General features: G+C 37.5%; 5 protein-coding genes across 7 annotated transcripts in view; 3 read left to right on the top strand and 2 right to left on the bottom strand.

The window, feature by feature from the left end:
- LOC125226705 overlaps positions 1–1,056 on the top strand; it is a 4,961-nt gene extending 3,905 nt beyond the window's left edge. For both annotated transcript variants that reach the window (XM_048130783.1, XM_048130782.1), the window contains exon 2: positions 795–1,056. In XM_048130783.1, the coding sequence (XP_047986740.1) occupies positions 795–802 (8 nt within the window). In that variant the 3' untranslated portion in view covers positions 803–1,056. The remainder of the gene's footprint in view (positions 1–794) is intronic.
- Positions 1,057–13,909: 12,853 nt separating this feature from the next.
- On the top strand, positions 13,910–43,484 carry LOC125226408 (blood vessel epicardial substance-like). Its single transcript, XM_048130388.1, has 8 exons — positions 13,910–14,178; positions 16,115–16,317; positions 17,768–17,962; positions 23,006–23,114; positions 26,715–26,826; positions 41,219–41,392; positions 41,897–42,117; positions 43,212–43,484. The coding sequence occupies exons 1-7, from the start codon at positions 13,978–13,980 to the stop codon at positions 42,094–42,096; spliced, it is 1,194 nt and encodes a 397-aa protein (XP_047986345.1). The 5' UTR covers positions 13,910–13,977; the 3' UTR covers positions 42,097–42,117; positions 43,212–43,484.
- LOC125226407 lies at positions 38,427–40,839 on the bottom strand. Of its 2 annotated transcripts, XM_048130386.1 has the most exons (4): positions 39,639–40,839; positions 39,157–39,335; positions 38,807–38,978; positions 38,427–38,567 (listed from the first exon to the last, which is right to left on the bottom strand). In XM_048130386.1, the coding sequence occupies exons 1-3, from the start codon at positions 40,660–40,662 to the stop codon at positions 38,847–38,849; spliced, it is 1,335 nt and encodes a 444-aa protein (XP_047986343.1). In that variant the 5' UTR covers positions 40,663–40,839; the 3' UTR covers positions 38,427–38,567; positions 38,807–38,846. The 2 variants fall into 2 exon arrangements, with proteins under 2 accessions (XP_047986343.1, XP_047986344.1); XM_048130387.1 differs by lacking the exons at positions 38,427–38,567; positions 38,807–38,978 and having other exon boundaries at positions 39,207–39,335; positions 40,448–40,839.
- Positions 43,485–54,848: 11,364 nt separating the features above from the next.
- LOC125226246 (lipoamide acyltransferase component of branched-chain alpha-keto acid dehydrogenase complex, mitochondrial) lies at positions 54,849–63,849 on the top strand. Its single transcript, XM_048130165.1, has 9 exons — positions 54,849–54,983; positions 57,158–57,309; positions 57,590–57,777; positions 58,146–58,267; positions 58,775–59,008; positions 59,602–59,868; positions 60,374–60,502; positions 60,923–60,994; positions 63,622–63,849. The coding sequence occupies exons 1-9, from the start codon at positions 54,906–54,908 to the stop codon at positions 63,784–63,786; spliced, it is 1,407 nt and encodes a 468-aa protein (XP_047986122.1). The 5' UTR covers positions 54,849–54,905; the 3' UTR covers positions 63,787–63,849.
- A 627-nt stretch (positions 63,850–64,476) lies between these two features.
- On the bottom strand, positions 64,477–70,669 carry LOC125226274. The gene is made up of 4 exons (XM_048130201.1): positions 70,519–70,669; positions 69,645–70,091; positions 69,061–69,259; positions 64,477–65,471 (listed from the first exon to the last, which is right to left on the bottom strand). The coding sequence occupies exons 2-4, from the start codon at positions 70,089–70,091 to the stop codon at positions 65,284–65,286; spliced, it is 834 nt and encodes a 277-aa protein (XP_047986158.1). The 5' UTR covers positions 70,519–70,669; the 3' UTR covers positions 64,477–65,283.
- Positions 70,670–72,089: the final 1,420 nt, after the last annotated feature.

Genomic DNA, 72,089 nt, shown 5'->3' with positions numbered 1-72,089 from the left:
GTAGTTCATTAGAGCTCTCAAAAATATCCGTAAATTCCAATACTGAAAGACTTGACCTTGAGGTAGCGAGATCTAATGCGTCTAATAACATTCAAAAACAGTCTCAGTCTGATGCCGTTCGTTTTAATAGGGGTAAAGCGCGAGTTCAGCCATTTTCAGTAGGAGATTTTGTTTTTGTGAAGAGTGAAGAACGGCACCAAACTAAGCTGGACCGAAAATATAAAGGACCGTTTAAAATAATCGCTATTTTGGACAACGATAGGTACGAATTGACACATATTAATGGAACAAATAGAGTCTTTAAATATTCCCATGAAAAACTCCGCGAGGTACCTCACGGATTGTCTGGTTTGATAGAGGTTTCAGAAAACCTTAGTCAGGATGAAGTGACGGCGATGGATAGTGATACTATACAGGATAGTTCAATTCTTGACGATGAATTAGTGACCACGTTACCGACTCACGTTATTACAGATGCTATGATACATAGGGAGCAGTAAACAAGAGATAGACAAAAGAGGTAAAAAAAAAAATTAAAAAAAAAAAGTTACAAAAAAATGTAAGAAAAAAAAAATATGAGAAACTGCTACAGGGACGTAGTCCGGCCTAGCTATATCCGGACCAGTTTTGTAACTGAAGGGGTGTCAAAAGACCTGTAGAGTCGATGGACTGGACCAGGCATGCATGACATGAAGGGCCGCGTGTGGCCGGTCCAGTTTCGCGTATTTTTAATACTTAGTTCTAGAATTGGTTTATCAGGATGAACGAGCATTAATTTCTTGTGTTGTCCCCAGATCAATGAAGGTGCGCGTACGAGGACTTACGCACGTCAGCATGGCCGTGACGGCGCAAAGTCATCGTACCACTTTGTAAACACGTGCACCAGGCCGAGCATCACGCGATCATCACACCATCCCCACCACCCCACTACCTGACTTGTTTACGCTAGGTTATAAAACCAGGTGCACGGGAAAGAGAGGGGCTTTTTACGCTCTGTCTGTTGCTTCGGCCTGACGCTCGTATACGTACCTTTTGTAAATTAAAATAAATTGTAAAGCAAAAAATAAATAAAGTAAATTATATCACGATCTTTTGTGGTTTACTTTACTATGTCGGACTCAGACGACGCTACATATATAATATATTATTGTCCATATTGATTCAGTAGTCAGCTACCGCTCTGTTAGTGGGCTGGAGAAACATTTAATTCAGTCGTTGCCTCCTGTTTCATTCTTGGTCAGATGTAAGTTGAGAAGCTATCATGCTCAAAAAAGCGCCAACCGGCGGTATCGCGGTGGACCTGAAATATAATCTAAGTAGGCGACATCAAAATCCAAGCATCTAATCTAATCATCAAATCTAAGAGATCCCTTATAAGTTCGCCTGTGTACCTTTGTTCCTGTAAACTGTATATAAATCTGTTGTACACAATAAAGTGATGACTACTACTACTACTAAGTACTACAAAATCGTGTAGCTTTGTAGAATTCAATTCCAAGAAGGAAAATCTATGTAAGTATATTACCGATTCGAACTATTTGCTCTCGAAAATTCAGTGAAATACGCAGTAATGGCCTCGCACTCACGGCCTGTCGCGTTCAAATAATGACTCACTATTGTAGTCTCGTGTATCTGTTTGATGTAAGACGATACTAGCCCTTGAAAACCCCGCCAAACGGTCGCCTCCCAACTCGTGCCAAGGGGCCTTGATCTGTTTGTCTCCAAGTTATACAAATCTTATTTGAATTTAGAATATCAGTGCATCGAATTTGGTTTCAATTTTAGTCTACGCGTCTCGGATGTTCCACTGTCTTCTTTACTCCAATGTACTCGGAAATATTTGCCGTACCTATATCATTTATTTTCTATCGGAATTAAATAGAAAAAGTTTGACAGACTATCACTGAGTAGACTATATCAGAATACATATACCGTATTTTAGCAAAAATAGAACGGGAAGATAATTATTTCATGGCATAAATATACGAATACCTATTCTTTCTGCAAAACAATGAAATGTCCACAAACGGTGGGGCTATAAAAATCTTTGCAGGCTTATCGTGGCCGGACTCAATCAAAATTTCCCTTTCGAAATTACCCGAGCATTTCTGTGATTTGATTACCCCACTGCACCTTAATAAATAAATTCAAGCTTGAAACGTAAAAACAAATCTTCAACAATAAGAAACAAATTGAATTATGTTTAGCATTTTTGTTGTGATAATTCGACACTACATAAGTGTACATGAGCTTCTAGAAAAAAAAACTCGTTTCCCGGCTTCTGCAATAATATAACTAAATTGACCTTTCAATGCCGGTTGAAAGGGATTAAGGCATATTTTCTTCCCTTTCGGAATGTGAGTTGGCTTTGATCTATTCTTGGTTGAGAATACCTTACGTGTTAGAACGTGACGTCTGTTACAGCCTACAGGGGATTCCTTTGTAGGTACTACTTTATAGGGATTGGAAAATTGGAAATAATACATGTTTTGCTTTCTACCCAATATTTTGAGAGATATTATGTTTCTGTTTTATTTTTCTTTCCCGGTAAGGAGAAAAATGCGCTTGATCAATTATAAATTAGTTTGACTGTACGATTGAAATGCATCGACATAATAGGTATTTAATTGTATTAATTATGAAGTGGAAATGTTGATGATGAACAGAACGGCGCAAAATGACGAAGTATCGTCAATTTTGACTTCAGTCACATATCGTATCCAAAAATAAATCCAAATCCAATTCATATATTACCATTACATTCAGAACATGCCTTCTTAGTACGCTGTGTCGCGTCGTGAATAAACGGGCCTAAACTACGAAATGTATTCACTGCCCTGGACTGCAGCGGCAATTTAGATTCAATATGAACACATTTGGATCCCGTTGCTATTTGATCGTTATTTAAGGACTATAAAACTTGAATATGGCGCTATATTTTAATACTTCTTCAATAAATATATGCAGTATATATTTTTCGGGAGGTTAAACGTTTTGAACGACTTTAATAAATTTGAAAAATAACTAACCAAAAACTTCTTGTCTGGAAGGGATCGCTCTTAAGACCGCCTGTTGTTACCTCTGTTTAATTTGTTTTTGTTTCTTGTGCATTACTTTTACAACTATGTGAGGTGTGCGCAATAAAGAGTATTGTATTGTAACCATGCATTTATTAAACTTTTATTCTAGTTCATGAGTTCTCGCAAAATTGTACTTTGGAAACTGAATGTTCTTATTGATATCTTTTTTAATTTAGGTTATTAAAACCTGTAAAGTTATAAAACGTAAATAGCTTTTGTTGGCAAGTTAAATTAAACGATGTTACCGGAAATGTTCCCACCGAAACTTTTCGACTGCCGACGAACATTTTGGTTGAGTTTATCGCTCCTACTTGAGGACACTTACTTAATTAGACAAGGGGTCTTTAATGAAAGTAGTCATCGACGGGCCTTTTTGCGTCAATCAAGTGACATAGCAAACATTATTATTGATTAGGGTCGTTTTTCACAACCTTGCTTCGATATTAAATATGTAGTTGACGTGTATTATAACATCTCAAAAAAAAACTATGAACGCATCGATAATGTCTGACCTGACTCTCAAAACTTGTTATTTTATGAGTATTAGTTAATTATGCTAGCTGTTCAGTTTTAACTTTTAAAATAAATACAACCTTATTTGTTACTTTAATATTTTTTAATTCGTAGGCTATCCTACGAATTAAAAAATATAATAACTTAACTCTTTAACTTTCATAATAATAATTATGCGTAAATGTAGTACTTAAAGACTTGCAAAATCGGGATCCTACGGATATAGGAGCGTAGATTTTGCCACGAGAAAACTCGCAACATTTCTGGTGATATGTAAATGTTCGACTAATATTACACAACCCCGAATAAGAAATGTCAAGTGTTAACGACCCAGCCAGAGTTCAAGGTTACGCATTCTACTGACTTCAATAGAAAATTGAATCATTATTTCATCATGATGTTGCTAAAACTCTTGCTCTTAGGGTAAAAGTACCAGTGTTTTGACACGCTAATGTCCAATAGATGACACCTGTCTATCACATATTGACGTATACTGGTAGACAGTGTACCACTACCTTACCTTATTTTTATCCCAGTTTAACTTAGAGATTTAGGAAGTTCACTTTCCTTTCGTTGCCAAATCGAGGGGCTAGGCGTGCCAGGTATAAAAGTCCCGACTTTTACACAATAACAAGAAAATCAAGGCACTATTTCTGGAATTTAATTTTATTTTCAAGAATTTACACACTTCGTGTCAACAAAAGGTATATGAGTAATAAGTATAACACTTACCTAGAGCACTGTAGAAGACACCTATTTTGACGCCCGTATTCGAACAAAAAAAAGTCCAAAAAATAAGTGTTCCTTGAAAAAAAAAACAATACTTTTGAAACAGTCATACTCGTATAATTATGTATATCTCTATGCCCAAAACAGCTCATTTCAAGCCTATAGGTACTACATTTTGACTGTGCCTTACGTTTCTGGTTAGCCTGGGCACCAAATAATATCGTCACTACTTTGAACAACACTAATCTTCGTCAAGCAATACACCTGCGGCAACACTCAAACGTGCCTTTGTTGTGAGTGACGTAGTATCAGCCGTTGCCATCAGCGCGGAAACGTGTTTTGTCCCTAATAAAAATTTTACGTGTTTCTGATAGTGGTGCCGCAAATTTAAAAAGTTTAATGGATGAGTTCAAAAGCAGTAGTCATATCTATTCAGTTATCAACTTGGCTTATTATTTCGAACTAAAACTTCATAGTATATTTTTAATAAATATTTTATTTTAATTTGTCGAATGTCTTTGGTTGGGGCCGTTTGTCCGTCAAAGTGCCGCGGATAATCTCTAATAACCTTACTGGTAAGCACTAGATAAGATGAAATTTGGTACCATTAATAAACTTTGTATATCAATCACGCCAACAAAGTGCTGAAAAATAAAAAATGTATCAAAAAATGTTTTATTAGGTCCCCCTACATGTAAAGTGCCCTGGAGCTGATATTTTTTTTTGTTCCAAATCAACGTGTGATATATTGTTGGATAGGTATTTAAAAATGAATAAGGGTTTACTAAGATCGTTTTTTGATAATATTAATATTTTGAAATAATTCCTAAAGGGGCTCTAACTATTGAACCATATTTAAAAAATATGAAAAAAATCAAAAAGTAGAACTTTATAAAGACTTTCTAGGAAAATTGTTTAACACTTTCGCTACCAAGAACCCGACTGTCGGGCACACCCTCTAGATAGCGTAGCCGAAATGGGTTTGAACGAAAATGTAGCGCCGCGTAGAGCCCGTTTCGAAAGTGTTAAAACTTGATAGGTTCAGTAGTTTTTGAGAAAAATGAAAAACTACGGAACCTACAAGCGTGGCCCGACACGCTCTTGGCCGGTTTTTACTTTAAGAAGCATATGCGATGTACATTGCATTGCACTTATTGATGTCAAACAGAAATAAATGATTGGCCATCGACACGCAAAAAATATCGCTATCTCAGAGAGAAAACGACCCTCATCAATGAGGATAAAAACAAGAGGCAAGAAGAGGGTATGTCTACGGCATAATAATATTAATAATGGACATTTTCCAATTTGTGAGAATTTCGTTTTCAAGCCAGAAACATGATTGGGTTCTAAATTTAGGCGATAAACGGCATAAGTGAAGAACCAATCAGAAAAGCTGTTAATAGAATAGACGCCAACCCTAGAAGCAATCGAATTCTAAGACGGTCACGTCACTTGGCACGAATATCGCAGAATCGGGTTGTCATAAAGTCGCAGCGGAAAACTTTACGGCGCCGACACAGCTCAGCGGAACAGTAGAATGGGCTTATAATTTAAATGAGGGACAATAAATAGCGTGTATGCATATGGGGCTTTCTTGAGACCAAAAGGCATAAGTGGATAGTGGAGAGAATGTGGCTGAGGCGTTTTTGAGGTAGGGTGTTGTGGTGGTACGGAGTCGGGTAATCCTCGCCGCTTCCGCCAGCGTTAAGTCATTGTGGCGCCAGCGGAGAGTGCTGTGTAATGTGGAACCGGGTGGGGTCACAGTGCAATAAGTGCATGTTGATGTTATCTTATACCTTTAAATGAGCAATTCTTGTATATTTATTTATTTATATATATATACCGACGATCTCGGAAACCGCCCTAACGATTTCGCTGATATTTTTAATGTGGGGGCTTTCGGGGGTGAAAATCGATCTAGCGTACCCTTAGATCCCAGAAAACGCGAATTTTTGAGTTTCCATGCGTTTCTCTTTCGCGTTAGTAAGTTGTTAATTTCGCCGACGGCTCCGCGTAGCTCAGTCGTAAAAGGTCGGTCTAATGTTCGCAGACAGATCGCAGGTGTCAGGGTTTCGAATCCCGGCCAGAAAATAAGTTTTTGTTTTTTTTTCTTTTTTTGTATTTATAAGAGTTTTTTTTTTAATCTAAAGATGTGATATAATAATAGAACCGAGCCAAGCTCGGTTGCCCGGAAATTATCTTTATAATCTAGGCTTCAAATGCTATAGCCTACGTCAACGAAGTTCACTCTTAGTGCAACTATCGTGTATATATGTGAGTAATGATGATGATGGCTTCGCAAATAATACTCAAAAAATGAAGAGGAAAAGCCCTCTCAGACATACTAGTACCTATATTCTGTTATAATATGTATTATTGACCTCTTTATATTCTGATTAATTCTGATTTTATTTTGTTCTTCATTTCATTGGTTTAACTATAAATATGAGTACAAAATATTCTTTATTTTTCGATTATGAGGAAACAAAAGAATATCGAAGGCTAATAAAGGACATAATAATGTGTCAAATTCCTACCATTGTTTCACCTAACAAATATTAAAATCAAATGCATCGTGGGGACTACTCTTCTTATGGTTAGATTTGTTATCTACTTCATTGATAACAGCTTCCAAACCATACCTAAACAATCGGCAACATTATAGGCTACTTGACCCTTTTTCAAAGTATGTCTTATATTAATTAATTACTGTCTAATTAAACGAAAAAAATAGTACCATATTTTATTACGACTTAAAAACCCGCAAAAAATAATTTAAAGTTTACCTTTACGTGATCAGGCAAAAATTACATCAGCCATATTAATCTATAGAATATCTATGACATGACGTCAGTCGATTTAGAAAAAATATTTGACATTGTCACAGCCGAGCAACGACTATGAATTTTAATACAATAGAGGTTGCTTCTATGGAGATTAGATTAGTACCTCTAATTTCCATAGTTGATTTGAATTATGTGACGTCACTCCATTGGCCAACACCGTTTTCAGAGTCCATAATTTAAAAAAAAACATACACACACCTTTAGTTAAAAATACGCAGTCATAACGCACTTTTAATCCCCGCAAGCTATACATATTGATTTCTTATGTCAAATACTACAGAAAACAATAACTTGATGTGCTAAATTCGATACGAGTCTAGTAGCCTATTGCTGGCGTCCTTACCATGTAACCGTGCATCGTGCACCGTGTCCAACACTTCCTTGCCCACGTGGCGTGGCGTTTTATCGCCAAATCGCATTTGCATCAAATTGCATTACTTCCAGCCGCCACAGCTCATTATGCGCGTTTTCCCCACCACCTAACTCCCAAACAACTTATAAACCTTTACAAAAGCAGGCACTTACGCCCTTTTGTTTATATGTAACACACCGTATGGGTGTTTCAAAGGTTTATTTATACAACCCTTTAACGAGGAGCTGTTTTTATTACAAGCTTCGTTACTCGGTGTACGTCAATTTTATTGAAATTGACTGGTTTTGGGGTTAAAATTAACATGTTTTTATTGGTTGGTTGCTTCTGCGGTATATTTTTAGACACGAAATACAAAAGCTACAAGTAATTAATAATGCTTACATATCTTTCGAGATGTCCATTGCACTGAAACTAATACAATATGATAAGCGCTTGAGAGTAATGTCGTATGTATAATAGGTTAAACAAAGACAAACGCAGTTTTACAGCCATTTCCTAAATCAGGAAATTGCTATTAAAATGTGTTACTGATGCTCTTGGCAATGAGCCCAATACTGATTTATGATGGTTTTAATTTGTGCGATTTGATGTTAAAGTTGTGCATGAAATGAAAAATCACCAGGACAATTGCCAAGGTCGTTTAACATACATACACAAACTCAAGCCTGTATTCCCGAGAGTAGACAGAGTACAGTCATCATCATCAACTTGCTCAAGCTTCAGTTTCATTCTTAGCAGTTGAGGGGTTGAATTGAAAGAAAGAGAACAAAATTGTGATAGTTCGTTTCACAAATCCACGCTCATTAAAATATGAAATCCGAATATTTAGAACTCAGTATCACAAAGAAAAACAAATGCGTTTTTCCCGCTTTCAAATAAAACAAAGAAATGAATCCAATATAATCTTGAGCTTCACTACTTTTATAGCGCAGGTTTACGAAACGGCTGTGAGGTACGGCGTAGCAGGTGAACGTAGATAACATCTACGAACGTAGCCTAATGCATTCTCATTGCGTTGGCGCAAAGCCAGTATAACATGACCTGTATATTACTTACAACTATCCGTCACAGGAGCTCGCTCTTACACTGGTTTTTCAAAATATTAATCTGGCAAAGTATAAGCGATGGGAATGGCCTGCTGGCGTAGCCGAATGGCAATCGTCGACGCCAGACGCCGACAGAAATGCAGTCAGGCTCTGTCGCACCAAACGCAAGAGCGATAGAGATAGATAGCTACGAAACAGATATTATCGTGTGTGCCTTTGGCTACGTACCCTGACCGACTTTCGAAGGATTGCTTTGGTCTCCAATAGTCGATAAACATACTTTATTTTATGACCACTGTAACTTTTAAACGGTCCTCGTGGTCAAGTTAAGTAATTACCTAACAGTAATGGATTGCCGCATCGATATGTTTTATCGGTATTGGGTCGATCTCAAATTATGGCTGCGTGCACAACTCCGTCAAACTTTTCAGTGAGTTCTCACACAGTCATGGTCCGATTCAAATTAAATGATAAGTCAAAAATTATATAAGTAGATATGTTAGAAATGGCTAAGTTGGGTTTTGTTTGAAGAAATGTCATTTCAGCACATCCGACCCATATTTACCTAGAGCAAACATAATTTTTCAAATCGAATCATTAACTCAATACTTAGTTACGCGGATTCAAATCTTGAGAACGACCGCGATATTTTTTGTCTTACATTAAAATATGCAAAACTGTATTATCTTGTTCGAATGATCTATTTTGGGCGGTGTTCTGAGTATCATCATCAGTTTAAGTGTGAGGTCTAAAATTGTCTCTTACTGTGCCATCGTTTCGGTATCAATAATATATTTTTAACAATTCTAAAAGACATACGATAGCCGCAAAGTAACAACAACCCTATCAGTTATTTGTAATTGGCGGTGCTACTCGCCGTGTTGGTTTTAGACTCGTTATTGAATCAATTAAGGGACGAGTTTGTTTATGGACGCCACCTGCTCTTCTCTACAGTGAGTTGGTATTTTATAGCACAAATCAAACGTCTACATATCGTAAACGGTCTAGAATCTTTCTTCAATTTTATCTTAACTTTAAAGCGATAGGTATCGACAGAGCTCCGCTCCCGCGGGGCTCCTATTCTGTGCAAATTGACTTCGGCCATTTTTTTTTTTATACTACGTCGGTGGCAAACAAGTATACGGCCCGCCTGATGTAAAGCGGTCACCGTAACCTATGGACGCCTGCAACTCGAACAGTGTCACATGCGCGTTGCCACCCCATTAGAAACTTGTACATTCCCTTTTGCTGTGTTAAGTACACAGCAAAAAGGAGTGTACAAGTTCCAAGGAGTGTTCGGGTTGCCGACGACTCAAAGAACAATAAACGGAACAAGTTAGTTCCGTAAGTCCTCCCGTCATCAGCACACCGCACCCTCGTTGAGCTCTGGCAGCCTTACTCACCGACAGGAACACAACACTATGAGTAGGGTCTAGTGCTATTTGGCTGCGGTCTTCTGTAAGGCGGAGGTACTACCCCAGTTGGGCTCTGCTCTAGATTCGAGCGAGACGATATCCGCTGTGCTGTGCCCTACCACACAAAGCGGAATGTCATTCGCTATGCCCTACCTCCTACTAAAGCCATTTGAAGATACCTAACGAACTAGTTTGCATTCTACACCGTTTGCGATGTGTGACCGATGTTGGGTTGCTAACGTGGCTACTGGGTACGTAGCCGAATGGCACAAACGCTCACGAAACGCTCACGAAACGAAACGCTCGTAGATATCTATCTCTATCGCTCTTGCGTATTGGCACGACAGAGCCAGACTAACCTATCGCGGCGTTTCGTTTTCGTTTCGCGTCGCAGAAATGCCATTCGGCTACGGCACCTGGGCTCAAATCACCAATAGTATGCAGACGTACATACGTGAACATACCTCCAAAAATATAGCGTAACTTCGTTTTGGATCGTACCCATCAGCATGAGTCTTCAAGGTCTTATATAAATACAATCTTAACAGAAGCAAGTCCGTAAAACCGAACCAGCCTCCAGAATAGACCTCTATTTGCTTAGTCAACGCACGCCTCCGACGATATTACTTTTCTCCGGAACTTCGGGGCCTCAATAAAGTCCTCATGCATGCACGTATATGAAACATGAGGAAGTTTATTAATTTATTATGTATTCTTAGTTTCGAACCACGAAGAGTTCAAAACATGTTCAAAATGAAGAAAGTTTTGTACATACCTATTAAAATATTTACCGCCAGGGTTAGATATATACATAGGTGCTGTCGCCATCAAATGTATTGGAACTGCTAAAGCTTCCATAAATTATATTGACTTGATAACAGACATGTTTGATATTTGGAAGAGCTTTGGCAGCTCAAATAGATTTGAAGCCGACTGTATAGTCGACTACAACGAGATGTATACACTTTTTCACCTTAGTGCATTGTAATAAGGTGAAAAAATGGATACATTGTAATTAAGTATCTGTAGATCCTATTCTGTAAAATTAAATAATGAAGATTGTCAAATTGTCTTGTTCAACTATTTTTAAAGACCATTACAATAAAAATTTGTAAACTCAGGCAACCTCATATTTCCCAATATGATTTTATTTCTATTTTATAGTATACTAGTTTTTGCCCGCGGCTTCGATCGCGTTAGAAAGAGACAAAATGTAGTCTATGTTACTCTCCATCCCTTCAACTATCTCCACTTAAAAAATCACGTCAATTCGTCGCTCCGTTTAGCCGTGAAAGACGGACAAACAAACAGACACACACACTTTTCCATTTATAATATTAGTATGGATTACATACAGATTACTAAAAAAAATATCTGCCTCATAATTAGCAAAGGATAAAAAAAATATATCTGATCATTCACTGCTGCTTTTTTACTGGACCACTCTTTACATATATCACAGAATTCGGTCAAAGAGCCAATCTGTTGGAAGCAAAGCATTTGCGGAAACGCGGGCTCATAATCCTTTAAGACGACTACAGGCCACGCAATCCACAACACTTCAACGAGAGATAGAAGAGCTTTTATGTCTTTAGGTATACAGGGTGAACTAGGATAATGTGATAAGAATTTAAGATATTATTTTTCTGTTCGCAAAATGGATCGTATTTCTTTAATTTAATAAAGGATGTTTTGGACTCAGTAAATATTTTATAATAATATAAATATTTTATAGATGAATAATAATATTATAGACATAACTATTAGATATTATAGGTTATTTGAGTGTAAATAAGTGCATTTGCTTTGAGTCCGTATATTTATATCTTAGGTGCCGAATCAAATGTTCTTTAGTATTCTGATAAAATAGTCCTTTGGTAACAATCGTAAGATTTGCCCACTTTAATCACCGATATTCATGTTGTTGTATTTATTGTACACATTGATATACTTATTATATTCGAATTTAAATTCAATTATCACCATGTATTTCAGTCGTCCTTTCTTAATTATCTTCGTATAAAAAATGACTAATGGGGAGCAAAATACGTATTTACTTTCTCTTTCTGATCTATTATTATATTAAAGAAGTAAATTTTAGTCACGTTCTCTGTATCAATCATCACACAGTTTGTCGTCTCATTTATCCCCTTGCGTTCGAGCCACTCTGTATACATACAAAGAGACATTTTGTAATATAAGCAAAGAAAACTTCACATGCAATTAACAGATCGGGCACAAGATTACCAAGTATTAAGACATTAGCTGTCTCACCCTATACACGCGTGTAATCTGATGTGTTAGAGGGAGATAGAGTGTGGTGTTAGACGAGATTGCTAGATTAACTGCGTTGAGGCGTTATAGACAATGCTAATTATTCCTCACACGGAATAAAGGATGATTTGGTAGAGAGCGAGCACGGCACTCACTGTAGATAATCTTACTAAGCGCTAAATTCACAATCTAACAAAACAATTCACAGTCTAGCAATGAACTATCGCGTGCGATATTTCCGGACCGGTACGGCCTTCAAATTTTCAAGAAAAGAGCGTACACCTTACAGGCGTACACACATCTTAAATGCCGATAACGCACTTCCAACACTTCGGGTGTCCATGGGCGGCAGTGATCGCTTACCGGCGATCTGTCTACTCGTTTGCCTCCTATCGCATAAAAAAAATATTTGACAGCGATTCGATTAAGTTGCGTGCTGCGTTTTCGGTTTAAAACCAAACTGATGAGCGGAATAAATCATCTCATTCACATTTCATGGTCCTAGAAAGAAGGAAATGCGGCAGTAGGTATTAAGGATATTATTTATGACAGTGGTCGTTACTGTCGTCAGTTCGGTTCGCGGCTAGTATAGTGACTGCTCCAAGCAGTGAATTAACAGTGAAGCAATCTATAAATACAGCAGCGATGAAGTCGAATGTCGATGTAGTACAACGTGTCATCATGATGACAATTTAAAATAACAATCATGTGGTTAAAAAAATAAAATAACTACATCATTTTTAGGATTTAACTTGACATGCCCTACTTATAGTACTTATAAACTAGGTAGTGTTAGGAAATTTCCATACAATTGTTAATCAAAATGTTGGAAACGTATTTTTCATCTTGTCTTTTTAGAGGATCTTTATCTGGCACCAGAAATAAAACTTTCAAATCGTTAACAGTTTTCTTTCCCTATTGCGGTTTCACGCCCAGGAACAGTGCCAAGTCTCCATAATAATATGGGAAAATCCTGATATAATCTACTTCATGGATTTAATTCACTTCAAGATTTTGCGATTAAAGCAATGGTATTAGCAGAATTTAACGATGGAATAAAACATTATGGTTCATTAAAACATTATGCTGAGTAAAATAGTTTTTTCTCGGCAATTTGGATGAGAATTTTAGGGAGTTTGTTTCTAATTAAAAAGTACCATACGTTATTATATTATGTTACTAAGAATACCGTTAGGTAGTACTTTAGCACTAGCATAATATTTAGGGGAGTCGACCGAGACACTACCAATATAATATAAAATATCGAGAGCTGATTTTTCATATCATGCCACGTGCAAAACAGAAATATAGTGCTAATTTCATGTATATGATCACTATCCGTACGTATGCCGAAAGTTTAAAGGACCAAGCTACTGTAAAACGTTGTTCGACACACGTGAGAATAGTAAACTCCGCATTTGTATCGCAAAAAACTATTAACTGTGCAGTATCTAAACGTGGCAAGCACGTGTAGTCATGTATCGTAAATAGCTATTGATTGCATAGTAAACCTGGTCGAGACTGACAGTTTTTTCTTTGTTACAGACACGGGGAGCTCTCAGCTAGACGAAGTGTGTTACCGGTGTGGTGATGGAGTTGGTAATACTGAAGGCTCGAGCCCAACTGAATCGTCTCGTGTCGGAGAAGCGGAGGCGAGGCGGGGGCGGGGGCGAGGGCGCGCGGCGGCGCCGGCGTAGCATGGCGCTCGCGCCTCGCACGCCCGCGCCCGTAGACACGTCGGGCTACAACGCCTCGGTTTACAACACGTCGCTCTACAACGCCTCGCGCTTCAATCTCACCTACGACGCTGACTACGACCAGCTGAGCGGGAACGCCACGGACGACGACAACCACTGGTTCTGCGCGAAGTGGACCAACGCACAGCAGGACTTGTTCCAGGTCCGTATTACAACTTAGGATTTTGTGCTCCGAATTTTGAATATGACGCTGAAGCCACTGGTAGTGTGTATTTTTATTGCTATGTAACCGGGGGCCTTACAAGGGAACGAAATTTGATTATTTTTGCGCTGCGACGCACGGTTTAGGAAATACAGCCATTCAAAGTTTTTATTTTCAGTAGACTACTTATTGTTTATTTCATACCATCTTTGAAAAAAGCCTTAAACCTTTTATCTTCGGCCGGTAACCCCTTTCGACCCGGCCTCTGTATGTACTTAATTACGTTTACCTGCCAAACGTACCAACAGTAGAACGGTACAGACCGTTCTCCATTTATTAAAACAGACATTTTTAAGCACGCTCAACGTAGTCTATTATCACTTTTTCCGGACGCTTAACTGCGTCGATAACACCATTTCAAAAAGTGCTTTAATCGATGACTTTTTGTACCAGAAAATTAATTCCAACTCATCTAACGGGAACTAATTTGTTAGATCGAAGTTGGTAGATTAGATGCCAAAACGCTCGTAGCTCGGCTGTCTATTGTTCCGGACGATTTATGCATGCTGCCGTAGCTGAACAAATACCTGCCCGTACTATCCAGATGGGCTCTTATTGTTGCGGAACAACGGTTTTTTCTCTTATTTAATGTCTGCTTAGAAACCATAGACGTTTGTATGTGTTTTACGGGAAAAGTAAAACAAAAGGAAAGTGAAACAGGAAGGAAATGCATGCTCTCAGCAACATACCAATACAATGCGAGATGAATTTTATTATTCACGAAATGAAACTATGGAAACGGATTAAATCGCGTATAATGAATTTACTATTCATCCCGCCGTTTTGAATACTTAACAGCATTCGTGGTCAACGTGTGACTGAGGAAAAATTACAATGTGCAAAAGATACCCACATAAAACCATACCAACCGTTTCCATAGTTTTATTTTATGAGTAACTATCGCGGTAACCGAAGACAATAATTTTATTATTTTTCATGCTCAATGTCTGTAAAAGCTCTGTTACCAGATACTAGTAAGTTGTTACCAGTACCAAAGTATTTTCCAAATAGAAATATCCGTCAATTTTGAACAATTTTGGACGTTTCCTCCACTACCGACCGTCCTTTAATATAAAAACTTAAAAATATCCGGGTTGAATTTCGTTAAGTCAACGTGAATTTTAAGGAGCCCACTGATTCTCAGCAGGCCCCCAACGATATCGGTGTGTCAGCGTAACTTGGCTTGACACCGGGAGAAGCGAGAAGCGTAAAGTGACATTTATTGTAAAAGGTAACAGTGCCGAATAACTTAACATACCCGATATCGTGCCCTCTTAGGCCCACTTGCACCAACAACTTAACTAAGGGTTAGTGGGCTGTCAACTGTCAAATTTCATATAAAACGGTGGGTTAACCCTCGGGTTAACCCTTCATTTTCGTTGGTGCAAGTTGCCCTTAGTGACGTAACTGAATCACTCGTTACTTAGGCCGATATTACACTATCATAGAAATATGATCATAAACAACATGCCGTCCTTTTTCTTCAGGTGAAGAAAAAGGGAGGCATACATACCTATGATCATATTTTCGCCATCAGCACAGTATAATAAAGAGTACTATCGTACAGTATGGCCACTCCCGCTCCCCGCTGAAAGTGCCGCCCACCCCCTCTCGGTTACCTCACAGTTACCGCCTGTCAAAAACACGAACAGTCGACCTGTCATATTGCACTCATACAAGCATAGTACGCGTTCACCTACACGAGCTAAGACTGTGTGCTAGGAATGCGCCTCTTTCAATATATTTGATCGCCAGTGTCCGAGGTGTGCCATCAGTGAAACAGTGACATTTTATTTTATTTAAACAGACATATATTTCATGTTTATTGAAACAGGCAGACTAAGATAAACAACTAATCATGTAATATTTTTCACAGGCAGCCAACCTCTGTTTCGCGATCGCCTTCCTCGCGCCAAAGAGCTTCAAGCAGAGCATACTCGTGCTGCGCGCGCTCGCCTGCGCCGGCGCAGTGCTCATGGCCATGTGGGCCGGCGCTGAGGTGTGCGCGCCCGATGTGCTCGCTTGGAGTCTCGCGTTGGTGTTCGTCAATTCTGTACACACTATCTTCTTGATCATAAGGTACGGGAAATTGCCTTTCTCCATGTCTTCTGTGTGAATTATCTAAAGGGGGATGTGACTGAATGAGCTTCAAGCAGAACGCTCGCCTGCGCGAGCGCAGTGCTCATGGCCATGTGGGCCGGCGCTGAGGTGTGCGCGCCCGATATGCTTGCTTAGATTCTGGCGTTGGTGTTCGTCAATTCTGTACACACTATCTTCTTGATCATGAGGTACGTCAATTTACCTTTATCTATGCTTTCCTTAAGAATTAACTAAGGTACGTTTTACCCCTATACATGTCCAAAGAACGACTGAAGGGGGACTGACACAGCTTCTACTAGACCATAGTCGTCCAAGACAGTCAGCTATTAGTGTCTTGGTTATTTCACGCTCAAAAAATGTTCTTTGTACATTTTTAGGGTTCCATACCTCAAAAAGGAAAAAAAAACGGAACCCTTGTAGGATCACTCGTGCGTACATCTGTCACAACCAATTTTCTCTACTACTGAACCGATTAACTTGAAATTAGGCACACATATGTTAACCTGTTAACCTGTGACCCAAAGAGACATGTAATTTAAATTTAGAAAATTTAATTGCAGGGGCCACTTTTGGGGGGTTCAAGTGAAAATTAAAAATTAAAGTTTTTTGAACTATACATATTGAGGTACATATCAAATGAAAGAGCTTTTTATAAAACTTTCAAAAATATTTTTTTCCGGTCAGAACACGATACCTTTATTGCTATTGTAAGCAGCAAATAATGAATAAATGCAGGTATCCCAGCTCTGGGACCATTTTTTAACTCTAGTTAAATTTTTATAGGTAGACTTTGCACTGAGTGCCAAGTTCAGAATCCGTAACTTACATAGCTTTTTAGGGTTCCGTAGTCAACTAGGAACCCTTATAGTTTCGCCATGTCTGTCTGTCCGTCCGTCCGTCCGTCCGTCCGTCCGCGGATAATCTCAGCAACCGTTAGCACTAGAAAGCTGAAATTTGGTACGAATATGTATATCAATCACGCAAACAAAGTGCTAAAATAAAAAATGAGAAAAAATGTTTTATTAGGGTACCCCCCCTACATGTAAAGTGGGGGCTGATATTTTTTTTTATTCCAACCCTAACGTGTGATATATTGTTGGATAGGTATTTAAAAATGAATAAGGGTTTACTAAGATCGTTTTTTGATAATATTAACAGTTTCGGAAATAATCGCTCCTAAAGGAAAAAAAGTGCGTCCCCCCCCCCTCTAACTTTTGAACCATATGTTTAAAAAATATAAAAAAAATCACAAAAGTAGAACTTTATAAAGACTTTCTAGGAAAATTGTTTTGAACTTTTTGTTGTTCTTGATAGGTTTAATAGTTTTTGAGAAAAATATGGAAAACTACGGAACCCTACACTGAGCGTGGCCCGACACGCTCTTGGCCGGTTTTAAGTTATAGTATCTCCGTAATCTTTTGACCCACAGGTTTCTTCCCCCAGCGCTCTCGCTGGAACTGACCGAGCTGTACCTCAAGCTCTTCAAGCCACTGAAAGTGAACAAGAAGCACTTCCAAGAGCTGACGCGTGAAGCGAGGGTGCTGCGACTGGAACCGGGCGAAGCGTATGCGGTGGAGGACGTCACGCCTGCGGATGAGAGGCTCTCTATACTGCTGAAGGGGAAGTGAGTTTTCATTCGTTCCATTCATTCACTGCTTTAACCATTGGATGCCTAGGATGAGCTTGACCCTAGTTGTTCACAGCTCAAGAGAAATGTAAGTGTAAGTGAAAGAGTGCCCTGAGAAAAGAAAGAATACCCCGACTTTTTAATTCGTTACTAGCGTATCATTTCTATGTAGACTTATCTCTTTCTTTTAAATAAAAGTTGCAATAACTACAAAGTGTGGCATGGGGTTCAAATTCATGTATATTTAAGTTTGGTTCGATAAGTGAAGTAGCCTAGGACGTTTATGATGATGATCTATCAGGTTCAATTATGTTCGTACGCGAAAAAGACATTCTTCTAATATCTACTTTCGCAATTTCACAGATATTTTCATTTGTTATTAATTTTACATTCATGATTTATTAAAGCAATGAGCTATCCATACCCAAATCCAATTGATGGTGATGTCCAAGATGAATTTCCTAATCAGAAGCACGTCCAAAAAATTATGAGAGGCTACGCAGTACGCATCTCGGAGTGATTTTTTTATATATGGAAAGGACTTTGCAAAACTTACTGGAGCTAAAATTAGGTCACAAGTTACGAGTATAAAGGCGGTCTCTATTTTCCAACTTATCATACTTTTCATACCTTTCACGTTGGCAACATAAGCCGTCGGCAAAACTCGCTTTTACCGACTCCGCTGCAGTCATATTTCCCGAAAGGTACGCATCTCGGAGTGAATTTTTTTATATATAGAAAGGACTTTGCAAAACTTACTGGAGCTAAAATTAGGTCACAAGTTACGAGTATAAAGGCGGTCTCTATTTTCCAACTTATCATACTTTTCATACCTTTCACGTTGGCAACATAAGCCGTCGGCAAAACTTGCTCGCTTTTACCGACTCCGCTGCAGTCATATTTCCCGAAAGGTGTTAGTTACAGCCTGCCTTGGGGCACTCAGGTGCTTAAAACGTAAAAATAGCACTCCCATTAGTGAACGGCACGTTGGGGGCTGATTCTGTCACAATAATTTGATAGGGTTATGATCTTAATTTATATCAACCTTAAGGGGCTGACAACACCCAATTGCGCAAAATTGATGTTACTTGCGCAGTTTTTTAAAGCCAAACTATTCGTTTTAGTAAGGCAAGTAAATTATATGTTATTATTCATTATATTTCAACGAACATAGCTGTATCGATACACGATTTAATGAAATCGGCTCGATAGAAAAAAATTGCAAAGATTGGTCTCGCGTTCGTCATTAAACGGTTCTATGTCGTTCAATTATATTCACTTAGTTGTATTTAATTAAAATTACAATAACACAAATATACACATCTAAAACACTAACTAAACATATTGCACAAATAATGCATCTTTCTATTTTATTTTAATATTTTTCCGTACTTTTCGTACCTAGCCGCCCTCTTTAGTGGCATCGCGCTCTCACATACTCCCATACGAATAGACAGTGTACGCTAGCGTCAAGGCCATTGGGTGTTGTCAGCGTCGGAAGCTAGGAACATACTACGCGGACGTCCGTCGTAAATCGACCGCGACCGCGACCGATCAGTGTGCACGGAACAAAACATCCAGCGAGCCAGATTTCGATCGGACGTCCATCAAGGCCACGTCCACGTCCGTCGACCGATAGTTTGCACGGTTATGTGTAATTTCATTGTCCAGATTCCCGTCCGCGGTCGATTTACGACGGACGTCCGCTATGTTCCTAGCTTTAAGATGTACCACAATGCACCAAATCACGCTTGTCAGCATCGATCGATGCGCGACGACACGCCACGTATAGGTTTTTACAAAAACTTGTTTCATTTACTTGAAAATATTGGAGGTTTAGCAGATATCACTTCAAATATGTAATCATCAATGCGATGAAATAAGTTCTCAGGAATTTTATCTTCTCGTGCTCCTTCGTCCGATTGAAACCTCGATATTTCCGCATTTTCGTCAATCCGTTTCGATTTGTACACAGGAGCACACTTAAGGAAACAAATAAAATGATTTTGGAACATAACTAGGATTGGCTTCCACGTCGGCTTTTCTAACTCCAATAAAATTTGCACTATAAATTGAATTCAATACTTGTATCAAAAGATTACGCAATTTTAAGTAAAACTTCAGAGGTTGGACGACACTTTTCTTCTTACGGCAACTATTCACTTAAACGGTGGTTTCCTTTCCACCACGGTCTTGGAAATAGCTAAAATTTAGTCGATATTTTTCTTGAAGTTATTATAATTCACCATAACAAATTTTACTAGGCCCATATTAAATTTATCTCAAAAACGATATGATACTATAAGAAAACGGTAGTTATTCTGATCAATGATTCGTGATTCCACGCTTAGCCATCTTAGCCTCGTTTCAAATTAAGGTGAAAACCAAATCAAAGTGATAAACGACAATCTGCCTCAGTCTAAATATGCATCCTAGCCAACAAAATTAATTTATTCAAAGTCGCAAAGAGGATTTAATCGCGTATATATAATGTTTTTAACACTAACCTTCCGACGTTTATTTATCCGACAATAATTTGATGACGAAAACATGAAATAAGTTACTTCAGAAATTATGTACCTATTTACTTTCTTTCTTAAACGACCAAGCACCATTATAACCAGAATGTATCACAAATTTTACTAGCGCCTTTAACTTTTTAACTTTAAAAAAAAAGAGCAACCCAAATACTTAATATTATTCCAAAAATCCAAATCGCAGATGCAAACAATAATAACCTAACCACAAAATTAAAATTTGAAAAAACCCCCGACCGCGTCCTAGTAGACCGATTTTCATGAAACATGGCTAAGAACACTCCCGACTAACACAGCTTTCAAATTAAAAAAAACTAAATCGAAATCGGTTCATCCGTTCAGGAGCTACGATGCCACAGACAGACACACACACAGACAGACAGACAAACAGACAGACAGACAGACACGTCAAACTTATAACACCCCGTCGTTTTTGCGTCGGGGGTTAAAAACACAACGCAATGAAATTTGAATTTGTGGTCAAACGTCCAAACAGCACTGACTAATATTTACAAACATTTGTTGAATGTTTTCATCACGTCAGTTGTAGCGGTTAACATTGTTTACTACGTGTCGGCGTATGTAATTAATTAGCACTATATTTGTATGAAAAGTGTTCATAAACAGGGGCTGTATTCGACAAGCTTAGACTGACATTTTGTATTTATAACTAATCCGTTGGTAATAAAAGTATATATCACAATTTGTCGAATATTGCCTGCCAAAATTGGATATTTGCAATCCACGGTTGGGAAAGAATTTTGATAAACAAATCAAACAATGTAATAAACTGTACAGTAGTTAGTTTTAAAACAAAGTTTACTTTTCTTTCATTATATTTTCAATTGACCTTTTGGTTGTAGGTAAATGTGATTTAATTATGATGCTACAGATTTAACATGGGCATATCCACAGTTAATTTTAAAATGCTGCAAATATTGACAATTGTAAATTATAAACAAGTTGAATAAAGCCCCTCAGCACTATCTAGACCAAGGCTTGGCCCAGACACGCCTGGAATTAAAATTGCTTCCCCTTAGTGTTAGCACTTTCAATTCCCTTAAAAGCCATTCGAGCTCATATATCAAGAGGGGATTGACTCGCCTTTTGCATAAATACACTAATATTGTAAATGTGTTGCTTATAGTCTATGTACGGTCAACCAATTTGAATCCTAGGCCACTCTAGAACCCTGTCTCATTTAAACCATGTTCTATTTGCCATAAGAAGTCACATTGACGTTTACTGTGCAAAGGTTCTACAGTGGCCTAGGATTCAAATTGGTTGACTGTACCTCCTCTGTTAATAATTCATAGTTCAAATGTATCAAGTTCTATGGTACTGGCCGGTAGTTATCTAGCTATTTTCTTACATTTTGCAGATTGTAAGATCATTTATAACGAAAAGGGAACAAACTACGTATATCACATCTCTAGTATTTAATATAGGCACAGTAAACTAAAAAGGTAAACAAAAACTGCGCGCACCGCGTAGCCTATGGAAGTTAACTTTTCCACTTATTTTTGGAGTGGCTCTGGATACAACCTTGATAATTTCGCGATGAAGGTCGATAAATTAGTTTTTGAAATTGCGGGTCACAACTGGATGAGACTAGCTCAGGACCGGGACAAGTGGCGTACTAGAAGAGAGACCTCTGCTCAGCAGTGGGCGATAAAGGGTTGATATGATGATGATGATGATGAAATTAGTCTTTAGTTATCGAAATCAAATACAGAAAGTAAAGTTTAATTAGACTGTCAGAGTTTAGAGGCCATGGAATTCGTGAGTGATTTAGGCCAGCAGCTAAAAGACGGAAAATCCAAATCTCGGCCCGGATCTTACCAGATTCAACAGATCTCATTAGCCATTCAGCGCAGTGACGTGACAGTGCCGATGTAATGCGGACATTTAACGCAGTTAAGCCAGGTACAATTAAGTCGTGATGAATACGATCGTCGTGCGATCCTCGTTCTGAGTCGTATCTGGTCCAACAGGTCTCAATTGCCGTCCAGCGGTGGTAATGCAGCGGGAATGGGGACTTTTGATCCAGGTACGATCCAGGGAGGAATATTTTAGTTTTAGTAACGTTTATGACCTACCTGATTTGTATTAATGAAAAAAAAAACAAATAAATATAGTTCTGCCGTTTAACCCCTTTACCGTTATGAAAGGCAAACTACATTTAACTCTTTCGCCGACGTCTGATAGAATAAGACATATCGTTTATCGTCGGCGGCACGAGCATCACGCTCGATGAAAAATCTACTTAAACAGTTATAAGGATAAATGAGATTTGTTTGAAGTCACTGATGATGATGAAGTGATCCTGTTATTTCTCATTAGGAACATAGGGCTCTCAGAAGAATCTTCCACTTTTTACGATCCTAGGCGACTAATTCAAGCTCCTTCCAGCCTAGTCTACTTGCGCCAGCCTCCTTCTCCACTGATCGTCTCCACGTGGTGTAAGGTCAAAGGTCATTGAGAATGATAATATTTTTTACAGAATGCGAGTCAGCTGTGACGAGACACACTTGCACTTCATCCAGCCGTACCAGTTCATAGACTCGCCGGAGTGGGAGGCTAACCGCGAGCAATCCGATGACGTCTTCCAGGTACTATTCTATTATTATATTCAGTAGCCAAAGAGATATTTTTCATTTATTTTTATGAGTCTAGAGTGCCCCACTGCTGGGTGGGTAAAGGCCTCCCTCTTCCCTTTCCACGTATCCCGATCTTGACTCGTTTCCCACCAGTCTTTATCTAAAGCGTCAAGGTCATCTCGCCAACGCCATCTAGGTTTAGCGCGACCCCGAGTTCGTTTTTGCGAGACGCAGTTGTTTGTCGCACCACGTGTGGACGCACAATATGTGGAACTCGCCGTCTCTCTCATACTTTTTCCCTAAATAATATTTACCCTGTAAGTTCTCGTGTTTTTTACGTTTTTTTGTGGTTTTCCGCGACCACGGCTAGTGCAATGGACGATACGTTGAAAAAAAGTAAAAATGTTATTTTATCGCGTTCGACCCGTGTGTGTCTTTAAAATATTTACCCAGATTTAATTGAATGACACTTTATATATTGATACATCACAGATGTAGGTATATTTAAGCTAACAATCCCGGTGCATTGCATAATGGTGACGCAATACACAAACAATGCAATACTCGATCATTAATTAAATCCTGCCACTGTTACGAGTATATCAATCAATTGTTTGAGTGCGCGCGCTCATTTATTAATACTCGTAGTAGCTGCGAGTGAAAAATGGTAATTTCAGCTGTCAAATATCGGTTTCAGCGATAATTCTGTAAGTCACAGCGGGACAAATCTCGACTGGGGGGCAATTGTAACCTAATCCATTTTTTCCATTATTAAACTATGATGTTGAGTTCTACATGTATATAAGTATCCACAGAACGCTTGCCAAATACATATAAATAAATAAAGTTATAAATGTGTAAAATATTAGAGGACAGGCTTAAAACTTTTGAACACAGTTTTCAATTTAGTCCCAAACTGAAGCAAAGCAAATATTAATATTAGCGCCATCTAGCTACCCCAAAGGGTAATGCCATCTAAGTACCTTTTTCTGTAACGACGTTTTTTTCTTACTTTATCTGTCTATACGGAGTTAAATGTCTTTGATATAAATAAATAAATATAAATAAATATTGGGGACATACACAGATCAACAGTTCCAAACTAAGCAAAGCTTGTACTATGGGTGCTAAGCGACGATATACATACTTAAATAGATAAATACATACTTATATACATAGAAAACATCCATGACTCAGGAACAAATATCTACTTACCGGGATTCGAACCCAGGACCGCGGCTTAGCAGGCAGGGTCACTACCGACTGAGCCAGACCGGTCGTCAAGGTGGACACCCTATTTAATAATGCAAACATTGTAAAACATGGAAAAAATGGACCAGTTACATTGACCCCCAGTCGAATTTGCCCCACTGTACCTTATGTAAATATTAACTGAGATGACTTTTTTAAAAATTTCACCACCTTTCCTTCCGTGGGTGTCGTTGACTGTGGGATATGGGTTCAGTGATGATGTGGGCGTTGGGCTAGCAATTTGTCACTGTAATATCTCAATTTCGGTTATTTCAACAGTTTCAAGTTAATTGCTGTGGCACTAGAACTTGAACAGTTACATGTGATTTATTTACCTCTTTGGGAATACAAGTGTGAGTATGTATGTATGTAGAGCTGGTTGTACAAACAAAGTCATCAAGAATCCAATGTTTTATGCAAAGTATTTCCTAGGTTCCTAAATTCATATTAAAAGGCACGTCTTATGACAAATGGTGGGCGCACTTGGGCAAGTTCCAAATCTCGGAATACCTTTTTACGTAATGTGTTTTGATTTGAAATGGTACGGTATTTATGGAGTACCGGGTTTCTAATTTGACTAGCAAATAGGTTTGTGCTGGGATAAGCTGAGTGCTTAAGGGATGATTGGATTATGAGTCGGGTAGATGTTTCATGTTATTTATAGTCAGGTGACCATTGTAATGGGTCCATTTTAGGCGTGATTTTTAAATAAATCGTGATGAAAGTCTTTGTAACTCTTTAAGCGAACGAAGTCTTTGTCAGGGACCTATAACTCGGTTAAGTTAAGTGTCACTTCCCTAAAGATTTTTTCTATCAATGATCTACAGTAAGATCAAAAGTAGAACAGAACTTTGCTTCCATTTTGCGATTATTAAATCAAACATGTACTCCTACTAGTTTACTTGCACGGGTAGCATGGTCGCGCGATAGTCGATAAAATATCAGGCCGTCCCTATCGCACTATTAGTAAGTGCGATAGGGACGGCCAGATGTTTTATCATTTATCGCGCGACCATAATTGCCTGCTTGGACATACAATCCATATCCATACTAATATTATAATTAGGAAAGTGTGTGTGTTTGTTTGTCCGTCTTTCACGGCAAAACGGAGCGACGAATTGCTTGATTTTTTAAGTGAGATAGTTGAAAGGATGGAGAGTGACATATGTAGGCTACTTTTTGTCTCTTTCTAACGCGAGCGAAGCCGCGGGCAAAAGCTAGTATGTTATAAAATACTACTTTGTAATTGCCTAGAGCTTACATTTAAGGTATAATCCATTGTCTTTTGACGTGACCTTTGGGTCTGTGTTCATTAAAATTGCTCCCAGGAGAGATTACGGGTAAGACCAGGACCAGGAACATCTAGCAATTAGTATTTTGAATTAACTTCATTATCCTACACTATTAATTAGGCTATAGTTACAAAAACAACATATTATATTTATTAAAGAAATTATTTTTGTTTTTTAACAGTTCCGTCAACATTTTAATTTTGATAAAGGCATTTCTAGAGTATCTTCTTAATCTTGATATACTTTCTTCCTAGTTTCGTAATTCACATGTGACATGAGTTCAAATAAGTTCATTAATTCTGAACCAAGACAGCTAGTGGCAGTCAGTGGATCGATGGATCTTCACATTGTCTACTACTTTGTTTTCTGTCTACACGTTATGCGAAACTGATTAAGAATTCCGGAAGGCACCGTGGCGGAATGAATTTTGACTCATGTGCGACCTCACAAACTTGAAAGAGGATTGATCGGAGTGGATTCAGTAGGTAGGGCCAAGTTTCCCTTCTTTCGACAGCAGAGGGAAAAGGACGGTGGATTCCACACATACTGCGTAAATGTATATTTCCACTCTGTCTAAAAAGTGTGATAAAAATTTCCATGAAGCCAAACGATAAATAAGCTTGATGGTCTAAGAATTTGTATACGATTGTACATGCATATATACAGTAATTCGTACCAAGTCGTAGGCAAAGCACATGAAATTGCCCAGGCTTCCATGCCATTCTTAGCAAAGGTGTAAAAAGAAACGAAAGAGGAGGCACACTGACATTTTATCCCGCCAGACGCCTGTGCAAGTGTCTAGGTATGTCACTGTCATTCATATGTGTGAGAGAGAAAACAAATATCATCTTCTCGCTCCCACGGTATGAAATTCTTTATCTGTGCAATGGACTAATAGGTGGCGCCGTCTATCATAATTCATAACCTTTGAGTGTGCCTCCTCATTAGGCCCATAACACAGTCAACTTCTACGACATCCACGTGCGGAAACGGTGTTGTGAAATTCTTAGCCCGTCACCACACCATTGCACTGTATTGATGAATAATAAATAATAATTTTTTATCCCAGGTGTCCGTGGTGGCGGAGGAGGTGAGCACGTGCGTCTGCTGGCCGCGCATGCGTCTCGAGCGCGTGCTGCGACACCGGCCAGCCCTCAAGGTCGTGCTCGACTGTCTCATAGGTCAGTACACTGTTAAATACTTCCCTTAAGACGCTATTACAGGAGCGAAAATGTTAAAATGGAAAGGGAATTCTAGTTTAATATACTAGTGCTATTTTAATTTAGGAATTCTAGTTTAATATACAAGTGCTATTAACTAGATTTATCGAAAAAAAATTGTCCATTAAGAACAACTCAGTTAAAAGATATTGCGGAAAAATCTTTAAAATCGAGGTTCTGGTCTCGACTGTTTCCTCTTTCAAAACTTAATTAATCGTAACGAATTTTGGGAATATGAATAAAAATGAAATAATCTTTGTCGGACCGTTTAGTTTTTTCGGCTAATTGTCACCAATTTTGAATAACACACCTTTTTTACGCCATAATCAATAACGCCGTTTTGGAAAGTTTTGATGGGCTCTAGCGTCTTTAAAAATAAGAATATCAAAAAAATCAAAACGGTGCGACACAGATTAAAAATAATAATAATCCGTGTTGAAAAAATCATTGCTCTATGTTCAAAAACCCGGAGCAAATAGTCGAGAGCGTTTGTATGGAGTATCGATCCCTCAAGTATCGTTTTAAACCAATGATATAATATAATCTGTTCTGACGCTAATAATTGAGCGATTACATAATATTGTGTTTTTGCTTCTTGTCCTGTGATATTATCTACCTCAAACCGTAGATCCAATACAATCCCTTTTGAAGACTAGACATGGTATCAAGACTATCAAGTTGTGATTGTGACTGTTGTGAGTGTCCTATTGTGCGCGGCCTGTGTGTTATGTGTATGATAGACATCGGCTTGACCAGAAGACTCAAGTTATCCAGTAAAAGCTTTTTTACATACTGTGGAATTTAGGTCAATTAAAACCAATATTTGATCCGTAAATTATTACTGGTGAAGGATTTTGTGCCTACTACATAATAATATGGTTATGACTCTGCGTTATACCGTATACCTATACAATAAAAGTTTTATTTAATTATAATTGTTACACGAAGAAATTGCATGGTCATGTACACGACCCGTAGGCCTCAATTTCACCACAGTATAAAACCAGTAATAACTCTTCTTACAAACTTCACGCCGCGCGGTGTGTCCCCCTCCCTCCCCTCGCATGCGGCGAAAACATGCGAAACTGGTGATTATTGGGCTGGACAGTCGGGGCCGCGTTTGCGCGCTGTGTTGACGTGTTGAGTTCGGGAGAAAATGACGTCAGCACCGAAGACATATTTTCGTTACTGTAGTGTTTATGGGTGTATGGAAAGTTCTCAAAATGCGGAAATGTCATTCTTTAGAATTCCTAGACACCCAGAAAAGTAAGTGGTTGTTATATATTTGCAGTGTTAGGTACATTATTGCTTACGTAAATGGCGTAAAAGTGAGATTTAAAGCTAGAATGACACATTAAAATCAATAAGGATTTATCTGTAACGACATTTAGGTAGATGCTGCGATCTATCTAGCTCGAAAGTTTGGTACCTACTTAAATATTGTGCAAACATCTATTCAAACATTTTATGTAAATATGATTTCGTCAGTATTTAAGAAACAAATACGTACTTGAATCTTTATTAGATAAAAAGGTAGAAAGAGCGTTGGTACTAGCATAGCGCCATACACAGTTACTAATACGAGTAGGACAGTAGGTACCTACGTTTCTAGTTCAAACGAATCTTTTTTTATTGTGATGGATTGGGTGTATTCTAGAGAAAACATATAAAATGAACACTTAAATTAACGCTTTTGCAATTATTGTTACACAATCTACTATTGCGCGTATGAGAGTAATATATTTATAATGATTTTTTGTATCTTCAATACTGACTAATGTGGTGTCATGACGTGGTATTGTTATACTAAAACCTACTTACAGTTAATAGTACCTATTAGATTTACAACAACTTACATTGTACGAAGTCGATTATAGTAACGTTGTACAACCCTGCGTGACCTTGCGCAGTAGTAACGACCGCGCCGCCGCTGCCGGAGATTAACTACTGATATATCCTTATACTGTGATTTCACGGCGCAAGAACTCGCATGCGAGTTTCATTACGTTGCGGTATTTGATTGGTGTGCTGGATTGTAATATGTAAAATCGCTTGCGAGGTCTCGTATCGTCTATATGAGCCCTTATTATGGGCAGTTAAGTATTATAATTTTTATAAGTTCTCGTTAAAAACTTTGCTCGTTTCATCAAATTTATGTGACTTGCTTTTGCGAAGGGAAAATTTTGCATAACTACAAAATTATATTGAGAAGTGGGTTGACACGTACGTTTTCGCGCTGTTTATAAAGTCACCTGCAGAAATTAACTGTGTGAATCTGAATATGTACAGTCAACCAATTGGAACCCTAGGCCACTGTAGAACTATGTCACAGTGACTTTATAAATCAGATTGTAAGAAATCTCTTACTGCTTGTCATTTTGACATGGTTGTAGAGTGGCCTTGGGTTCCAATTGGTTGGCTGTACACTTATAGGTATAATGTGCATCCCCACAATAACGAAAAAAAAATTCTGTTCCATACAAATTATGGCTGTGAGACTTAGAAATTTTCTATGAGAGATTTTTGTTTTCGCGATTTGCCCGCGCTAGTCCTGGAAAGTGTACGCTCAATTACTAGCTAACGCCCTAAACGTTATTTTTAGTAAAAAAGTAAAACGCTTGTGATCGAGCAATTGTTCATATGATTGCATATCGGTGACGTGGCACTTTCCATACACTCGTTAATCGAAGCACAGCGAAGGCATTGGAATAGATTACGATCTAAAGTGTGCGTTCGCTGGGTTCAGATGTACCAGTTGTATATAAATTGGGGTACCCTTTAAAAGGGGTTTTAGAGGTTCGTAACGCCAAGGGCACTATAAATGTTTCACTGTAACGTTTGTTTTGGCATTCGGATTTGGTTAGTTTGTTTCAAATTCTGGTTGGCGACATTGGATATGTAGAAAAAATTTCATGACTCTGGAAGAAATATCTGTATCCATCACTAAATTAAATGCCCTATCCTGTCGTGTCGGCTTGGCTGACAGGGTCACTATCCAGTAAACAAGTTCGGTCATAATTCGGAATTAAAAAAAATCATTGCGTGGTTCAAATCACCATGTTCATAAAGCATGTCAATAATGGATGGCGTAGGAAGTCAGATGCTCCATTTTGATAATGAGTTGTTATTGATTTACTCGAATCACTCGCGTCACGCGTCTTTTCGGTTGATATAAAAATGTTCTGGCTCAAGCACGGCAGCGTGATAAAGCTTGATTAGGCTATATAAATATATATATTAGCGTGATTAGGCTATATTGCGCAACCTTACTTGCCTGCCAGACCCTCTAGCACAACTTGCCTTGTCGCGCGCGAGTCCATACTTGAAGTCGCGCTTGATGTCGCGCGCGACAAGGCAAGTTGTGCTAAAGGGTCAGATCTACAGTTGCATTTTTAAAAATTTGGAGTATCTAAATTTTATGTTCACAAAAAAGTCTTAGTGTTGTAAACGGATATAACTAAATTAAAGTACAAAACAATACAAATACTTTTTATTGCACAATGCACACCTTAATACAGGTATCTTAGAAGTATAAGAACTTCGTTTTTTATGAAGAGCACCCTATGATCACTGATCAGTTAGATCACGTTAGATAAAATGACGTGTTAGACAATCTAGCGTGAATAATCCTTAAGGCTCGGTTGTACCGACACGACCTGGCAGAAATATAAATGTACATATTAGTAGTTTATACAATTCAAATCTTATTCAATTCTGTATAGATTTTTGCATATTTTTTGGAAGTTTTCTCAAACTCGGAAAGGTTATGTTTTTTAGCATAGTGATGTGATGTGTTTTATCGACCTTGCAATAATAACCTATCAATATTCATACCTTAAAAACGCCATCAATGATTATTGTTCTTTGTTATGATTCTCTTGTTATTTAGCTATTTTACAAATTCAACTTTATATATTTCTTAGATTTCCGAAGAAGAAGACCGGAAACACGAAGTTCAAGGTGCGATGCTCGCGGTTCCTTTACTCCCAACTCCACCAAAAAGAAGGCCAAGAAGCTGAAATGGAGCAGGCCCCCAGATGTCTCCCCAGGATGTCTACCTTTGACAATTGTACATAAATTACATAATCGTATTATATTAGATCAAATATCTCGGCGGTCGTCTGGCCGATTTTTAATTTAATTGTGTTTATTCCTGATAGATAGTTGATGATCCTGCTAAATTCTTATTTGTGATGTGTTCAAGTTCCTTGTGTGATTATGGCTTGTGTGATTAAGGACTGTAATTCACGTATATGGAGAAAAGAAAACTCCCAAGAACCTGCTGTGTTTCATTAGTGAATTTCGGTCAGTTATTGATACTATTATTTGTAGAATCTAAACAAAGCATAAAATACGATCTTTTCATAGTTTATATAATAACTACTACCATGTTAAATTCTGTTCTGAAGTTTCTCCAAACTGTTTTTAGGTTATGTTTTTGTACTAGTGATGTGTCATTTTTATCGACGTCCCGACATTAACTCTATTGACATTCTTGCATTGAAAAGGACATAAAAATGATTAATGATGATCAGGTATCACAGACTGGGTAAATGGTAATGTAACATTTCTAGTGAATTAAACTTATAGTATTTTTTAGTTTTCCAGAAATTTTCAAACATTATTAAAAAGAAACTAAAAATAGGTGAAACTATTGAAATAATAAATTTTGGTACCTACACTGCCGTTTTGTTTTATTTTCTATTTGATAGAGAAAATATTATTGAGGTAAGTATAAGTAGATTCTTGAGTGGTGGACTAGAAATTAATAGAGGGATGCTACACAAATTAAATTACTTAGGTCTTTGCGTAAGGAGAAGAGAAGAATGTATTTATTTGTTTTATACTCGTATCTCCCATCTTCTATTTTTTACAAACTATTTAGGCCGATATTACACTATCATAGAAATATAGTCATAGACAACATGCCGTCCTTTTTATTCACGTTACAGAAAAAGGGAGGCATACAGACCTATGATCAGAGATATAGGTATGATAATGTAATATTAGGACTCGGTAAGAGAAGAGAAGTGACCGTTTATGTAGGTAAGTACATAAACAAACCATTTATTTGCAATCAGTAGGTACGGTTAGCCAAGAAGGCAAGAATGTATGAATATATGACTTTCATAGCCAAAAAGCCACATAATATATAGAACCGTTTTTCCCCCGAAGGGTAAAAAACGGATATTTAGGTTCCTGCCGAAGCTTGAACCACTAATGAGATTAACACCTTCATAACTCGGCCCTAATCGAGTGAATTCCTCGACTAGTAGCGCCATCTGGCGCGCCAGTCAAGTACTAGTGTCGCCCGGTTACCAGCGCTCGGCTGCTTTTTCCTCAGTACCTTTAGCCGGCAAGGCCCTTAAGGGTGGTTCAAGCTTCGGCAGGAACCTAAATATCCGTTTTTACCCTTCGGGGGAAAAACGGTTCTATTTAGGTGTCCGTGCCTTCGCTTGAACCACTAATGAGACGTGTTTAAACCTCTGCCGGCGCTGGTTAGGGCGTACTGTGACTGATATACTTTATTTATACAGAAATGTCATAATAAGAAATAGGAAGGTATACAAAGGGATGTTTCAAAATTTAGCCACTAAGGTTTCATGAGTTGAAACTGACTTAACACAGCACAGCACAGTTATCCATTATGACTCTATGATGGTGGTGAATCACTTAATTTATGTATAACATAAAACCGACAGGAAGCCAGTAGTTAATAGATCGGTATTACAATATTTACGGAAATAAAACCTGTTATTTCAATAACATTTTTGTGAGAAAATATCTGTAGCAACCCAAACTCTGAAGAGCTTCCCCTTCATCAATGGGTGTTACCTCAACGTCGGCTAAATTTGTCTCGCGTTTCCCTTACAACAGTCCCTAGTCAGAACAAGATCATATACATGTTTTTTGACTTATAAATTCACCAAGATACTAGTCTTCTTCTGCTTAAGATAACTATAATTATATCATGTAACTATAATACACAATTATATCATAGCACTGCCATGAGCATTATGACATTATGTATTTTTCATGTAAATTGATTACTGTACCATAAGTAATACGCCTATATGTATCTCCGAATATGCACATATTATTGTTAGTATACTGAGTAATAAGCAATATTGACATAGCTTAAACATTGTCTTACATAGCCCACTGCCAAATGTCAACATTTCCCATAGCATAATGTGCTATGAATTCTGTATATGAAATATACATTTGCCAAAACAATTGAAATGAACGCTTGTTGGAAGAAATTGCACGCTATCATATGTTAATTTGTAATGTATACCCACATCACGATAATGTATGCGTTACTGCTGGACTGGTAGCAAAACTGCAAATAAGATGATAATACATTTTCGGCTTCTGACTGAATTGACAATACCATGGCCATGGTTAGCTAAGGATCCATATAATAAAAGGTAAGCTCCTACTCAAAGTCTTTACGAGAACGGAAACTATGCAAATTTTTCCTATTAAATTAAAATGGGTCAACTGAGCAAAAAGCTTTGGGATACAAGCGATTGAAACGAATCAATGATCTAATGAGTCACACATACTTAGGCGAAGATCAAATGAAGGCAATTATTTCTAATTAAATTGACTTTGATACTTCCTTGAATATACATGAATGTTAATGCGGGAATCCTCTCTACACTGTACGCGTCAACTTTATTTAGTCTTTTACTATGTCTAGCTAGTATGCTTTTTTCGATATTTGAAATATTTAATTTGTGTTTGAATAATTATGAATATGTGATGCATATATTTTTAGACTTATCATTTTTATGACTTATGTGCTGACTAGCCGAATTCATAAAGGCAAAATTGTACGATTCGTGAGCTAGTAATTCTAAAACATTACGACTTATGGCTCTTTAGTCCATTTCGATATTCTAATAAGAATGTAAGACGACAGATAACTCTTCAAATAAGGGTTAATGATGTACGATTACCCATTTATAATAAAAATTCAGTCATCAGCTTAAGATAGTAAATACATAGTTTTCTTTTCAGAACTTTCGTAATTTATCACCAAATTGCAAAGCAATATATTCTATATTGCTCTTTTGTGCGAATAATATAAATGTCTCACGTTCTTTATAAACTGATGTATACACATAAACATACGGGTTAATATTTACTGTATTCTTGCTTATTTCCCAAAATCCATATGCAGCGGGACTTCCCACAAACAAGATCCAACTGTTATGTAGTGTAATACCTGATTCTACAATTATATCGAGATGACAATTATTTATTTATCGTATGGCATATAATTAGAATTTTCTTAAAAGTCGTACGTGCGCACGGCTGTAGCATGTAGCGCTACGGACGATGACAATGGTATTTACACTTGCCTGTCATCCGAGACCAATAGGTCAAAATATCGTAGCTATAAGTACTGCGTACCTTAAGCGCTGAGCTTTTATATTTCATTTAGGTTTCAAGACCTTACTTCTGATAAATATAGTTCATCAATATCTATTTAAACGGCAATAATTTTAAGTTTTCTGTTACCACTAGAAACCCATTTTGCCTAGAATCTGCGCTCCCTTTTATGAGTGTCCTAACAAATTCTTGTATGTCAGGTATATTAGGAGTCCGAAGTCTTCTAAATTAAGTCATAAGCACAGTAATGTTATAAACATCATATTTCTAGTTCCTTATACTAAATTTAATTGGGACTGGGACTCGTCCTCTGACCTTACGAACCGTTTTTGAATAAGTTGTGGCGTCTACTCTGCTACTGACAAATAGTCGCGCCGCAAAATTCTAATAAATGGCGCTTAGTAATCAACTGCGGAAATATGTATCGATCCTACAACGCGCTAATGGAGTTCCAAAAGTTAATTGTAAATATACAACTTCTGTTAATCTCTCTAGGTCCCAGAGACCTATTCAGAAAACATTTGTCATATGAAATAAACGGGAACTTTCTGTTAGTAATACCGCAGTAGCGGGCGATAATTTTAGGATGCGAGCGCCTCTTTATTTGTAAGAGGAAACTGTGTTCTAAAATTGAAAGAGATTCATCCTTCAATTTCCGTTTAATTTATTATTTCAGAAACAGGCCTCTACATTCAGTGACTACCTTTCAACATTTTATCCATAAGAGTGCCTTAGCAAATTGTGAAAATCGGCTTCTCTTGGAAAATGTATTGCCCTATTGGTTTTAATGAGCTTAAAGTGTTTTCGATATATCATACTCATACAACAAATAAGCACTTTGAATACAATTTACCTACACTCTTTCTTGCTTTGTTTTGTGTAGTTGTTTAAGTTTAGGACCAACTTCATTTACTTCGGTCAAGAGATGTAAGCCATAGTTCTTCGCTGTAAATAGTTTGAGAATATTGTTCGGTCGTCTCTTTAATCTAATTCGTTAGTTATTTATAGAAACATAGGATTCGTAACATTACGCCATCGAACTGGGTAACCGACAAATCCTTTTACGACGAGAGTCCGTCCTGAGTAACAATGCAACAAGGCATACTAAAATGCTATTGTACTAAATAACATATCCTTTAAGTCATTTTGCCAAACTATCCACAAAATATCGTATATATTTGGGAGTCAGATTTCCGGTACGAGTTTGTTGTCTTTGTAATTAACCTCTTCAAGGATTGTCTGTAACCTTGATCTAGCTAACGTTAGTAATAATGCATGATTGAGTATTCTAACCGTTGGTCGATTAACGGCAGTTTGAGGTCAATTTGTAGTACATATATGTATATATCGTACTTAGAAAACTTTCCGAGCTGTAGCTTTTTATTTCTAAATGAATTGGTTCAGAAGTCTCTACTGGGTCGATTGTTACAGAAGTAATACTTTTGTCAGTTCGGTATACTGAACAACATATACTGGAACATTATCCGCCATTAGTCCGACTGGATGTTTCAGCCGGACAGCTATAAGTTTGCTGAAATACAGACGAATATCCAGGTTTCACATAGTAATGAGCCTAGTACAAGAATTTTCCTTTGCGGTAAGTTATTTTGTAGCTAACAGTCAACATTTGCTAAGTACCTGAGTGGTTCTTCTGCATTTCTAAAGTCCGTATCAAGACCCAAGACCATGCGTCAATTATTGACGCCCGTGAGTTGATGAGACTAGAGCTCTAATCATTCATTTAAAAGAATCTGCACTCTAGGAATAGCGTAAAACAGTGGCATAAATTAAAGGGTTTTCTTTTTCCCATTGGTATCTTCGCCGCCCCCTCTCCCTTTCTGATTAGGCAAGAAGGGCTTTGTAATATAAAGTGGTTTTTCATTCTGTTTAGCATCACTATTATGTATATTTCTTAATTCGCTTAGTATCTGGCAACAAAGTGCTAGTTAATTGCTACCGAAGCTCCACCCACACGTTTTTAGATGTGGAAGTGGATTTTCACAACGTCAAACCTGCTAATAAACCTCTATCATGACGAGCATTCTAAAAGTTGACATGACAAATTAGGTTGGCAATAATGGCGTTGCTTTACAGTAATTGGATCACATATTCGTCATCATTATGGCCGTTCAGATATTCACGAGTGAGATAAATTTGGACATTCCTCACAATCATTAATCTGTTGGTCAGGTGACCACGCTGATTATGTATTAGCTAATTAGGCAATTGAGACGACGCCGATGTCGTTCACTTTACCTGTATAAAACGACCCCACTTATGGGAACCCATCACGTGATGATTTTTGTCTAATAAGACAATGATTAAACTGTGTAATTGTGTATGTCTCAGGTTAACACGTACGCTGTGGTTCTGATTCGAAAGACCTTCTACGAAGTACATATGTTTAGAAATACCTTATACAAAGTATGTTTAGTTAAGAGTTGTGCTAATTACCGCAAAGTAGATGTTAAAGCGACATAATCTCATTGAGATTCGAGTACAAATACAACATTTTGCCTCGTGATCATAACGCTCGTCTCATGACACGAAAGGTGAATTAGTGCATAGCATGTAATAACCCAATGGGTTCTCACAGGATGTCGTAAATCATCGCATAGGGCAACGAAATCCAAATTCCAAGTCGCTGCAAAGTTTAATCTTTTACGGGGCGACGCTTGTCAATTTATATGACAGTGTACTTTTTCGCACAGCACAACTTTACTCATGTTGTCTCTAATGACGAATCATGTCTGCACAATGAATGATCTCCTTTGTCATATCATGAGGCGATGCCCTATCGGATCGTGGGCCCTATCTTTTCATAGGCCAGGTTATCTAATGGGACCTCATCTGTCGTTTCAAGACATCTCTTGTGTCCTGTCACCTCACGAGGCGAAGCTATGACTTTTCAAGGGACGAACCTATGTCGTCTCACGGGACGTCGCTCTGTCTCGTCTTATGTGAGCGTGGCATTTGTCCCTTATATTCTTTATGACGGTGCATAGGATTACACTGCGTCCCATCGCTGTCAATTTTCTTCATCGTCTCCATGCCACCACACAGGAACAACCCTGTCGTCTCGCGGGACAATGCAATGTCGTCTCATTGGACGACGCCTGTCGTGTCACAGCATGACGCCATGTCGTCTCACGGGACTACGCCATGTCATCTCACTGGACGACGTCATGTCGTCTCACGGGACGACGCCTGTCGTCTCACGGAACGACGCCTGTCGTCTCACGGGACGACGTCTTTCGTCTCACGGGACGACGTCTGTCGTCTCACGGGACGACATCTGTCGTCTCACGGGACGACATCTGTCGTCTCACAGGACGATGTCTGTCGTCTCACAGGACGACATCTTTCGTCTCACGGGACGACGTCTGTCGTCTCACGGGACGACGTCTGTCGTCTCATGGGACGACGTCTGTCGTCTCACAGGACGACGTCTGTCGTCTCACGGGACGACGTCTGTCGTCTCACGGGACGACGCCATGTCAGTCTCACGTGAGTGAGGCATATGTATCCGCGTATTTATGACGGTGCCTACAGGAGGTCACTGCGTCTCGTCGCTGGGCCAAAGGCACCGAGCGGAATGTCACGAAGTTAGAAGTAATCATAATCTTTTCGATGTTTTAAATTTCTCGAACTTTTTAAGACTTGCTTTTGTAAACGTGTTGCTCGGCCGAGTTACAAAAGCGTACTGAGGAAAAAGCAGCCGAGCGCTGGTAACCGGGCGACACTAGTACTTGACTGGCGCGCCAGATGGCGCTACTAGTCGAGGAATTCACTCGATTAGGGCCGAGTTATGAAGGTGTTAATCTCATTAGTGGTTCGATAAGCGAAGGCACGGACACCTAAATATAGGCTCGGTTGTACCAACCTGTCACTGTTAAAACATACGAAATAGTTTATTGTATGGAAAATTGTATGAATCATAAAGTGGCGTTACTTAATCTTCTGGTAGCTGCGAAAAAAACCTTTGAAGTGAACTTTGTCGAGGCACTTTAATTGAACGAATTCGCTCAAAGTCTCTTCTATGTGGAGGAATAAGAGCAAGCGTTTTTTCAAGCGCCTTTTGCCAAATCTCATCAAATTCTGAATTAGAAAGTTCCTTCTTAAGGTACAGCTTTTTGAGCAATGTTGTGGTAACTACTGGCATTTGTTTTGCTCCTTTATACTCCATGTGGGCAACGATCGTTCGAACTCTTCGGCACAGCTTCTCGAAGTGGTCTGTCGTGCCGTGCAGTCTTATTTGCTCGCAAAGCGTTTGTATGAACCATGTGCCCTCTTCCACCACTCTGCAAAACGAACCTACATTATAACATGGCGTTGTCTGATATTGACATATTAATGTTGATATTAGAGTAGTCAAGCTTTTGACGGATTGCAGTTGCGTACACTAAGGTCGCTCGCACATTTATTTTGTATAACATAGAGTAGGTATATGTACAGACTCATGCCTCGCTGGTCGCCCCGTTTGAGCATCGACACAATTCGCATACGAAAACTTAATATCATATTCTACTGTAAAACATACCTGATAGAGGCTCTACCAAAGAACGAGCTATGAAACATGATTATATCGAGTCCATGGACCTGCGATATTTATCTGTTGGGTAAACAGCATCTAGTTCCACAGTGTGAACAGGTTCCTGTACACTTTGGCTTCTCGACTCCACAACTGCAGCTGGTTGGCGACCCCGACATGCCTGCAAAAGAAATATACCTGTACTAAAACCAATGTAAAAGCAGAAATCCGCGCCGCGGTAGCTAATCATTTCTGCAATAACATCTATCTCTGAATAAATCTTCAAATTTCAAATTAGTATTATGAGTTAAAAAATAACTTGTTTAAAAAAACGTTGAAGGCATTAAATATACTCTCACCTGAATTAAGAATATGATTGGTTTCCCCACCAAACTGGGATTAATACGAGCGTCAAAGCACGCGATTACGTCTCTTTCGCAGTAACGCGTGTCAAATGCTCGCAGATAACCGTGGTCTTGACCGTGAGTCAGGATCGCTATGCAAAGACAGCCGCTGCTGCTAAAGTTCCTTCTACTAACTGAAATGTACAATAAATTCATTAGTTTGAAAACTGGATCCACAAAATTGGTTCAATATTTTGGAGATGTTGAAAATATAGACACCAGTCCGTCGGAATTGTCATCATTGATGTAATTATTGATATATTGAATAGAAAAAAAAATGGATTTTGCTTCTGATGCAAAGTAAGATTGACACAAATAATTATCAGATTTATTTAGATGGCAACGCATATATTTGTTCTCATCCCTTGTGTATTTAAGTATACTGCTACACGATACGATAGAATAAAATTTACCAGCAACCGTACCCATTTACTTACATTTTTTCAATTCAGTAAACAAATCCTTTTCTTTTAGATCATTGTGAGTGGTCACATTAAATCGAAATTGTTTGAATGTATCTTCTAACGCAGCTACATCTAAAGCTGTGCCTCGTCTCTTTGGTTCGCTTAGAAAGTTTTCATGATTGAATATAATCATATAATTTCTTTCGAATTTTTCTAATTCATACGTTGTTAACTCCAAATCTGACTCAGTTGTGTGCCTTTTTTCGGGTATACCTAATGCATCGTGATAAATTTTGTTAAGCGTTTTCATAAACAGTTTTTGGAACTGAGATTTATTAATCTCATTATCGGACGTAGAAGCTTTGGCGTCGTCGTCATTTTTCCCTGGTATTAATTGCTTCTTAGCATCTAATTGTTCTTTATGTTTTGTGCGATTTGATAGCTTATTAGGAATAGTAGTGTATAAGTTTCGAGTTTCAAAAACACCTATTTTGTCAAGTGGTACAACGTCTTTAGATTCGATAGATTCTTTTGGAAAACCAAAAAAGCGTTCATCAAACACTTTTATAGAATGATCAAGAGGCGAGATTTCTTTGACAGAATCAGTTTCTGAGGTAAGTTTGCTTTTGACATCTAATTTATTTTTTTGTTCACTTGTTGGTTTTGATAAATTAGGGTTAGCAACAAGCAATAATTTTTGCGGTTCATAGAAATACAATCCAAGCTTTTCAAAAGCGACGGATGTGTGTAAATGTAATCCATAAGTGTCACTTATGTCGTCTTCTTCCATTTGTGTTGGCTTCTCGAGATCTTTATCAGATATGCCATGCCATGATTCATACCTTCTAGGTGCATAGTATCCCTTTCTTCTTCTTTGCCATGATTGGACTTTTCTAGGTTCATAAACCTCTTCTTGGATAACTAAATCTTCTAACGTATTATCAGGTTGTGCGCAGACGTCCACAGTTTTTATATCAGCTTTGTTTTTTGAACTATAATCTTCATCAGATGATCCATATAGCGATGCTTCCAGGTTCACATTGAATGCTTGACTCATTTCACTTTTAGTATACACTATGAATTTAGAAATGTTGAGTGGGTTTGGTTTGTATGAAATAATAATGGATTAAAGGATTGAAATCATAGTTAGGGCGTCATATAAGCTACAACGCACATTAAATAACGATTTTTTTAATATTGCAATCAAGTCACTTATGCGTATGCATTACATTGAATGCAGACAACAACTGAAGATAAGCTTACTGTCATATATAACAAATGCCGTTTTTACATTGAAATAGATATCGCTATACTCAAAGAGTGAATGATAAGATAATATTAAGTATTCCACATAAACATATTATTAAAGGGAAATTACCTGTATCTAATATAATACTTGAGTACTAAAAGATATCGAAGATTTAACTTATTACATAGGCATAATGTACGCAGTTGAATGAGTGCTCATAACTACCGTAGTTACCGCGAACGATTAGACTTAGTGGTTTATGATTACTGATGAATCAAGTACCAATCAGAGTCTAACAACATAAACAACCGCGCGTGTAAACAATCGTTAGCAAAGATACTAAACTATCCGGTTCACGTTCCAGGAAAAGACATAACCCACAAGCTGTACTCAGTAAGCGAAGGTCTGAGTGCGGGAGCGGCAGATCGCGACGCCGGGGCTGCTCATCTGACGCGCTCGGCCAGCGTCGACGCCGTTCACGAGGGCACGCGTGGACGCTTGCGTAGCCTGGCGTGGCGTACGCGGTCTACTAGCAAGAGTAAGAATAAAACTTGTCACTTGTCTTTAAATACATAATTCACAAATTTGTAGTCAGTAAATGAAGGTCTGATCATGGGAACAGCACAAGGCACCTGTGAACGCTTGCGTAGCCTCGCGTGGCGTACGCGATCTACAAGAGTAAGTACACCTTTCTGATGAATACTGTGTGTTATTTAGAAGTTATTACGTCCTCTTGTCATACAGGTTTTACTAGCAAGAGTAAATTGCTGCTCCATGCCACCGTGGTAAATAACAAGCTTGTTTAAGAGCGCTTTGTTTGTTCGAATGTTGTTAGTCTAATCTAACTATGTACGCTCTGATTTTTCGTACAAGACTGTTGTTGTAATTATTATTGCATCTCAAAATTCGCATTTCAACTGTCTGACATTTGATAAGCAGTACTTGGTCTTGATCCTATTTAGTTCTAATAAAGGTGTTAATCATGTCTGTACTTTCTTTAATTATGGCGAACAATAAAGTTTTTTTCCTAATTGTATTACAGGTAGTTCATACTGGCAGCCGATGGTGGCGCGCCAGTTCCTCAGCCAGTCGCCGTTCGGGCGCGGCGTGCCTCGTCTCCTCACGCAAGCCTCGTCGGCGAGTCTGCAGCCGCCGTGTCGCCGCAGCCCGCCACGGCGTGCGGCCTCGTTCCGACGCGGCAGAGAAGTCAAGTTCGCTGAGGCGGCGCATGAGACGGTGTGACAAGGGCCGCGGCCCCAGCAGGTACTTTTATTTTCATTCAAGACTCTGTGACCAGCTTCTTGTACAATCTGTGAACTTCTTCTGGGGAGCGTCCTTATGCTCTAGTCCACAGTGACTCTAGAACCTCTTTCACCAAAATTGTGGTGAATGTCCTCTGTGAGCCCTCTAAATCATTTGGCTTCCTTCCGTCGCGGCAGGGAAGTCTAGTTCGCTAAGGTGGCGTGACAAGTTCGCAGCCCCAGCAGGTACTTTTTCATTCAAGACTCTGTGGCAAGCTTCTTCTACAATCTGCGGACTTCTGGGGAGCGTTCTCCTGCTGCGGTCATTAAAAAAAAAAAAAAAAATAAATAAATCGTTTATTCTCAAAATAAACCCTTTTTAATAACATTAAATCTTCTGCCAAACTGCAGGACAGTTTGATTATGAAATATCTGTCAACAAAATTGTTGTGAGTCCGCTAAACCGTGTGGTTTCCTCTTGCCATGGCAGGGAAGTCAAGTTCAAGTCAAGAAGACGAGGGCCGTGGTCAGTATACTATTACATTAATTTAGTCCTCTCATGCCAGCTTCTTCTAGGATCCGTGGAATTCTTCTGGGGACGTTCTTCTGTTGAACTCATTACTAAATATATTTCAACAAGCTACATTGGCAGCGTATGGCGTGGCTTGCTTCTGCCGTGGCAGGGTATTTACTATTTAAGCCTTCTGCCGTAGCAAACATTTTCTACGAGCCGTAGAGAAGGGTATTCTTCTGTTGACTTCAATTCCTATTCAAGATTCTGTAGCAAACGTCCATGTGAGTCTACAATCTGCTATAGCTCCAGGCTTCCTAATGAACGCGTTAGGAAAGCCAAGTTCGACTACAAGAAGTTTCTAGAGATCTCGATGTGACTCAAACTCGTCAAATAAGTATTATGTAGCAACTACCGAAGGACACCTCGTGCGATTAAAGCTTTAATCCCATTCGAAAATGGTAAAAATATTGCTGTCTCAATTTTGAACACTACTTCGTTTAGGCACAGTATAATAAAGAGTACTATCGTGACCTATGTACTAGGTGACCTATCAAAATCTATAATGCTCTTGATCATTCTGAAGATATATTTGCTGATTTCAGGAGCTGGAGCCGCTGGTGACGCCTCACTCTTCGCCCCTCCCGCCCGCGCGGCACCCATGACCGACAAGCGAGCGAACGATTTGCACCACGGACTTTTAAACACATCTCAGACTATCACAGTGGAATTGTGAGACATTAGAAGTAATAGGATAACATGACGCAAATTGAAAATTCAGTTGGATAGTATTTTGCTTTCCTACGTACACACCAGAAGTTTTCAGGTTCACCTTATATCGATTAAGATAAGCGTAAGTTGAACATGAGAGCGTACTGGCTGGGCATTTTGGCCATACATAGAAGCAATATTGATTCATTTATATACATATAAAGATCGTATTTTTGAATCGGAAAGCTGCTCTAGTTATTTGTTTTAACAGCGATCCCTGCCTTGAAATGTTGATAATTGAAGATTATTAAAATATCCATATTCCATTATTACAAAGAGCTTCCTGCAACTGACGACTGTCAAGTACCTTTAGTATAAAGCTGATTCGTTCGCTCGGCGCCCGGCGTAACGGGTTTAGTACATCGAAATAGAATAAGTTAAGAACAGTAACACCAAATAACTTAGAAAATCAACTTTTAATGTGTTTATAATGTGCTATTAGTAAACTTTTTTGTGTTGTGATTTGAGGAAAATTTGTCATGATTCAGCTACAACAAGCAGGTAGGAGGAGATATTAACCATATGGAACTTTCAATAGGAGTCGCATAAAATGTACTTCTATTGTTTGTCCTTGGGCCCATTTCTCGGAGCTACAACTTACAATTTACAAGTGGTAGTCAATGTCTAATATGACAAGTTGGAAATAGACTTCCGCATGTAAATGGTAGCTTTGTTTTGAGAAATGACCCAATTGTCGCATTCTCAGTTTACGGTTCTTTTTACTTCTCAATGCCACGACGTAGCGGTAGACGTAGACTAATTGTGGATATATGGTTAGCAAAGAATCCAACTAAGTTACTGAAATGTTTTTGGGAATACGAGTAGTTATAGGTACCTATAATCCCTTATGAGCGCAACATTCGACATTTTGTTTATTCTGAGACCTTACCTGACCTTATTTACTCTGAGATCATGACATTTTTATTCGCCAATAATTTGTACAACCTGATTTGATTGTACCTACACTGCATTTTCATGCTTAGTGCAGTTGAAATAGTTCTCCGATGTACTTGTTGTTGCCGGGTTACCAATTAGATTTGTGGATCATTGGGCATAAGTTACTATTCCATACTTATTATATTTCGGTGGTTTAGTGATCTCTAGTGATACTCTTACGTTCGTTAGACGAGTGCGTCTGTGTGTGTTAGAATAAGCTAATTGTAAACGTGTATTTAAGTTACGTTGCCACCTCAAACAGCACCCAGAACAAATTACGTAAAACCATAGATTAAATATAAGAATATCGTACCATTCCATACATTAAAATGCGACCGCCTAAGAACGCGCATACACTACACCACACATAGATGGCGCCACAAAAAAATGTCTTGTAGCTTTCGATTAAACTAAACTTGTAGATGGCGTGCGTCACTTTTGACATAGATCTATGGCTCGATGGGATGGTATGATTTTCTTATATTTAATCTATGGTAAAACAGAGCAACATAAGAACACCTGTAGAATAACTATGTAAATTAATATAATTTTCTAGAAATCGATAATAATTCAAGTGGAATTCTAAAAGTATTAATAATAAAAATCATTGTTTATTAGTAATAAGACGTTAAATCGTGATAAAGTTATAATGTTAATACAAGGATTTATATTCGAAATAGGTAATTAATATTAAAACCTATTTGTTTAGCACAGAGTTATATTTTCGTGCCCCTTGTTGCGTAAGCATTTTCTAATTTTCATCTAAGTATCCAAAGAGTTGTGGCCACTATTAATTTTTGTTGTAGTTATGACTTGGCTTCAATTTTATACTGCATCCCCTTCAAAATAAACTTATTTTTAAATTTCTCAGATTTTATATTGTAGGCATTGAGAACGTATCTACAATATACTTAAAGGAAAGAGTTTACAACGAAGCGATGGAAAATGATGAGTGAAAGATATTAAATAATTTTATGAGGTTGAAGGTAATGATATAGACTGATTTAACAAAAAAATTACGATCAAAATGACAAAAAGTACTGAAGTTGCCATGCAACTTTGGAAAAGATTAGGTTATTTCTTAAAATTACCAACAATACGAGAGCGATTGTAAGTTACAAGTACCTACCTGAAAATAGATTCTTGTAATATGTTTATTAATGGATAACGCATAAAAATGTTTATTATCTGAATGCCTTAGTGCCTAATCCTAATTGTTTTATTTATACCTACCTGCAATTTCCTTTGAATAATAACAAAATATTTACCTAAATAAAACAATAACGGCGTAAGGGCATAAAATAATAATACAACATTAACAAAAATTGTGCACGTAAGAAGATGAATCTCACAAAATGTTTTCTATAAGTACAACTCTGTAAATGATAGACGAAAATTAATGAGTACTGTAAATGAGTGATGTAAAATCTCTCTTACTGAATATCGTGACGGAAGGTGGTAACGATTTTATCGGTTCAGTTACTAAGTGATAACTATTATGTGTATTTTTTACCCGTATTTGGAAGGAATAGCAAAAGGATTTTGGAACAGATAGAACAAGTCCTGTGCTTCATATTCAGTGATGGCGGCATGTACCTATAGATAAAGGCCGTAATGTGCTTGTGTATGCCCGATACATAAGATCAAAGTGACGCTTTCGTTTTAAAACATACTGATATTACCACAAGTTGTATGCTATTATCTGTAAGTTTCGTAGGGGTCATTAAATGGGTCGAATTTCGAAGCGTTTCAATCGCATCACTATTGAACATTATGTTGTATTACATCCAAATTCAGAAATTCTTTCCAATAACTGGGCTCCTAGTACAAACAATGAACTCTGGATATTGCTAAACGGACATGACGTAGCCAGTTATAGGCTACTCCTCCTAGGCAAATCAGCTTCTTTTTAAGAACTGTCAAAACTAATTTGAACGACTTGCTAATATGGAATTAATATGAAATCGAATTGAGTGACGTCACGGTCAACTCAGTTACTTTATAGATTTCTACCTGATTAATTAAATAGAAATTGGATTTAAAAATAACTTCTGTCCATGTTTTTCTTATATATATATCTGATGCTTTATTTCGTGCATGGTATAAAATATTTTATTTTAACTACAGTCAAGTTCCCTATTGAGAGGTGGCCAGTAATCGTAATTTTATATAAAATTTAACTTTGTTTACTTATAGATAAAGATAATTAACCGACTTCAAAAAAAGGAGGAGGTTCTCAATTCGACTGAATGTTTTTTTTTAATTTTTTGTAGGATGGCCAATTATTGGGCGTTTGTCAGTTATTGGCAATTTACCATATTAGGAAACAATTTTGTTTGAAAGTGCAGCAGTTGAAACGCTCAATAGCGGCCCAAATAAGTCGCATCGATGTTTAGTTGATGTTGTCGCTTCTTTACTGTATCGTGTCAGAATAGAAGTAGTGTATTTAACGTACTTGAGACATGTTGTGGGAGATATTGTCGTGTCGAGGATAACTTGATAGTGAGCACTTTATTTAAAGTTGCATTACATTTAGGTACTCTGGTATTTTAGTCTCGTTTTATAAAAATTACGCAAATTTTCAATAAAAAAACCGGCCAAGAGCGTGTCGGGCCACGCTCAGTGTAAAATATAAACATTATCAAAAAACAATATTAGTAAACCCTTATTCATTTTTAAATACCTATCCAACAATATATCACACGTTGGGGTTGGAATGAAAAAAAATGTCAGCCCCCACTTTACATGTAGGGGGGGTACCCTAATAAAACATTTTTTTCCATTTTTTATTTTTGCACTTTGTTGGCGTGATTGATATACATATTGGTACCAAATTTCAGCTTTCTAGTGCTAACGGTTACTGAGATTATCCGCGGACGGACGGACGGACGGACGGACAGACAGACATGGCGAAACTATAAGGGTTCCTAGTTGACTACGGAACCCTAAAAAAGGTGTTCATAGGTTACCATTATGATAACATTTTTCATGACGGCAGCAGAATGAAAAGTATGAAAATTTATTAACGTTTTAGGAGGCTTTTTCTCGTAATACGATTGAAAAAACTCATGATACTGTATGGATCTAAGGATTCACAAATTAGAATAAAGTGTAGTGTGATTACAACTTTAAACAAATGGCTCAGATGACACGGCCTTTGCTGCAGAGAAAGATAAAAACCCTAAAAAGAAATGTAGCATGCTCTCTTGAATACATATCTATGTCTTGTCTCTTAAGTGATTCTATAAAAGTGTAGTTGGGAACTTTTTCAAACGTCTTTTTCTGCAAGCGAAGTAGATTAAAGCATAAAATAGTTGCGATAGATTATGACGTATTTAAAAAGTTAAAGAGTTGTCAAAGGCATAAAACTTTATGCTTAACTTAAAAACTGCAAAAACGTTTAAATGGGTAAATTAAGTTGGCTTCACAACAAAAAAACATAGTTATTTTGCGGTAAAAGAGGGTGTAATTTTGTATGTTTCTTGATATCGTCTTTTGCAAATCTACAAACATATTGGCCTTGCTCTTATTGTGTAAAGTAAATTGTAAAAGGCTAGTGAATTTTTGATAAATAAATAACGATTTCAGATTTAAAATTATAAATGTATAGGTAAGGTGTAACACATTTAACAACTTAACATGCACTATTTATTCGTACTCGAAGGCTTGTTAACATTTCTGTTAGTTGGCGAAGCTACAAAATTGATTATATCATTAATAAGAGGCAGGAAAATCGTCCGACATTTTGAAAACAACCCATATGTTTTAATAATGGTTAACAGTTTTACAGTCTAACTAGGGAAATTTTGGAGCATAGTGAGCATGCTTGGAAAATCTGTATTGTACGGAATAGAGTTGTGCTCACATTGACGGGCGCTTTTTTGAATCTTGTTCATTACAGCCATTACCATTAAATTTCAGCTTATTACTAATGCAAAATTGATAGATAAGCGTGTGAGACAATCTGTCACATGCTTGCTTTTAACACTTTGCTGACATTATAAATATTCATCACAACCTAGCTAGCCTCGTGCGGTTTTAGATTTTGTTACATTGCAGCTTCAAAGGAATTGAGAAGGAATTAATCGTCAAAATAGTAGGTACCTACTGGGATTTTTATGTTGTGGTGGGGTAATAAATATTTCAAACTATACTATAAACATAAAAATGTATTTATATTTTTACACATTACAATAAAAAAACCGGTACTTAGTCCAAATCTTGTATTCAAGTCCACATAATTGGTAGTCTTACTCCAAAAGATTATTACATTTATTTTAGATTTGTTTTTTCTTTTCTACGCAATCTCTTTATTTATACCTTGAAGAGAAGAGACATCGACTTTCAGAATTTACTCGTACTTAGCGCTCTCTTAATAATACAAAGACACAACGTGTGAAGAAAAGTTGAAATTAAAATTAAAAGAAAGTTAGATATATTATGATGACTGAATTGAATTTTGTACTTTATGTAAATGTCTGTAGTAATGTGTGCTGAAGTGCAGATCTAAATAAAAGCGGCCTGGGAATACCTCGCCTTAGCCTTTAAAACCTCGTGTTGTTTTCGAACTAAGTATAGGTTATTACATGTTACACTGAAATCAATCGGGTAGGTAAGAGCCTTTAAGATCAAGGAAAATTAATAATTTAGTTATGGGCATATAATATCGATTACACACCAGAACACACTAGCTTCGTGTGCGGAAACGTGCATATAAACGTGCGCGCCGTAGGTTAAAATGTTGGAACCGTGCTTGCACACGGAACGTAAGCACAGCCGCCCTAGCCGAAGTGACAATCGTTGACGTTACGCGCTCTGTCGCGTCACTACAAAAACGCGACAGAAATATGACATACGAAATACTTGCAAAACGCAAGCGGAGTGACGTTGATTAGGTACCATGTGTTGTTTCACGTGCACGTTTACGCACAGGCATTCAGTCTTCACAGGTTTTACGATGATGTTTTATTTGGACTAGAAATAATATAGAAAGTGTTCCTAAACTTTGATTTGAGATTATTGATAGGAACCGTCGTTATAAAGCTTTGTTGGTCGCTGTATTGTTTAGAGGATTGTAGACGGTCGTTTATCCATACAAACGTAGTCCCTAATTCCTCTCTGAATACCTGTTACTTTGCATATATAAAGCCAATGAGTAGGCACAGTGTAATAAAGAGTACTATCGTACAGCATGGCCACTACCTGCTTCCCGCTGAAATTGCCATCCACCCGCTTTCCGCCTGTCAATAACGTGACCAGGGGGGCTACCATGAAGTGCTAAAGCCGTTCAGTTTAGGTTGAGAGAGAGGGACGGAGCTATGGAACTGCTATAGCTTCATCCCTTTCTCTCAACCTAAAGTAAACGGCTTTAGCACTTCATGGTAACCCCCCCAGCACGGGAAGCATGGTCGCGCGATAGAAGATAAAATAGACGATAGGGACGGCCTGATATTTTATCGTCTATCGCGCGACCATGCTTCCCGTGCAGTTAATCTGTCTTATCTCACTCATCATACAAACATGGTACGCGTTCGCCTACACGAGATTAGACTGTGTGCGTTGCAACGCGCTTCCTTCATATATTTGTTTGCCATTGTCCGAGGTGTGTAATAAGTAACGTTTGTATGGAAATTCGATAATGCCCTTTCGTCTTAAACTTTGTAGATTTAAGCCCACTCTTGGGTATGTCAATTTGTATGTTGTCGTAGCACTTTCATTGTGTAGTCTTCCAGTGTACTCGTCGCGGCTAGCTTACTGAACTTATTTACCTCTTCAAACTACCGTATAATTTAAATGAAATGAGACGATATAGTATGTTGTGACGTTAAAAAGATTAATAGTAATAGTGTAATGACTAATGTCTGTTATCGAACTATCCACTGTTATCGAACGACTGTTTTCACACTTTTGGATCAAATTGCCGAGAAATTGACAGAAGATGGAATGGCGTTTGGTGAATAGGTAAATATGTAAAAGTTTCAAGGATACGCGAATTCACAAATTGTTATTTACAGGTGAGATAAGATAATTGATGCTACCATCTCAGTTATTTTCTCAAATAACACTGGCCCCCGAAAGGAATAAATCAATCTGAATTAATACATCTAACAATTATTGTGACTGCAAATGAATAATAGCAATACATTGTATTTAAGTATTATTTGCAGGGCTCTGAATATAAACAATCAAGTTCAGTATTATAGAGATCATAATAATTATAAAAAACCAATTGCACAGCTAGTTGATACAAATCTATCGATATTACAAATAGGTGATATCTGTGGTCATTATAGGACTGGGCCAACGTAAGAAATTGTGCTAATTTAGCGTACAAAATCGGGAGCAAATTATTTCAATGCTTTGTAACATTCTTTTATTACTAATTGGTAAGTAAGCTATCTGATTCTCTAGCACGTAATTGTTTATCGCTAACATCATCTGTAGGCCTAGCACATCATTGCCGCGAGAGTATGTCGCCGCGAGACAGATGACACGTCTTCTAACTAGTGATGTGCAAGTTGCGGAAACTTTCCAAAAAAATCTTAAATTTCATGAAAAATTCACGAAAGTTTCACGAAAAATAAAGGGAATTTAAATTTATGAAATGGAAAGTTTCCATCCATACAATTGTCCATACAAAGAATGGAAAGTTTCCGAAGTTTTCCTATGTAAAAATTTCTGAAATTTGGAAACTTTCCGTCGGCACATCAGTACTTCTAACTGTATTAATGACATAAGAACGGGTAGTATATCTCGCGGCGACATACTCTCGCGGCAATCATGTGCTAACCCTGCTGAATGTTTACAAGTTTCGTTTTGTGCATGATATTGTCGATGCGTTTTCTTTAGGCGTCTGTAATAACCGCTAGGTATTTATTGGTATTTGACCAACTTAGCGGAAAATTAACGACACCATTTAACGTCAATATTGTACTTGTTGGATTAGCAATGTACCGCGAGATATCATTCGGGGTGATTGGACAGGGGCCATGATTGGCCTAGTTATATTTGCGTGATGTGCCGTTTCTGGGATTTTTCCCTCTGAAAGGAATAATACTTTTATATCCGCACTTTCGTATCTTCACCAAGATATTTACATTCAAGCACACTAAGTCCTTATCGTTGTAAGCGATAAATTATTTCGCGCTAGAAAAACTATTGTACAAATGTCGAACACTAATGTCTGCTTAATGAGAGATTCTGATGTTATTCAAGAAAAATATAGTAAATTTAATAACTTAAGTATTTTAAGAGGCCCAAAGTTTACAGACAGGGCTTTGTTTTAACTACATGTGTCTCAAAATAAAGGTACCTAATTTATCAGTTTTTGGAACATCCTTAAGGCACTGGTCCCACCGCGAGCTAGCAAACTATGAGCTATCGGCTATAAAAACGAACAAAATATAAGCACTGCTGCGTAAATAAAAGAGACACGGCGATGTTTATAGTTACTCGCCCAGCGGTGAGCTATCAAAATCGCCGTGTCTCTTTTATTTACGCAGCAGTGCTTATCTTTTGTTCGTTTTTATAGCCGATAGCTCATAGTTTGCTAGCTCGCGGTGGGACCAGTAGGCCTAGCACATGATGGCCGCGGGAGCATGTCGCCGCGAGATAGACTACCCGTCCTTATGTCATTAATACAGTTAGAAGAAGACGTGGCATCTATCTCGCGGCGACATACTCCCGCGGCCATCATGTGCTAGGCCTACTGTGCCTAATAAATATTTATGCACCTACCATAGGTACATACATAAAAAAAAACAATTATTAGTCGTTAATAATACATTGCACGAGTATTCTGGTTAAAGTATATTTAACATGTTTCACATCTCTCATCTCGGGAGGAAGTCAAAATTTTATATAAGTCTGCTTTGTGAAAAAAATGTTAAGGTTTTTCCAAAGGACTAAATGTATGGAATCCTTAATTTTGAGCCATCGTGTATATGTTAACTCACAATATTAAAGCAGTTACGATGTGATAAATACCGATTATATTCATAGTTGTGTATAAATGGCGCCATAGTACCTCAGCAATTCCCGTCAACTTTGTACAAAAATTAAGGGAAAAGTTAAATTTGTTTTTATTAATTCCTATTTTGTTACCAAGATTTTGTTGATGAATTGAGATTTTATTAAGTTTTATTTCGTCATTAAGGTTCTCTTGTATCTATATTTTCTTAATTATAACAATTATCCTGTATATATCTTACGAAAGTCGAATTATATTACTAAATGTTGGTAACAAAATAGGATCAATTAAAATTTGCTGACGTGGCATTGTACAAAGTTGACGGGAATTGCTGACCTACAGTCTAGCTGGATTTGGTTTTTCAACATAAGTAGTTTTACGCGTCCGACGAATCGATAAAAAAGCAATGTTAGTTGTATTCAAATGGCTGTAAAGAGATCGATTAAGCTTAAGGACCATCCAGCACATTAGAGTTTAACGACATGAAGTCCTAAGGGCACAGAACGAAATAGCCAGGTTAGCACATGTTTGGCGTCACACCTCTTTTCTAATTGTATTTATGACAAAATGAAGGGTAGCCTATCTCGCGGCGAAATAATCTCGCGTCAATCAAGTGCTAGCCTTGAAGATTTCATCCATAAGGTGGTAAACCCATGTGTAAGGCGGTCCGTGAAAAGTTAAGGGACAGATTCTCTGGTTAAACTATACTTAAAAAAAAATCTTCTTGGTACAGAACATTCACTGAACTATTACAAAAGATCTGTGAAACTCTAATCTGCAAGATGGTCCGATCGACCCCACAAAATAATGCCGTAGCCGTCACTTAGTGGAGCGCCTCTGTGATACACGTTAGCTATTTAGTAAGGCCAGTTTACACGTTGCTAGTACTTAGTTCGATTTCACATACGTACATACTATTTGCCCGCAACTGATATAATATTTGTTAAGTTTTGAGTTTAGAAATATCAGCCTACTTCTATTTATTAACAAGTCAATTTCGTTCCGAGTGGAGTCTTTTTAACCGACTTCAAAAAAAGGAGGAGGTTCTCAATTCGACTGAATTTTTTTTAAGAGGTCCACAAGTAGGTATATTTATATGTCACTACTTTGTAATTAATTTAGAATGTAGATGTATGTATAGTTATATAAATCTGTTTTTAACTTTGTTTTAGACAATTCAGATTTTTTTTACTTTAAATAAAGGCTCAATTTTCCATTAAGTTAGGTACCAGGTATCTTATAAGTTTCTTAAAAGTATGTAGAAGTTTCTTAAAGTTAAGACTAAAGATGAGATTCCCTAAAATAATAAAAATTGCTACTCACTAATTGCTGGTAAATAATGACTCAACTAATCACTAACGACTAGTAAACGGGCCTGTAGACTAGGAATCGTGATTATCGTGAATGAAATAATTGTGTTTAGTGAAGTAACTCAGTAATTCTACTACGTTGCCCGCATCACATCATGCATAACATTTACAGTTATTTAGATATATTATTGTATTATTCACTTTATTAACATGTTTATTACGTCTTTAATAAAAGATTGCTTATAAAATTGATTTTCATTTCAACAACTCCAAAAATACATATTACATCTAGAAAATAAAAGAAAACCAGCCTAAATGATTTGAGGGTTTTAACTATTTTTTTGATAGACGAAGTTAACATAATCATTATCGCGTATGAAAAAGTGGTAACACTACGATTGGACTAAGATCTCGTGATTTTGCAAACACATACCAAACACCTGTATACGCGAATTAGGTACATTACTAAGCAGTTAAGTCGCAATCTTGCCTTTTATAATCACAAAATGAGTAAATATGACAGATCCACTTAGTCATCTTGTTTTATTTTACCTGTGTGAGTTGAATGGATCTCCAACATTATATGAAATATTAAAAAAAATATTACTACTTAAATATTATTAAGCGTCACTTGCACCGACCACTTGCAAGTGGCCCTTAAAGATATACGGTCAACCAGGGTGGCTTTAAACCCCAGGGGCGACTTTGAAAATTTAGTTTTAAAGTCGTACTATAAGTAAATACGCGATTTTCTAGGGAGGATTTACAAGAATATTTATTGATCTAACTAGTTACATTAACAGTTTCAGTAAAACATGAATATTGTTAATTTTAAAGCCGTTCAAATATCATCAAAGTAACCCCAAATTTTCCTAAAGCCACCCCGGTTGACACTTACTATAGGTACTACTACTCTCCTGGTCGATTTCGACCACGGCGACTAATTGCTAAGGTATTTATGCCTTCTAAATAAATAATTATTTAATGTATTCTTAATACTCTTCATAAAAAGTTTATAGAAAAGAAATGTATTATGTCGTAATGTATTCAATCCCTGACCTTGAGGTCTTCGAACGTTTACGTCGAGCACGCGGCGCGAGCCAACGAAAGTGCTTACTTCTGTATTCTACATCAAACCATATGGGTAATCAATACGGAGTATTCTTCTTTAAAGTAGTTTTAATGTTTGTCATAAGTGTATAACTGGCAACCTCGCAACGCTAGGTTACTGATAGTGATAAGTCAGTATGATCCGAGCGCAGAGCCCACCGCTCGGCTGCGTCATGCTCGTATGATAAATAAATAATTTAAAAATGTCGATTTTAAGAACTTGTATAGTGAGCATTCGGAATGTGAGCAAGTGCCGTATGTCATGTGTTTTAGTTAACAATGTAAGTATTGTTAGTTATTAAAAACCACGTTTTGCCGGTTTTCGGAGCAATATACGGGCGAGGTTGTTTACATTATATTTGGACCAGAAAGTTACATCATATTTGTTTTAAGTTAAATGATTGCATTTGATTTTATAGTTCTTAGAGATAACTAAGTTATATATTGCTTTAATTGGGACGTAACATTAAAGTTTTTAATAAGTAAACAAAATCGGATCGTCTAATAATAAATTACTGAAATTAAGTAGATAAACGAAAATTAAGGAAATTTTTGTTATAGAATCAGAACTAACTCAAATTAAAACAACCTACACGTCAATCCTTTAATTTTATAATACATAACTTTTAATGTAGGTACCTATTTGTAAAGTAGGTAACCAAGTAAATTAATGTAACTCAAGTAATAACAATCAACACATGGGCGAAGTACTTACTTAGTTTTCCACATCAATTAAAGAAAGAAAATCGTGACTAATTACCATAGCAAATGTTGCCTAGATACTTGGAAATAGTATTTTATGCAAAAGGCGTTTAAAGGAGGTCAAAAAAGACGAGTGGCGTGGGTAACAATCTGAGGCGAAGCCGAAAATTGTTATTAAGACGCCACGAGTTTTTTTTGACTCAGTTAAACACCGTTGCATACAATACTTTTTCTACGACCATGCACTTACTTTTGAATAGTTTTCTAGAATAACTTTCTTGAAATTCGCACTGTTTCCTATAAGTATTTTGATTTGTCCTCTGCAATGTTTCTGCACTCACCCTGTCGCTCGCACTCCCCCGCGCCGCCGCCCGCCCACGGCCGGCGCCCCGCGGCCCGCTATATCCCTTAAAGGCATCCTAACAATGCTTTAAGAGCTATATCGTATGCGTGGGTGCGCGGGGCGCCGGGCGGGGGCGGGCATCTTTTATGTAGGGTTTTAACGATCTATGCACGACACGGTAAATGACGAATAACAACACGGGAGTTGAAAAAAATATGTTACGTGTGCCGTTAAGCCGTTATAAACTTTATGAAAGGTATGACTTATTTTTGCATCAAAATAATAAACTTATCTTAACGCATCTTATAAATAAAAACAGACTCGAGCAATTTTGAGACTACTGTAAGGACATGACGCAAATATACAAAGAATGTGATAAAATCTTAGACTATTGATATGCCATAGCAACAAACAACAATAAAATTACAAGTTGTTTTTAAATTATAAACTATATTTGCTTTAACTAAGCGTATCTTATAAGATAAGGCAATGAGATGATAAGAAGGGTTTCAAATTTTTATTGAAATAACTAAATACTGGCGTAATCAAAGAGTGATAAGAATATTTAAATTATTAAATATGTCGAGATTGTTTTTTAACGATCATAATATATTAACTCATAAAAAAATTGAGTAAATACCTATAAATTAATTTAAAGTACCTACATTTTCAATAACCTTACGCTCTAAGATTTAAGCACGTGATATAACTAACTGTATTTAATTTTGTCATCATTGGACTAGTAAAAGTAGCAGGACAATTTGGACGTATTCTACGGTTAAATATTTACCCCCCTTATTCAGAAACGTACTCTAAAGTTATCAAGCCGATAAAGTTTGATTGTCCCTTTCTATCACACCAATACGTCGGAAAGGGACAAACGAACTTTATCGGCTTGATAACTTTAGTGAACGTTTATGAATAAGGGGATTAGTATCGTGAATTCAAACTTGTACAAACACTTGATATGATAATATTTGCATCATACCTACTCGAGTTGTATGATGCAAAAATATTGTCAATTATCATAGTAACATCAGAACTGTATATTTGATTGATCTAGGCTTCAAGAGAGTCAGTCAATGACCTAGTAGTTTAAAATATAACGGGTTTAGCCAGCGTTTTAGAAGAATAGCGTATTGCTTTTATATGGAGATTCGTTAGTTATAAAAAAAATCGTCTAACTTGTTGTAGTACCTACAGTCAATAAGTTTACACGTTTCCATTACAGAGCGCTTATGTTTCAATTGCAACATTTGGAACCAGGCCTTTTCATCTGATTTTTTTTTTAAGTCATAAAAATGGTACATTTATATGTAGCATAAGAACGCTTGTCTCATCGAAACTGATATTTATTTGTTTAGCTGGACTTCCGATGGCGGCAGTATTTAATTTAATATTTCTCATCAGGATAGATTGCGGCTCAGAAACAAAGGAACAATCAGCTTGCAAGCATTAGGAATTGTGAAAGCATTTCACACAACTAGGATACTGGATAAGGTGGTAGCTTTCAAATTATCGGACATTGGAGAAGGCATCCGAGAAGTTACTGTTAAAGAATGGTGAGTATGAGTACCTATTTATTACACTTATTAATATTAAAAAACGCAGGAAAGTTTCTAACACATACAATAGTGGACCCGCAAAACTATCTTGTGACTAAATTCAGTGCAATTTTAATGCCAAATTCAACGGTCTGCCAGTTGTGACTATTATCAAAAAGAAGGGATTTAGGATTTAAGGAATAATAATAAAACATAATTATATTCCTAGCAGCTGACAGACACTAAATAGGTCGCATATGGTATTTTTGGACTAGCAATTTTGTTATTTTTATTAAAGGTTCGTCAAAGTAGGCGACAAAGTGCAGCAGTTCGACAACATCTGCGAAGTGCAGAGTGACAAGGCAGCTGTCACCATCACCAGCCGCTATGATGGTACCATCACCAAGTTATATGCTGATGTCGACCAGACGGCTTATGTGGGACAACCGCTTATTGACATTGAAGTCGATGATGATGGTACTGAAGGTATGATAATATCATTATAAAACTTTTTAAATAATTAACAAACATTTTTTATATTTATTATCATCATAATTTTTGCCCAATATTCACAAAAGCATCCAAAAAGGGTTTTACTTTTATGTTCCGATACATTTTTTTCGCGTGTAGTAAAAAATAATTAGAGTCATATCCATATTAATACTTCAATCGCTACCTAATCCACCAGATGACATTTGTGCTTCAAGTGTTGTTTTAGTTATGTATTTAATTATATAAGTAAATCAAAAGACTTGGCAATCGTTTTGGCTTGTAGAATCTGTACAGATTTCTTTTGATTTACTTATAACCATGCAAAAATGTATGCCGTTGTTCTAACAAAGTTTTTATTATAGATTCTTCGCCGAGCCCGCCAGAAGAAGTTAAGAAGGATGCTGCTGCTCCAGTAGCAAGTGACAGCCAAAGAATAAGAGTTCTGACCACACCAGCTGTTAGGAGGATAGCCGCGCAGTTCAAAGTAAGCGATGTTTTAGTTATATGCGAGATTGTGATTCATATTTCTTGACAAAAAGTTGGTAACAAAATCGCGTCTGCACTTCAGGTGTTTCAAATGATCTCCACTGTGGAGTATCTCGATATGGTTGAGATAAGATACTGAGGGGTGTGTGACACACCCCTCAGTATCTTATCTCAACCATTTTGTTTTGTAAAAACTATTAACACCTGAGTTCACAGCAATTTCTGTCAGTAACTAACCAATTATCGCAGATTAAGGCAGGCCTTTGTCGCTGCCTTGATATAGGTTTATCAAGGAAGCGACAAAAAAACGATCAGTTATTTATAATATTGTATTCGAGACATTTTGGGAAGAGAACATTCGTGAATTGTATGCGGCCTTATGCATTCTCTGAGTTTTCTCTTTCCTAGTTTCCGCACAGACTCCAAAACATTTTTAAATCCCCTCGTTTCTAGAAGTTTAATTATCGAAGGATGTTTATTTATCGAATTATTCTTCCAATTTCAGGTAAACCTGAGCACAGTGAAAGCAACAGGCCGTCACGGCAGAGTGTTGAAAGAGGACGTTTTAGCGCATCTGGGCATCAGTGCTGAGAAATCCAACGAGGTGCCTGACGCCAGCGCACTGGCTGTGCAAGCTGTCCAAATAACTGCTGCCAAGGCCGTGCCAGCGGTTGAGGATAGGACGGTGCCAATCACTGGCTTCATGAAAGCCATGTTGAAATCCATGTCGGAATCTATGGTAAGAAATTGAAAAGTTCAATACTAAACTTTGTAGTCGACTCGCCAATCTAAGGATGTGAACTACAAAGTTTGTGAAGCGTTTGAGACTCTTTGTAGCGAAAGAAGAGAATTACTACTACTACTACTACTTGAGTAGCACTAATATGAAGTGCACTAGTAGCTAAACAAGCTGTACAAATAACTGCTGCTAAGGCCACGCCAGCGGTTGAAAATGGGACGGTGCCGATTACTGGCATTATGAAACCCATGGTAATAAAATTTTAGACGAAATAACTAAATGAAAAAGATATAGATATTATACTTACATATTTCGAAAATAGAGGTATAGATTAACACGTGACAGTAACAGGATCAATTTAGGAAACCCCCGACGGTGATATAAATTTGATGTGTCTATCTATTTGTCAGTTTGTCTGTGTGTCTGTCCGAATGGATGAACCGAATTAGATTTCGTTTTTTTGATTTGAAAGCTGAATGTCGGAAGTGTTCTTAACCATGTTTCAAGAAAATCGGTCCACTACGTCGGGTTTTTTTCAAAATTTTAATTTAGAATCTTTAGAAAATTACTACTGTCGCTCTTTCTCATTTCAGAAAATTCCTCATCTAGTCCTAAGCGATGAGTACGACGTGACCAAGCTATACGAAGCTAGACAGAGCATCAAGTCCCTAGCCGAGGAGCAAGGCGTGAAGCTCTCCTACATGCCCATCATACTGAAGGCAGCTTCGTTGAGCCTAACCGAGTACCCTGTGCTGAACAGCAGTCCTGACAGCGCCTGTGAGAAGCTGACGTATAAAGCTAGTCATAATATTGGACTGGGAATGGACACACCGAATGGCCTGGTAGTGCCTGTTATAAAGGTAAATGCGATGTGTTTAAAATAAATAAATAAATGATTGAAATCTTTTCAAAGCAAGCCAGACAAAAGAGCAAACTAGTTTTAAAATTCATAGTCTAACAAAGTGAAATTTTTGAACAAGTAAACTTAAATGAGTAAAAAATAGTCTTCCCATTTCTTTGATAATTTTCCCACTCGTGTTCATATTATTTAGTTAGCGTTGACAAGAAACATTAAAATCCATACTAAATGGGAAAGTGTGTGTGTCTGTTTGTTTCTCCGTCTTTCACGGCAAAACGGAGCGACGAATTGACCTGATTTTTTAAGTGGAGATAGTTAAAGGGATGGAGAGTGACATAGGCTACTTTTTGTCTCTTTCTAACGCGAGCGAAGCCGTGGGTAAAAGCTAGTAAATATATAAAGCAACACGATGAGTACTGACAATACTAATATATAGGTGATTTTGCAAATAAGCAGCAGTTTATATGATTTTATACGGCACATAACGGGCACAACATTTTTTACAGGATGTACAAAATAAAAGTATACTGGAAATAGCAAGGGAACTAAACGTTCTGCAGGAGAAGGGGATGAAAGGCCAACTCGGGCTGAATGATCTCAGCGGAGGAACTTTCACTCTGTCAAACGTCGGAGTCGTACGTATTATTTATTTTATTTTCTACTAATTGTTATTAAATTCATGGTGGAAATTCGACTTTCCTGGGTGAAACTAGTTTTCTTTTTGTTTTCAAATTTCAGTTATCTCAGAAACCTGATTTTATTTAATTAGTGGTAACTGCACTTTTAACAAGACAGAAAAAACTATGTAGTTTTAACTACTTAGAGAAACCGCGTATTCCTACAGATGATTTTTGAAAACAGCTGATAGAAAATGCCCTATGACACAAGTTCTGTTTATTTATATAACAAAAACAGGAATTAAAAGGGAATTCGGGTTCTTTGTTATCATAATTATATCACCCGACTTTGAATCATATAATGCAAAAATGCACTGAGTACCTGATTAAGTGTTCAATATTTCCAAAAAACACCTTAAACATTTTTATTGATTTCAGGTCGGCGGAACATATGCTAGTCCTATAATATTCTCACCACAGGTGTCAATAGGCGCACTAGGAAAAATACAGGTAAAACTGGTATAAGAATTAGAATAAATAAATAATATAAATAAGTTTCAAGTATCCGAATATGGCGAAGAGCCTTTTGACTTCCAAAGCCGTTATCTAGCGCATGCAGTTCATACATACCTACATACATATAATCACGCCTGTATCCCATAAAGGGGTAGGCAGAGCACATGAACTACTAAGTTTCAGTGCCACTCTTGGCAAAAAGGGGTTGAAAAAAATCCAAATTATGACATTGCAGTGACAAGTTGCCAGCCTCTCGCCTACGCCACAATTTAACCCATATCCCACAGTCAGCTTCTACGACACCCACGGGAAGAAAGGGGGTGGTGAAATTCTTAACCCGTCACCACACGGGGAGTTCATGCGCATGCAGTTCAATTCAATACAAAGCTCCGTGTATGAAGATAAGGTTCAGGCTGACGCACTTGCATGTTGACAATGATCAATTTAGCATTCAAAAGCTTAAATAGCCCTTCAAATGGAGAAAATGCGAAATAATGACACAAATAGTTAAACAATGTGTGAGATACAGATGTTACGCGTCGGAGGTGTGTCTTGTCAACTATTGTTATAACGTGGAGACGTAATAAGTGAACTAACAGAAATATGTAGTTAAATTAAATAAGAAGAGGGTTACATGTCACATTCGGCAATGTTGCTACAGTATATTATATGTAATATCTAAGATTAATCGCTAAGCATGAATACTTTTTAAACATTGACCCGTGATTTTCTATATGTACTTATAGTACTTTTTAATTACCGTATATATATACAAAATGAGCTAGAATGTCTAAATATGTAATGTAATGTAGGTTATAATAATATGTAATGTAGGTTATACAAAGTAGCTAATATTATATTATTATAATGACGACCAGTCTGACCTAGTTGGCAAGGCTTGGAACAGGTTTATTTTTTACCGGTTAAAACCGGTTTATTTCGATTTTACTCCGAATTTTTTAAAGAACGCGAACGTTATGAGAACTTTATTTTAACCGAAATAAACCGGTTTATTCGACGAGCGGCGAGACGCACCTAAATACCTAAGTCCACGCAGCGAGTTTTTTGTTTGGATAGAACAGGGTGGCTAGCCGAATGGCACAATCGCTCACGAAACGCTCACGAAACGAAGCGCTAGTAGATATCTATCTCTATCGCGCTTGCGTATTGGCGCGACAGAGCCAGCGGCGTATCGCTTTCGTTTGGCGTCGGAGAAATGCCATTCGGCTACGGGGCCTGTATTGCCTATTATGCTGCGGAATAAACCGGTTTATTTTGTTCTAAACCGGTTAATCGAACGAAACCTTTATGAAAGAGTTCTTCTAAAAACCGGTTTAAAAATAGCGGTTTTTCGAGCGAAAACGAAATTTAAAGGTTTGTCCGCAAGTACATGATAACGGTTTGAAAATTTAACCGGTATCCAAGCCCTGCTAGTTGGTTTAGTAGTCACCCTACCTGCCAAGCCAACGAGGAACTCAGTTAACACTTTCGCATCCAAGAACCCGCGTGGTGTGCACTCGTGCACTTTGTACAGCTGCCGGAGAACCCGCCGCTCGCCAAATAAGCGAGAGGTTATAAATTACGACCGGTTTCTGACGTAGTCCGCCATTTTTAGGGTTTCGTTCCGTAGTCAACTTATAGTTTCGCCATGTCTGTCTGTCCGTCCGTCCGTCCGTCCGCGGATAATCTCAGTAACCGTTAGCACTAGAAAGCTGAAATTTGGCACCAATATGTATATCAATCACGCCGACAAAGTGGTAAAATAAAAAGTGGAAAAAATGTTAGGGTACCCCCTACATGTAAAGTGGGGCCTGATTTTTTTCCATTCCAACCCCAACATGTGATATATTGTTGGATAGGTATTTAAAAATGAATACGGGTTTATTAAGATCGTTTTTTGATAATATTAATATTTTCGGAAATAATCGCTCCTAAAGGAAAAAAAATGTGTCCCCCTCTAACTTTTGAACCATAATATTATGTTTAAAAAATATGAAAAAAATCACAAAAATAGAACTTTAAAAATAATTTCACATACATAAACATAAATTCACACCTGTATCCCATAAAGGGGTAGGCAGAGCACATGAAACTACAAAAAGTCTCAGTGCCACTCTTGGCAATTAAAGGGTTGAAAGGAAACGAAAATTGTGACATTGCAGTGACAGGTTGCCAGCCTCTCGCCTACGCCACAATTTAACCCAAATCCCACAGTCGACTTCTACGACACCCACGGGAAGAAAGGGGGTGGTGAAATAATTTCAGTTCTAGGAAAATTGTTTTGAACTTGATAGGTTCAGTAGTTTTGAGAAAAATACGGAAAACTACGGTACCCTACATTGAGCGTGGCCCGACACGCTCTTGGCCGGGTTTTTTTTGTCTGGTAGTGAATGCGTGTTAATTTGTATATATTTAATGAAACCACGTTTGAACTCACGTTATTATATCGCTACTGCTGTGACATGTTTCGGGCCAATTTTGGAGGACCCTCTTCAGGCATATAGAAGTTCACGCGGCGGCTTTACTCCGAGCCGTTCCGCCCGCTGCGCGCGCGCTGTTAGAGTGGGGTGGTAATTTGTATAAGAATATCTTATAATATAATATTATAATTGAATTTCCAGACCCTGCCTCGCTTCGACGCCGAAGGCAACGTAGTGAAGGCCCACATTCTCACAGTGAGCTGGGCGGCCGACCACCGAGTCGTAGATGGCGCCACTGTGGCACGCTTCTCTAACCGTGTGAAGCAGTACCTAGAGAACCCTTACACGCTTCTCTTAGATTTATAACAATTGTTTTAGTGTATGAAGAATATTTTTTTATAAATAAATGGTTTTTTACTACTGCTTTAATGTTACTTTCGCTCATCAATTACTTGTTTTCTTTCAACCCCTTTTTTAATTGGTAAGGGTTACACTGAAATTTTGCAATAAGATGTCAACACAAAAACACTTTACACCCTGTTTTTATTGAACTCCGTTAAATTTAAAGGAAGATTCATTACATCAAATACAATTATTTTTTTCAACTAGCGTCTTAACTCTTGCGGTTATCGATCGAGTTATTCAAAAAATAAAGATAATTGCTGAACACGTGTGTCACAGTCTTTACCAATTCCTAATGTTATTTGTTTTGACATGTGCCGTCAATCACTTGACACTAACTTGAATGTTATTTTTAAGGGTCTCTCACACTAATAAATTCATTTATTGTGCATGAAAATGATGATTTTTTTGCGAATTTAACTAAAAGTGATATATAAGGTGGTTCCTGATGATGAACATAACGCCGTATCAAATTTAACGGAAAACTAAAGAAAAAAGGTGTAGAAATCATCAGGAACCACTCAAATCATGGTTCAAAATTGTAGACAATAGAAAAAAATACACGCTGCTGTCACTTTGAAGGCTAACCAGCTAACTTACTGCAGTTTCAGATTGGCCACTTATTGCTCAGTTTCCAAATAATAAAACAGTTGAAACTCTCGTAGGAAAATATATTTTATAGTAGGTAAATGATTAATATTAAATAATATTCAATCATATTTTTCATTTTTTAATGGTCGGAAATCACAGAGAACACTATATTTCTACTCTTATTTTGATCGACCATAACTTGATTGTTAATATACTACATGAATACTATTTGAACAGCTTACCTAACCAAACTGTTTTTTTTCCACGAAAAGTATCAAATAACGTCCTTAAAATTAGAATCACACATGATTCCACATCATCAAGACGAATCCAAAAATAAAACGCCTACTACAAATAAGACAGAATTTCACAAAACTTGAGAGTAAATTATACCAAAATGTCTACTTTTGCCCCGTACACACGATAATGTTTTTCAGGTTTTCAAGTGCTTAACTAATTATTTCCTGTCACAATTAATTTGGAAAACAATCTTCGACTGGAAAAAAATTTCACTATTTAGCACAAGTGTCAATTTATTTGAAAGAAAAGTCAACTGCCGACTAGAAAAGAGTAAAATCGCTGTCAATAGAAATTGCCAACAATGTAAACAAACTATTAGATAAAATATCAATATTCTAGCACAAGTTTATTGTTTTAAAGGTTGAGGATCATAATGTGATATGAATTGATTAAATAACACATGGATTTAGCCAGTATCAGAGTTAGAATGGAAATTAAAGACATTTTGACTACAAGGTTTGTTTACATTGTTCACAAATTCTATTGACGGCGACTTTTAGTTTCTCATTCGCAACGATTGACCTACCTGTTCAGAAGACTAAATCAAACTCCCGTTTAACATCGAAGCGTCTATTGGCGTCTCAAAACCTGGAACCTGGTGACCTTGAAGTACGCGATGGTCCACTCAGGGATACAGTGAGGGGTGTACTCTCGGTGGAACCTGGCGAAGACCTCGGCGAAGATCAGGGCGTCAAAGTGGTTGATCGGGACCCACTTGAGCGCCAGGAAAGCCATGTCCACGTCACAGTATTTTTTATCTGAAAACACACGATATCATAAGAAAGTACTAATTATAAGATTATTAGTGATGTGGTTTGGACGAAGTTTGTTGCGGATACTAGTTTGTACCTGTATTAGATGATGGTGACTTGTATGTTTTGGATATGAAAAAAAATTCTTATAGTCTATAAAAAAAAAAATAAGATTTTATCTATTAAGGTTATAGAATGGTGCTCGTACGAGTGGTAGGAAAAACAAGAGATAAGTTTGAATAGAAATACATCTGATAAGCTAATAATTGTTGCTAATGGCGGTTTCTAAAGTCGCCGTCAATAGAATTTGTGAACAATGTAAACAAACCTGTCACTGTCACTGCAATGTCACAGTTTCGTTTTCTTTCAACCCCTTATTTGCCAAGAGTGGCACTGAAGCTTTAGTAGTTTCATGTGTTCTGCCTACCCCTTTATGGGATACAGGCGTGTATGTATGTATGTATGTAAACAAACCTTGTAGTCAAAATGTCTTTTATTTCCATTCTAACTCATCAGATACTATCCATAAATACATACATGTGTTATTTAATCAATTCATTATTACCCTTCACTTTTAAAATATTAAAATTGGGATAGAATATTGATATTTTATAGAATGGTTTGTTTACATTGTTGACAATTTCTACTAATGGCGATTTTAGTTAAAATATTACTCATCTACTAATTAGAAACCACAAAAAATTCCAAGTAGAACTTTTAGAATCATACATTATTGAATGATTAATTGATTGATAATGATATTAAAGATTGGATGATAGATATAAAAACAAACTCTATTAATCATGCGTTCCGCATACCGCAGTATGTAGAAAATGTTTACATAATGTTTTGAAACAGCTGCTTTAATAATGAATAAGTACCTGGGCGACGAAGCTCGGTTCTATTTTATTATGACACCTGCGATGTGTCTGCGAATATAAGACCGACCATCTTACGACTGAGCTACGTGCCAAAATTAGCGACCATATTTTGCGTTTACTAACGTGAAAGAAAAACGCATGAAAACTCAAAAAATCGCGTTTTTCGGGACCTAAGGCTAAGCTAGATCGATTTTTACCCTCAAAACCCCCACGTAACAAATTTCAGCGAAATCGTTAGAGTGGTTTCCGACATCGTCGGTATATATTTAAATAAATAAATATACAAGAATTGCTCATTTAAAGGTATAATATATGCCTACTTTTAGTACCTAGTAATCTTGTATGTCACTAGCTTAGAGCCTAATGAAACAGATTACAACACCAACACCAAGCATTGGCGATCATTACTATTCCAACCTACCTCTCCTGTTTTATTAACTCTTAACCCCTCGAACGCCGATGTCCAAAAAAAATACTACTAAATTCATCTTTGAAATTGTCTGTGACAGACACATGCTGCCGTGCGATGACAAGACACTGTATCTAAAAACACCTATTTTCCAGAAATCGCAAAAAACTTTTTTTTTCTTTAATTGGCCACAGAGTCGTTATTTTTCATCCGATTGTAACGAAATCTGGACATTTTACAGATAATATGTTACTATTAGTGACCATTTAAAAATAATGCAATATTTATACTTCTTTCATGCATTTTAGAGCATAAACGTGTTATGTCGTAATATACTTTATCAGTAATATGTGCGAGTTGCATTGAGAAAACACTGTAACGCATGAATTACAGTGTTTTGTCATAGCATACCATATATATTCCTAAGAGAATTCCAGGTGTGTACTATGTGTACACTATTAAACTGAAATAGTTGTCATATACCTTCTTATGAATAAGTAACTTTATACTAGTATGTGACATCTATTTCAGTTTATAAATATGTAGGTAATTCAATAAAGCAAACAAGCAAGGGATGCTTTTGCTTCTTTAACATTTTTGTGGGACTACGTTTTCGCTTGTTTTTTCTTTGGCACAACTTCAACCTGAGACTCGGGTACTTCAGGAATCAGGAGCAGTATGTGTATGGAGCGTGCCATGCTCGGTACCAAGATTCAAGATCGGGTGAGGAATGCCAAGATCCGTCGTCGCATCACCAAGGTGCAAGACGTGGGTTTCGTCATTACCCAACTTAAATGGAGTTGTGAAGGACAAGTTGCTAGGCAGAGTGATGGCTGTTTGAATAGGAATAACTGAAGACGGTACTGTAGTTAATTCCGTAAGACAATCTGATATAGGTTGGTTCATATTTTCGTCTAATTGAGTCACTGCTGGATGTGCTTGATAAGGCGAAGAAGGTATTGAGTACTCAATATCCATACCTACCTGTTCCATCGGCTATTGTTGAGCAGCATAATCAGTAGAACAGTTTTTTTTTGTTTGAAACATCATAATCATCTATACTTTTCTTATTCGTTTTGGCGTTCAGGGGTAGTTTATCACTTTCATTTTCTAAAAAACTTTTTAATCTGGCAAAATTCGATGACACATTTGAATGACACTCTTTGTTGCAATGTTTAGAAAGTTTTAATTTAATTTATTCCGTTCTTTACATACTCATTTTACTAAACACTGATTCAAACTTTCACGATTTTTACACATATTTAAAATTGCAAACGGGACTTAATCATTTCACTAGTCTATTGATATCCACACAAACTAAATAAAACAACGTGCAGGCTGCACTTAAGAAGTTCTGATTCATACTAAAAAATTACCTAAACGAAAACACTCAGTCAGAATTTCTGGTCAGATTGTTTTGACAAAACACTGTAACTTTAGTCACCGATTGAAGAAATGGGGAGTTTTATTTTGACAAAACACTGTATCGAGAGATGCAGTATATTGATTTAGACTAACACGATTTGCACTCATAATTTTAGAACAAAACGGGACTTAATCGCGTAAACACTTACATTTATATTAGGCCCGAAGGCCCGAGATGTTGATGCAATTCCTCGCCAGTCTACCCGTGACCACGAACATAATGTGATGTTCGAAACGTCGGGCCTAATATAAATGTAAGTGTTTACGCGATTAAGTCCCGTTTTGTTCTAAAATTATGAGAGATGCAGTGTTTTGTCAAATGACGACTTTAGATTTTAAGAGTTACAGTGCATATTACAATGAAGGTTTTCTATGTTTTTGATAGAAAGTCAGTATACTCTTAACGTGTATATATAGAATAGGGCCAGATAAGCTTATTGGACAGTATTACCACAAAACACTGTAACTTGAGTTACAGTGTTTTGTCATGGCACGGCAGCATGCATTCGAAAGGTTAAGGCACCTACTAGATCTGTAAGCCGGCCGGCGTATCAGTTCTACTGCGCTGTCACTTTTAGTGCGTTTTCACATTATCCGATCCGATATCGGATGTAGGACCGATATCCCATACATTTAAGCCGCCATCTTTGATGTTTGCCTTTAAAATCCTTCTGACATCCGATATGGGATCGGATAATGTGAAAACGCACTTACTTCTAATTGACAGGCCGTTGCCGACAGGCGGACTGGGATGCTGACACGCTTTAGTACCTACTTCAGACAGACGTCATATATATGTCTGTCTCTGTTTCTTTCTCTCAACCTCAACTGAGTTGCTTTAGTGTGTCAGGCAGCCCCCCTGAGATCCAAGCCAACATACCTGCTATCCTGATGAAGTAGACTTTCCTAGGCGCGCTGATTTGTATATCACTGGGCCTTAAGGCTAATAGCGAGCGCTGGCGATCATTCCAGTTCCGCTCCAATTCTCGCATGAGGCTGGACCTCGCGGGCTTCGTTAGGAGACCATTGAGCTCGTTGTATTGACCGTCGCTGATGACGTGGGTTACGCGAGAAATGGCCTGAAAAGAAAAAAATACTGACACCTGCCTAAAAAGCCATGGCTAATGCAACGCGCTATAGAAAACTTTATCAGAAAAACAAAAAAAAAGTCCACCATGTTGTACATCGGCAAGTACGAAATATTCTAGGAAATGCCTACTCTTGCGACTGGATAGAGCACGTGAGTTATAAACCGTAAAAATTGGATTAGGTTTTATTGAAGTGTTCAACATACTTAGTTCTTAATTTCGAAGCGGAAACAAGACGACTTGTTTCCGTTTCTATATTAAGAACTATTAGGAATTTTCCTGCTTTCTGCTGATGGGGTCTATAATTGGATTACTTACTTACGAAATGGAACTGTAACTCGAGTGACTATGATTCATTGCGTAAGACGATACTCACCTGCTTTGTACCAATCTTGAAATCTTTTTCTCTAAATGAAGGATCCCAAATGGTTCGAAGAACCCGGAAGTCTATTTTCGTCATTAACCAAGTAAAAGGGTTTTGTAATAATATTAGTTTGGGCACCCTCTTTTTTTTAGGTTTACTATCTTTAGGTTTTCTATTGAAAAAGGTTTTCGGGAAGCCGTTTACTAGATCAAACTTTGAAAGTTTAGATAGATGTGGTAATTTTGAGTCGACGTTTTTAGGTTTTATAGGTTCAAGGGAATGGAATTTAGTTAAGTATTGACAAAAATTTGATTGGAAGTTAACATTCTTTGTTGTGGTAGGAGGAGCACGCCATGCGGAGGCGAAGCGGGGCAAGATCAGGCTGTGGCGATACAGAGCGACTTGAAATTGCAATGTATTAAAGAAAATACATTTTCCTAATTTTAGTCCCCGTTCCATCTGAAAAAAAAACATTGTTTCATTATCTTTGAAATTTCTCATTCGTAAGACATATCATCATCCTCCTTGCGTTATCCCGGCATTTTCCACGGCTCATGGGAGCCTGGGCTCCGCTTTGACAACTAATCCCAAGATTTGGCGTAGGCACTAGTTTTACAAAAGCGACTGCCATCTGACCATCCAACCCGGAGGGTAACTGAGAATTGTTGGAATTAGTCCGGTTTCCTCACGATGTTTTCCTTCACCGAAAAGCGACTGGCAAATATCAAATGAAATTTCGCACATAAGTTCCGAAAAACTCATTGGTACGAGCCGGGGTTCGAACCCGCGACCTCCGGATCGAAAGTTGCACGCTCTTACCGCTAGGCCACCAGCGCTTGTTCATATCATAAGACATATATAACGTGTGAAATGTATAGGTACTTACCACAACATTCCCTTTGAACCTCGTCGAGTTTAGTAGGTTTTATGCATTTTCGCTTAGAAATAATTACTAGTAATTTAATTGGTCCATGAAGAAAAATTATTCACCTACAGCCATTTCCAACTGTCAATTTTTGACACCACACCAAGTGACATGCGTTCGAATTTTTTTTTTAAAGTTTGTAATCGCAATAGTTTTTATACCAGTTTATGGTTTGAATAAAATACGTCAGAGAAATACTGCACGTGTAAAATATAATTCTATATATTTACCCAGTGGAAATCCTTCCTGAGAGCCCTATGCCCCTGATGAGGGACAACAGGATAAAATCATCATCATCATCATATATTTACCCATAACGCGCACTGGAACATATACAATTGTATATGATTTAGAGGAAAATTATGGGTAAAACTGATGATAACGTGTATAACAATACTATGCGCTGAACAACTTGACGCACAAAGCGAAATTAATTCTATGAGTATTAGATGTATCTAATAAGACATAGGTATATATTTATAATATTATTTATTTACGTCGTCAGTGCCGTTCAGTGTGCTGTCCCGCAAACCCCGCTGGCTCCACAGAAAACCAGCGCCGTTGACCACGCTAGCCGTGTCATCTGCAATGCTGAGTGGAGACCATTTTAGGCCTCACATCGTTATTACTACTTTTTACCTTGTGCAACTTTTTGTCCTATTTTATCTATTGATGTTTGATGTGTTTTATCCTACTTTATTAATTAATTTGTACTTACTGATGTGTTGCCTGAATAAATGAGTTCTATTCTATTCTATTCTATTCTAATACGAAATTATTAATATAGTTCTGTTACAGTAGAGTAACGAAATCACATTAGAGCAGTTCACTCGTAACTAAGTCCATCGTATTTTTTTCTTTTCTGGACATTTCATTAAACTTCATCATTTGATTAGCAGTAGGAAAATATAGTACCTACTTACTTAATATTTCAGCAAAGGTATTATTTTTGTTTTACGTTATCTAATCAATATTACCAAATCACGGATCTTAAGCTGTTTTCGAGTGGAAAAGATTGCAATCTACCGGCCTATCTTATTATTTTCAATTTGGTATAAATAATAAAATTTCACCAGAAACATTGCCAGTCGTGTAGCAGTTGAGTTTCACTGGTGAGTTATAAAAATAAATAAATATTGGGGACACCTTACACAGATCAACTTAGCCCCAAACTAAGCAAAGCTTGTACTATGGGTGGGTGCTAAGCGACGTTTCTTATGTTATCTAAATTACTTAGGGCCACTTGCACCAATGAAAATGGAGGGTTAACCCGAGGGAGGGGCTTTAGGCCCACTTGCACCAACCACTTAATTCAGGGTTAGTGGGCCCACCATTTTCGTTGGTGCAAGTGGCTCTTTAGGTAAGGTGCATTAGGGTAATTCTCCGAATGACAGAAATGCTCGGATAATTCCGAAAGGGGAATCTTGATATGATGGAAATAATGGTCATTTTTAAGCGACTTTCGAAATTTAACACGATCTTCTCACGTGAGATCGTGTTTAGGACATTTGCAAAAAGTAAAAATAAATTGA

Source organism: Leguminivora glycinivorella, chromosome 5, assembly GCF_023078275.1.
Source record: "Leguminivora glycinivorella isolate SPB_JAAS2020 chromosome 5, LegGlyc_1.1, whole genome shotgun sequence".
NCBI classification, from domain to species: domain Eukaryota; kingdom Metazoa; phylum Arthropoda; class Insecta; order Lepidoptera; family Tortricidae; genus Leguminivora; species Leguminivora glycinivorella.
The sequence above is the reverse complement of the archived record's forward strand: the minus strand, read 5'-3'. Positions and strand labels throughout refer to the sequence as shown.

What these genes read in the sequence shown, in the direction of transcription:
- LOC125226408 (XM_048130388.1), top strand. Translation starts at nt 13,978, where the DNA reads ATGGCGCTCGCGCCTCGCACGCCCGCGCCCGTAGACACGTCGGGCTAC. An exon ending in AATCCGATGACGTCTTCCAG is followed by an intron (nt 23,115 to 26,714) that starts GTACTATTCTAT and finishes TTTTTATCCCAG; the next exon opens with GTGTCCGTGGTGGCGGAGGA. An exon ending in CGTGCTCGACTGTCTCATAG is followed by an intron (nt 26,827 to 41,218) that starts GTCAGTACACTG and finishes TTCACGTTCCAG; the next exon opens with GAAAAGACATAACCCACAAG.
- LOC125226274 (XM_048130201.1), bottom strand. Translation starts at nt 70,091, where the DNA reads ATGGAACGGGGACTAAAATTAGGAAAATGTATTTTCTTTAATACATTG. An exon ending in TCAAGATTGGTACAAAGCAG is followed by an intron (nt 69,260 to 69,644) that starts GTGAGTATCGTC and finishes TTTTCTTTTCAG; the next exon opens with GCCATTTCTCGCGTAACCCA. An exon ending in CTACTTCATCAGGATAGCAG is followed by an intron (nt 65,472 to 69,060) that starts GTATGTTGGCTT and finishes GTGTGTTTTCAG; the next exon opens with ATAAAAAATACTGTGACGTG.
- LOC125226407 (XM_048130386.1), bottom strand. Translation starts at nt 40,662, where the DNA reads ATGAGTCAAGCATTCAATGTGAACCTGGAAGCATCGCTATATGGATCA. An exon ending in GTTTACTGAATTGAAAAAAT is followed by an intron (nt 39,336 to 39,638) that starts GTAAGTAAATGG and finishes TGTACATTTCAG; the next exon opens with TTAGTAGAAGGAACTTTAGC. An exon ending in CAATCATATTCTTAATTCAG is followed by an intron (nt 38,979 to 39,156) that starts GTGAGAGTATAT and finishes TTTCTTTTGCAG; the next exon opens with GCATGTCGGGGTCGCCAACC.
- LOC125226246 (XM_048130165.1), top strand. Translation starts at nt 54,906, where the DNA reads ATGTCGATTTTAAGAACTTGTATAGTGAGCATTCGGAATGTGAGCAAG. An exon ending in GGATAGCCGCGCAGTTCAAA is followed by an intron (nt 58,268 to 58,774) that starts GTAAGCGATGTT and finishes TTCCAATTTCAG; the next exon opens with GTAAACCTGAGCACAGTGAA. An exon ending in AATCCATGTCGGAATCTATG is followed by an intron (nt 59,009 to 59,601) that starts GTAAGAAATTGA and finishes TTCTCATTTCAG; the next exon opens with AAAATTCCTCATCTAGTCCT.